Here is a 64089-nt window from a genome sequence, read left to right on the forward strand (position 1 = left end):
GCATATGGAGGTTCCCATATGCCATGGGACAGACAGTTCATACTGACTGTCCTTCGCCCTCCTGCCCAGGGCTCTTATAGGACTCCAGGAAAGACAGACTTAGGTGGGAACATCCAGAGTCTGCCCATTGCGCCAGGGCCTTCTCAAAGCCCTCTGTCCCTGACCACTCCATGCCCCTTGCTCCAAGGCTCCTGTAGTCATTCCCACTCATTCAGTCACTCGACAAACATTTGTTGGGAACCTACTCCTTTCCAGGCCCCCATGGTCACACTTTGCAAAGGGTCTTGCGCATAGTGGGTCTTCAATGTTGGTTGACTTTGAACTGGAAGAAACAAAGTGACAATAATAATGCTCCCTCCCCTCTCCAGGAAGTGGTCATTCTCCAGTCCTCATAATGGCCCTGCATGGCAGGTGTTGTTTCATTCTACAGGTGGAGCCACTGAGCAGAAGAGGTGGAGAGAGATGCGCCATAGGGGCCACAGCAAGCACTGGAGCTGGGGTGGACAACACGGACCAGAAGCCTGGCCAGGGGACAGCAGCAGCCTTGCCTGCACGGCCTTTGGAATCCTCTCCATGGGTTTCTGTGCAGCTCACCCCATGGTGCCTGCCCCTAGGAGGAGCCTGCACAAGACAGGGGCAGCTGTGAAACCACAGACACGACAGCCAGGAGCCAGGCCCAGAAAATACAAGCCCCACAGCTGTTCTCCAGGCACAAAGTTCAAGCCTCCTTGGTGAGCAGGTAAAAACTCTGCCAGAGCTGACTTAATCCCCATTAATCAAACATGATGACTTGTTTTTCTTTAGAGACGAGTGACAACAGAGCAGATCATAACTCAGATTTGGACCTGGCCTCCCCGAACCAGTTTTGGAGGAAAATAAGAGAGAGAGAGAAAGATCAAAGTCATATCCCACAGTACCCACAGAAAAAAATCAAAATAAAAAAAGAGCAACGCCAATGCCTGTTCTTTCAGCAATGCTGTAACATTGTGTTCTGAAATTGCATCGCAAAAGCATACTCTGCAGTCTGCGGCTAAACGGGTGTGACCACAGCTAAAATAAGGCAATAGCATCATAAACGTGGGGGGCAAGATGTCACCTGGCCATAAGAGTGGTCCCCTCATCTGCTATGGCCCTGGGTCTGAGCCCCAGAGGACAGATGGGGTGAGTGTGGTGGCCCCACAAAGCAGGACAGAGAGTCTGGCCAGCGCCCCCTGCGTGGTGCAGGCCCTGCCTTTCCCTCAGTCTCTGGCTGAGACGCCATCTCATCTCTTGCCTGGGCTGCTGTACCAGCTACCCTGCCCTCTCCTTCACTACAGACTTGCTGTCTCGAGCCCAAGACCACCCTGCTGCTCCAGCAAGCATTCTAGAGAGCAGATCCAACCCTGCTCAGACAACTGCAACCCGTGTCCCCGAGAACCCCAGTCCCCCAAAGTCCCCCTTTCCTTCCACAGCCACACACAGTGACCTGACAGCCTAGTCCATTTGTTTTACAGAAAGTTGGACGCTCCCCAACGGTTCCGGTTCCTGCACATGGGGGTGGGGTGTCTTCCATTTTCCCGATCACCTTTTACTCTAAATTCTACTCCTGTTCAATTCCTGAGCACTCTGTGTTGCTTTGAATTCCTTGGATGGTAAGCAGCAGAAACATGTTTCAAACTGGCTCAGGCATCATGGAAGATTTATTGGTGATTCCCTTTCCAGAGGCAGGGGCAAAGTGGGTTTCTGACTGGACTGGAACCAGAGCCTCAAAGTCTACCAGGACCCGCTCTCCCCCTCTCTGCTTCTCTCTGTGTGGACACTCATTCCCTCAGCTCGGCTCTCCCCTCGCAACACCAATAGCCGTGCAGCTGCTGCATTTGACACTGTCAGTTCTCCTAGAGAGCAAGAGTCTTTTCTGTTTGACGCAAAGTTTAAAAATCCCGGAGAGGAAGTTCCTGTGTGGCGAAGTGTATTAAGGAGTTGGCATTGCTACAGCTGGGCGTAGGATGCAACCGGGGCATGGGTTTGAGCCATGGCCCTGGAACTTCTACATGCCATGAGTGAGGCAAAAAAAGTTCCCTGCCAGCTTCCTGATTAGGATTCAGTTCTTTCATTTCTGTGGCCCTGGGTCCAATTCCTGATCTGGGAAAGTCTGCAAATGGCCAAAGAACAAAAAGAAAAAGCCTGGAGTTCTCTTGTGGAGCAGTAGATTCAGGATCTGGTGTTGTCACGGCAGCAGCTTGGGTTTGGGCTGTGGCGTGAGTTTGATCCCTAGTCCAGGAATGTCCACATGCCACGGGTGCAGCCAAAATCAAACAAGTAAAATGAAAATCCCAGGGAAAGACTCCGATGAAGTCCGTTCAGATCAGCTGTCCACTCCTGTACCAACCAGCTGTGCTTGGTGGCTGAGGCCCTCGCATCTGTCCCGCCTGGTTAGTTGCATTGAGCCAATCCAATCACTGCGGAGCAGGGTGAATCGTGCCCCGAGGAGGCACACATAATTCTTGGAAGGCAAAGCAATCTTAGATATTACAATGGTTCGTGGCCCTCCAAAGAACCACAGTATAGAAATGGATATATAGTATGTCTGTGGTATTAAAATTTCATAGTGGGGGAAGGCCATGAAGAAAAAAAATCTAAAAGAGCTCCTTTGGATGGGGGTGGGGATGGTGGAAAAAGAAAAACTGTGGAGAAACACTGGAACAGAAGATGGTGACTTTCTCAGGACAGGACCATCCTGGAAATGTCCACTACTCCCGCCACCTGCAGATGCTGACCCCTCTCCAACTCTGTATACACACGGGCAGAGCACCTCATCCTCATTCCCCAAACGCTGCCGAAACACGCTGTTGTGTAGGGTGGACTCTTTCTGAGGACGCGAGGTAGCAGAGGATGATGACAGACCCACCGCTAACATTGACCGACTCTTCACATGTCTGAGAAGCCCTTCCAGCCCATCTCTCCTCACACCTCACCTGCCCTGCAGTCCTAATCCCCTGTTTTCTCTCAGAGCCCTGGGACAGCCCAGATCCTAGTTCTCTTTCCCCTTTACTGTCTTGGATGCCAAACTAGATCTTGGAATTTCTGCCACTTTATTTGATGGAGCAAACCACCTGCCTCCCTTCTAGACCATCCTGGGTTTGTCTTTCATAACCTGGAAGGGCCATAAAGGCATTTTCCTAAATAAAAAGGCTCCACTGGCCCAAGTCTACCCTTGGGAACCGAAAGCTTATAAATGACAATTAGTTGTCTTTCCCAGATCATAGCTGCAGGCAGGGTTTCTTCCGCCACCAACAGCCTCTGAAAGAGGAGGAGAGCTGCCCAGAGGACCCCTCAGGGGCTCCCCGGATTTCGTACGTTTTTATTGTTGTTGTTTGTCTTTAACCCATGACACTTAGAAGGGTCAAGTCCAGACTTCCCTGACTTTGTAGGCTCCTTTAGGTCCCCAGAGGCGAGATGAGGATTCCTGTACAGCATTTCGTACAGAAGGTGTTCCCGGGAGAGATGGGTAAGAGCAGGGGCAAAGCAGGACTGAGAAATGCAAGAAGTCCCACAGCAGTGGAATGCCTGGGACCCTGAGTGTTAATTACTCTGTCCACCTCCAGGACAAAGCAGCACCAACCCGTCAATAGCAAGACGTGCCCTTGGGGGGGGTGGGGGATGTAAACTCCGGGGTTCCTGGGGCTCAATCCCTACCTTGGTATAAAATGTAACTCTAGTTGTCCAGGAGATACCCTCTTATGACTATTCCAAGTTGGGCGAGGGCACTGATTTGGAAGCACAAGGAAGGCCAGAGAAGTGTACACAGAATGCCCTGCCAGGGAGGAATGAGGATCCAGCACTCACCTGCTTGTAACGCAGACCCTCCTAGAAATAGAGCGGATCTAGCTTCTTTGCAGCCTGTCCTCCACTGCCTGGCCCTACACTGTCCCCAGCCCAGCCAGCTGTGCTTGCCAGCTCCTTGCCTCTGCTCTCCCTGGCCCCTCCATCTGGAGAAAAGGGCACCCCCTTCTCCATCTGTTTAGATCATTCAAGATGCTCCCGGTAGCACCTTTCCCCTAGAGACTCCCTGCTCCCTAGCTGCCCTGCACCTTGTGCCATCTCCCAACTCCCATGACAGTTACTCATGCCCAGATCACAGGCTCCACACCCCTTTTCTCTGCTGGCACTCTGCCCCCAGGCAGCAAGACTGGCCTTGAGGTCAGAGCCTCTCCTCTGCTGAACAGCACCTACTGTGAGGCTGGCTGTGGAGATGCTCCAGTCAATTGTGCTGAAAAGAACTGCTGAACCTCGTGCTGATCCATCAATTCTCTGAGTCTACCCACCCTTCAAAGTCCTGCCGAATGGTCACCTCCTGGTAGAAGCCCTCTCTGACCAAGCCCATCTGACTGGGTCCAGTAAAACCAAATCCTCTCTCAAGATTTGGGATGGGGTTTCCACCTTGTTACCTTCAAGTGAATGGGGGAGAGCTAATCAGCTCTTCCTTTGCTTTCCCCAGAAAAATGCCCTGCACCACTGGATCTGGGCTCTGTGCAACAGAGGAGAGAGACACACACACAAAAGAAGAGCCTCCCCCACCTCCCCACCAAACTAGGTGGAGACCAGCCACATCCAAGGGGCTGTAAGAGAATAGCCCACATCAGGGAGGAGCCAGGGACTCAGATTTAGGCCCTGAGATTTCTGGGGAGGCTGACGGAGGAGCTGGTGCAGTCAGGAAGGGCTGCCTGGAGGAAGGGGGTAGAGGAAGGAGGACCTGAGGGACAGAAAAGTGTCCCAGGCAGAGACCAGAGTGGACACAGAGTGTCTAAATTTCTTGAACTCGTGCTGCACCCACCTCATCTGCTCCAGGAAAATCTTGGTGCCACACTAATCACATTCTTTAAATGCTTTCCCCTCAGATCCTAACAACACTGGAATCGCTGCTTAAGCTTTTAAACCCTGTACACCAGGCCTACCTGTTAGAACAGTCCCAGCAGCTGCTTCATTGGCTCCCAGAGAAGAGGCCACACCTCCTGAGCCCTGACCCGGACCCAGGCTGGACCTGTTCCTGAGAGGAGCGCTGCTCAGCACTGCCCCATGTTCAGATCCCTGTGAAATGTACAGAAACATCCCAATGCCAGGGCCCCATCCCAACCTACATCATCAGAACTTCTGGGTGGGGCCTGGCATTGCTGCATTTGTTGTGGTTGTTTTTTGCTTTTTTTTTTCAAATATATTGTTAGCATTTTATTTCAAACTTACAAAGAAGTTGGAAGAAAGATCCAGAGTATACCCACATACCCTTTGCCCACATTACCAGTTATTTAATTTTATCTTGTCTGTTTTCTTGTCTTCTCTCTCTCATCTACATGTCTGTGTGTGGTATGTGTTGTGTGTGTGTGTGTTTCTTTCTTTTTCTTTTTTTTTTTTTTTAGGGCCATATGTGCAGCACATGGAAGTTCCCAGGCCAGGGGTCAAATCTGAGCTGCCAGTTGCAGGTCTACACCACAGCCACAGCAACATGGGATCTGAGCCACATCTCTGACCTACACCGCAGCTTGTGGCAACGCTGAATCCTTAAACTACTGAGCAGGGCCAGGGATGGACCTGCATCCTCACGGATACTAATCAGGTTCTTAACCTGCTGAGCCACAGTGGGAACTCCTGTGTGTATTTCTGAACCATCTGAAAATAAGTTCACTATATTGTCTTCCTTTAGTCTAAAAAATATTCCCTAAGAATATGCAGTTATCAAAATCAGGAAGTTGAACATGGATACAAAACTATTATTTAGTCTGGCCTCCAAGATCAAATTTCAATTGTCCCAAGAGGCAGTGGTGCCTGGTAAAAGCTCCCGGGACAATTGGAAGATGCCTGCAGGGCTGGAAAGCCTGGCAGGGGATGAGATCCACCCCGGGGCACTGTGTGCTCTGGCCACAACCACAGCCGAGACTCCCTCCTCCGTTTCTCAATTCCTCTCTCCCCAGCGTGGGTAGCTACAGCCCTGGCAAAGGTGGCTGGCCAGCCGCTAAGAGGCATTAACCCCTTCTCTGCAGGCTGGAGGCAGAGTCTGGCCCCTGGCCGCTTGGGCAGAAGCTGCTGCGGGGCACCACTATAAATAACCTGGAGGGGGCGGGCTGCGGGGCGGTGTCACTGCAGCCCAGGGAGGTGGGGAGATTGCCCCAGTGGTCAAGGCCTTACCTTGGCCGCCTGGCGCGGTGGGGAGGGAGGGGCCGACTGGGCTCCGACCCGGGGGAGGCGGGAGGGGGGAGGGGGAAGGGGGAGGGGGGGGAGGGAGGGCAGCGGGCGGGGCGGGACCGCTGTGCTGGGAGGTGCGCTCCTGTCAGCAGCCGCTGAGGGCATGGGGGGTCCCACGGGGCCCCCTCGCCTCCTCCTCGCCCCACGCTCGCTCCTCTGCCTGCTCTGCCTCCTCCCGCCGCTGCTCAAAGTAAGTGCGGGGAGTGAGGGTCTGTTCTCAGGGTGGGGGCGCCGGGAGCTGGAGCTCCGTGCTCTCCCGACCGCGAGGCCGTAGGGGGTCTCACTGCTCGGTTCCTGGGCCCAGTTTCCTCGACCCTGTTAGGAGCTGGGTGGAGGAGGTCTCAGGGCTCGGTGGCCGGGATGGGGTTGGGCAGCCCTGCATCCGGGGATGGGCTAGAGATGTCCTCCCTGGGTGAGGGGCAGGTGGAGGGGAGATGAAACTTTTCGCACTAGCTGGGATGAGACCCCGAAGCCCTTGTGGCTGAGCAGAACGTTCTGGGGCCGCACTAGTGTCTGGGCCATGCCCTGCCTCAGGTCCAGAAATTCTCTATCCCCTGTCCACCCTGTCTCCTCCCCGTGGATCCCACTCCATCTCCCGTGCGGGAGCGTCAGTCCCTTCCTCACCCCATGGCAGTTCTGGCCTTTCCCTGCAAAGGGCCACCAGAGAGCCCCCCCCGCCCCCGGCAGCCCTGTCCCCACCCTCCTCTCTGCACCTGAAACCAGGAAGCTCTCAGTACCAAATGAGCAACGGTGCCGGGGGGCGCTTGGGCAAACCAACCTTGCTAGAGGTTTCTCAAAACTGTGGGTGTCCCCCCAACCCCCACCTGGTGCCCATTGGCCAGGGGTGAAGGGATGGAGAAGGAGCTGCACAGAACGCTCTGGAGAAGAGGGGGGTGAGGCCAGGAGGGAGCAAGTTTCAGAACTGGATACAGGAGGAATCTACCTCTAATCCTCTCCCCGTTTTACAGATGGGAAACTGAGGCTCGGAGAGGGAGGGTGATCTGTCCCAGGCCACACTTTTCATGAAGAACCACGACATTAGAAGGATTCAGAGGCTATACGATGCAAGGGACAGAGCCAGGCTGGAGGTCAGGAGGCCTGCTCCTGTCCCCACATGTACACAGAGGACTCCTCCGTTTAGCCCTTATCTCATTCAACAGCTAGATAGTGAGCGCCCACCGTCCGCGGCAGAGCGGCTTTGCGGACAGACCTGATTCAAAGCCCCGCTTTGCTGCTGGGTAAAACGAGGATGATTTGGGTGCTTCCTGAATAGGGTTGTCACGAGGAAGGAAAGCTCCGAGCACCGTGCCTGGCACAGAGTAAGCGCTCAATAAATACAGCTGTAGTTCTGTGCCAGGTACTAGAGATGAAAACACGGGGGGACGCTGCCCTCCCAGGGTGTCTGGTCAGGTGGAGAGGAGGAGTGGGCACCATGCTGAGGTGTGGTCAGTACCCCGATGGGCAGATGGCCCAGTGGCTCCTAGACATGCCAGGTCCTCTTAATAACATCGCAGGCTGCATTTGGGTTGCATGGAGGCTGTGGAGTGGGCTCAGTGCCCCCCCCACCCCCCTCACCTCCCACTCCCCCTGTCTTGGGCTCTGAGCTCTTCTGGTCCCCACCCACTTGTTCCCGGGATAGGTGCCTTCCAAGAGGGCTGCTGTTAGGGCCAGGCTTGCCCCTCAGCCCTCCCCTCTGTGGATTGTGATGCCAACTGCCCAAGCTGGTTAGAGGGAGAAGGCTTCTGGTTGCTGCCCCAGAGCCTAGCCAGGTGGAGGGGTCTGGGGGAGGGTACCCTGGGTACCTCAGAGGCAACAGCCTCCTCTCCCCTTAGAGTCAGCCCAGGGCCTGCCCCCAACCCTCCCTGGACAGCCTGAGACCGGAGACTAGTGATTCACCCCAAGTTCCTCAGGACGCAACCAGCTAGAGAGGAACGTAGTGTCTCTGGCCCCCAAATGCAGGCGTCTTTGCTCTGGGTCTTCGTGGTAACAGGGTTTATTCCTGGGTCTTCATCCAACTATTCTGAGATTTCTGAAATGAGAGTAAGTGACCTGAGCAGGTGATGGGGAAGGGAGGTGACCCGGGGCAGGGTGAGAGCGGGGGCTGGCCTCCAGCCCTCTTATTTATTCAGTAATACTTGATTCAGCCAGTAGTTAAGGAGGATTGTGCATGGTAAAGACACAAGGGAGAAAACAGCAGCCCACCCCTCCCACCCCACCCCCTGCCCTGTGGAGTTGATAACCTGGAGGAGACGCTGGCAGGAAGAAAATGAATGTGAAGAACTGTGTACATTTACAAGCTCTGGTCATGGGAACTAAGAGCAGCTGTGTGCAGGTGTGAGAGCCTCTGCCTGGATTGGGAGGAAGTCTGCTGGGAAGTGGGCAGGATGGCAGAGGTGGAGATGGGGTGTCCTGAGCAAGCTGGGGGAGGGCTGCAGTCCCAGCCCTGAGAAGAGATGCTGTGAGGCTCCAGGGGCAGGGTGGGTCCTGGTGGGATGGGACTTCTTTTTTTTTTAATTTAATTTTTATTTTATATTGGCATATAGTTGCCTTACAGTGTTGTGTTAGGGTAGGGTCAGGTGTACAGCAAAGTGGTTCAGTTATACACATACTTATATCCATTCTTTTTCAGATTCTTTTCCCACATAGGTTATTTCAGAATATTGAGTTGAGTTCCCTGTGCTCTACAGTAGGTCCTTGTTGATTATATGTTTTATATATGGTAGCGAGTAGATGTTAATCCCCAATTCCTAATCTACCCCTCCTCCCCCAGGTTTTCCCTTTATTGTCTTTTTTTTTTTTTTTTTTGCTATTTCTTGGGCCACTCCCGGGGCATATGGAGGTTCCCAGGCTAGGGGTCCAATCGGAGCTGCAGCCACCGGCCTACACCAGAGCCACAGCAACGCGGGACCCGAACCGCGTCTGCAACCTACACCACAGCTCACAGCAACGCCGGATCCTTAACCCACTGAGCAAGCGCAGGGACCGAACCCGCAACCTCAAGGTTCCTCGTTGGATTCGTTAACCACTGCGCCACCACGGGAACTCCAGGTTTTCCCTTTAGTAACCATAAGTTTGTTTTCAAAGTCTGTGAATCTATTTCTGTTATATTGGTTTTTTCGGTTTTTTTTTTTTTTTTTTTTGTCTTTTTAGGGCCACACCTGCGGCACATGGAGATTCCCAAGCTAGGGGTCCTACATCACAGCCACAGCAGCTCAGGATCTGAGCGGCATCTGTGACCTACACCACAGCTCATGGCAAAGCCAGATCCTTCACCCACAAGCAAGGCCAGGGATCAAACCTGCGTCCTCATGGATACTAGTCACATTCGTTTCTGCTGCACCACGAAGGGAACTCCTATTTCTGTTTTGTAAATAAATTCATTTGTATCATTTTTAAGATTCTACATACATATAAATGATAACATATGATATTTGTCCTTGTCTGCTTTACTTCACTTAGTATGACCATCTCTAGGTCTCTAGGTCCATCCATGTTGCTGCAAATGGCATTATTTCATTCTTTTTTACGGCTGAGTAATATTCCATTGCATCTATGTACCACAGCTTCTTTATCATTCCAGGATCTGATTTCTATCGCAAGGGCATGGGGAGCTCAGGGCTTGCTAAACTAAGGAGGGGCCTGATCTAATGTGCATTTGTGAACGTGCCATCTGGTAGCCGAGTGGGGAGGATACCCTGGCCCAGACTCACTGCAAGAGCCTGGAGGAACCAAACCTTGACCCTAGTGAGACCTTTAAGAAACTACTTTGGGAGGCAGCGCTGTGATCATGCAGCCGTCTTGGGCACCAGGTGCTGTGCTAAGCCCTTTGCTAAAACACTGGAAAGGCTGGAACAGTTATTTACAGACGGAAACAGAGGTCGAGTAAGGCTAAGGAATGTGGCCGCTGGATTCCTGAACCCGTGATCTAACCTTGCCTCCCCCTCTGTGAAGACCCCAGAAATCTTGGCCGGGTCCAGCCCCTCGGACCTGTGGGCAACAAGGTGATCCCCCTGTGGAGTCACAGAATAGCCCTTCTTTGTGTGGTCTCTTGCCCCAGGTTTTTGCTGCTTTCTGGGGCACAGGGGCTGCATGTTCTGAGAAGGCTCAGCAAAGAAAGAAGACCCAGACTCCAGAAGCCTGGACCCTCCCTAACCTGTGCAGCCCTCCCCCAAGACCAAGGCCAAGGCCCTGCATCCCTCCCAAAACACACACACACACCCAGGGTCTGCAGGGTAGGAGTGGGGGACTCAAGGGCCATTTACCAGAAGCTAATTCATCTAATAACTCTTGCCCAAATTCAGCTGCTTTCTGAATGTTTTCTAACCTAATCAGCTAATTTAGTCTCTCTGTTTTTGCCATTTTGTGGATGTTTTAGTATGTTTTTAAAAAACCACTTTGTCTGAGGGCACTGCCTAGTTCATTTCATATTCCTAGTAAGTCTCAAATTTGTAGCACTTTATGAATTAAGGGCCATTCTGAATCCTCTTAGCTGTCATTTTCTACTTTATCTAATTTTAAGCATTTTTAGGACTCCTCAGTCAGTTTGTCTAAAGCCACTTTATTCAAAAGTCTCATTTTTTAGGATGTTATTTCAAATCTACCAGAGGGACAGATAATAGTATGCATTAAGCTTATTTTGCTTCTTCCGTCTAGCATCTACTGTGTGCCTTACTGTGTGCTCGTACTGTTCTTAGCCCTGACACCCATTACCTGTTTTAAGCTTCGCAGCCACCTCAGGGCATAAGACCGTCATTATCCCCATTTGACAGATGGGGAAGCTGCAGCAAGGTCAAGTGCCACGGTCACCCATCTGGGAGAAGCAGGGCCAGGATTCAAACAGGCAGCCTGACTCCAGATTCCCTTTGCTTTACAAAACTGTAAGACACTCAGACGCCGAAACAAACCAGAAAGAGGTGACGTTTTGATGAGTTGATCATGGAGGAGATAATTTTAGGCCTAGTGACCTGCTATAGGGCCTCCTGCTGGCCAGCTCCCACCTTCCCTCCATCCCTCCGGGTCCCTTTTCTTCCCCTCCCTCCTCGCTCCCTCAGACATCGGTGTGCAGGGCCCAGGGCTTGACACAGGTCAGGGAAGAGGGACAGGGGCGAGAGGGAGCCACAGGCTTTCAGAGATGAGAGAGAACACATGACAAGGAGAGGCCTGGAAGTTTCTCCAGGAGAGTTGGTGGCTGGATTCGGACTGGATGGCAAAGTGGGAAAATGCTGGAACATTCAGGGATGGGAATCCTTGATCAAAGTCTTGGCACCTGGGAGTTCCTGTCTTGGCTCAGAGGAAACGAATCTGACTAGTATCCACAAGGACGCAGGTTCGATCCCTGGCCTTGCTCAGTGGGTTAAGGATCTGGTGTTGCCGTGAGCTGTGGTGTAGGTCGAAGATGCAGCTCGGCTCTGGAGTTGCTGTGGCTGTGGCATAGGCTGGCAGCTGTAACTCCAATTAGACCCCTAGCCTGGGAACCTCCATGTGCCACAGGTGCAGCCCTAAAAAGACCAAAACAAAAAACAAAAACAAACAAACAAAAAACACCAAAGGCCTAGCACCTGATGGGTTAGAACTGAGCATCTAAAAGTCTCCCCTTCCAGGAAGCTTGCCAGGATACTCCAGAAGAGAATAACCTGCTTCCCTCGGAGGACTTGCAATCCCTCACCCTTCGCCTCTGCCAGCCTCAGCTCCCTCCTGCCTCCCCTGTGTCAGCACCCAGACTCTGCCTTCTCTCCCGCTTTCCTCCCTCTCTTCCGCCCCTTCTTTCCCCTCTACTCCTCCCTCCTCTCCCCATCCCCCCTCCCCTTCCCCTTCCCTCTTCCCGCCCTCCCCATCCCCCCCATCCCTTTCCATCTGCAGTCTCCCCATCTCTTCCTCTTTCCCGAGGCCAAGGCCTGAATTTTTCCTTCCTCTCTTCCTAGCTCAGGCTCAATGAAACCAGTGAATGAAAGAAAACACCAGGAGAGGAATCCTCCCCCTCCCAGAGGAGTCCTCTCTGACCTTGGCCAAGAGCGAGGAGACAAGTGGGGGAGCTTACCCCATTCCCCTCCAGTTACTGGCAGCCTGGCCACAGGACCTGCACTCCCAAAGCTCCCAGGCTTAGACCAGCAGCTAAATTTAGAGAAAGTTTGTCGCCAAGCCAGGAGGGAGCGCTAGGCTGGGCCAGACCCCCTGGCTCCAGAGAAGTGGCACCTTTGAGGCTCGCCTGGCCCCTGGGGCAGAGCTTCTGCCTGGACAGGGCCCAAGGTGGAAGAAGAGCAGCTGGCATCTTGGCTCTGATCCACTGCCTCCTCCCCCTGCCAGGGCCTCTCCCTTGCCCTCTTCTAAGGTGAGGGCTTCCAACTTCAGGCACACAGAGGCTGGAAGCAGGACCTGGCCATCCTCAAAGGGAAAAATCAGAAAGAAGGCGACCTGACAATCACAGAAGCCCAGAACCTGAGCTCACAGCACCATGAACCACCAGCCTTCACTTCCTCATCCTGAATCAGCTCTTCTGTGTGTATCTGACCAACCAGTAACCTACCAACCTGCCTGTCATATCCTGCCTCAGCCCTTCACCTGCTGTGTGGCCTTGGGAGGTGACTTTGCCTCTTTGGGCCTCAGTTGCTAGACCTGTAAAATGGGATTATTCACAGCTACCTCAGAAGCTGTTGTGAGGATTAAGGGGCTGTCCTGCAGCATTTAGAGCTGCATCTAGTGTGTAGTAAATGCTGACTTCACACCAGAGAAGCCTCTTTTTCCCACCTGTCTCCTTCTACCCTCTGAATAGCATCCCCCATACCGGAGGCTTGCTGCTTCCTGAGCAGCCCTGGGCTTTCTTGCCTCTAAGCCTTTGCTTGCTCAGCTTCTGCCCCTGGAATTTTTTCTGCTCTTCTTATCTTTCAGCCTGCGTGGACCACGTCCTTCCCTCCCCTTGGACTCAGCTCCCATGCCCGGTTTCCTCACCAGCATCCACTGAGCACTGCTGCGTAGTGGGTCCAGTGAGGGAGGTGCAGGCTGTGTCTTTAGGGGCCACTGTCCATGGAAGGGGTGCTGAGAGCTGAGGCAGGGTACTGTGCTGGCTGCAGAGTTTGGAAGGTGGAACATGAGGTTTCTAGAAGGCTTTTGTAAAGGAGAAGGGTTTAGCTGGGCTGTGGGCCTCCCCTAGATGACTTTGAAGCAGCTCTTGACATTTAGTCATTTGTTTAATGCACACCAAAACCCCATGGAGTTTGTATTCTTTCCCATTTTAAAGATGAGGAGGCCAAGCCTCAAAGAAGTTAAGTAACTTGGCCAAGGCTGCAGAGCTGAGAGGCAGCATCCCCAGAGCACTGAACAAGGGTGTGTTTGCAGCCTGCCAGCGCTGAGAGCTCAGCACCCAGGCCTTGGGGGTAATTATTCCTGGCTGTGTCTTTGCTTTCCCTGGCCCACCATGTGCAGTCTGAGTGCTGGGGGCTCTCCTTCCTCCTCCCTGCCCCACCAGCCAGCAGCAGCAGCAGCAGCAGCAGCAGCAGCAGCAGCAGCAGCAGCAACTCTGTCCAGAATAGGCACCTCCAGGGTATGGTGCAAGTGTAAACTGAGTCAAATCCACACAAGCAGCTCCTTGAAGAGAATGAACATCTTTGGCTTTGCCAGCTTGTTGGACCAGTAGAGCAGTTATAGGAGATGGAGCCCAGATCTGAGAGTTATTCCAAAACCACTTTTTTTTTGGCCACTCCCACAGCAGGTACAGGGTCCCAGGCCAGGGATCAAACCTGCACCAGAGCAGTAACTTAAGCCACAGCAGTGACAATACTGGATCCTTAACCCCCTGAGCCACCAGGGAACTCCTTCAATGCCACTTCAGTTCTGCTCACCCATTTTGCCCAGGCTGGAACAGCACGGTTTCACACTGGGCACGGCAGCCTGTTCCCCTCTGTTTTCTCAGAAAGAACACAGCCACAGCCTCAGACCACAGCGACGGATACAAGGGCAGCCCCATAATGCCTGAGTCCTGGCAGAGGGTGCCCTGCCGCCCTTGTCCAGGAGCTCAGAGCCAGGTGTTCAGATCCCAAGCAAAGTCGAACATGAGACCCCTGAGTGGGGCTACAGTGTGGCTGTTGGGGGCTTTGAGAGAAGGAGCCTGTATCTAAGACGCAAAACTAGTCAGTCAGAGAGTCCGCGGTCAACACGGTCTGCCTCTGGGTTGAGCATTGCCTCAACAGTGACCTCCAGAGGCTGGTGTCTCACTGGGAACTCCCCCCTCCCCCCAAGGAGAGCATTACTAGCTGCCTCGCAAACAGAGAGAAGGGAATTGGGAAGGGGTGATGGGTCAGGCCCTGGGCCCACAGTCTCCCCAGACCCAGCTGAGGGTGGGGCATCAGAATTCTTCTCGGAAGATCCCAGGATCCAGAGTGGCCCCGCCCCAGCCCACCTCATCCCTGGCAGGTGGCTCTCTGGCAGCAGGACCTTGAGATGCTGATGGAAGCTGATGCTAAGGAGCTCCTGGCAGCCCTGGAATATGGGAACAGCAAGACCATGGCCCCCGCTGTCTGCCCTGCAGGCCAGGAGGCCAGCGCTCCCGGCTGATGGCTCAGGAAGCCCCTTATAGCACCCAGACCCGGACCCACACTGCACATACTATGCCCACACTACTCACACTCACAGCCACACGCCCTACACAGATAGATGTGCCCCCACACAGACCCTTTACACACACACTAATCTCACACACAACACCTCTGCTCCCCAGCACTTCCTCCTGCTCCAGCCCCGTGGAGAGAGCGGCAGAACCCAGGTGCAGTGAGTGCCTGTAAGTGGTGGCCTGCCACCCTCAGCTCTCCCATCTGACCAAGGAGGGTCATTAATTAGGAGCTCCGGGCCGACGTGGTGAGGCTGAGCGTGCAGCCTCCAGCCCCAGCACAGGAAATAGACTAAGCTTGATGTGGGGAACGTGATGTTTGAGGGCTGAAAGGCCCTGCTCCTGGAGACATCCTGGGACAAACATTGACCCAGCTGCCAGGAAGGAAAATATCTGACAGGCAGGAGAAATGGAAGAGGCTGCCCACTAGTGGGGCAATGCCTTCTAGAATCCTAGAGTCAGGATTATTAGTGTTGAGGAGGTGGTACAGAAGTCATCTTGCACACACACAGGCAAGTGCATGCACTCTCACACACACGCTGGCCGCAGGGTAAGGAAAGTGGGGGCCTTGAGAAGAATGGGGGACAAAGGTTAGAATTTTAGAGGGCATTGAGTTTGTTCAGTCTCACACCAAGCATTTCCAAGCCTGTCTATGTCTGCACATGCTTTGTTCTCTATCTACGGCACCCTTCCTGGCACCACCCTTAACAACTGGACAAACTCCTACTCAGCCTTCAAAACCCATATCAGCATGACCTCCTCCATGATACTACATCATTCATTCTCACTGTACAGTAGACACTGTAACAAGCTGGTTACCCATCCATCTTTCACAACAGAAGCTGTTCCCCTGAGCACATCTACTTCGTCCCTCCACATCCAGCACCCTCGAGTGATTTGTTTGAGTGGATGGGATCCCAGGTGGTTTCTGTCTTTTGAATGGGATTGCCATTGTTGCAACAACCATGTTTGTTCCCTGTAAGTGCCCACACGGGCACCGTGGTCCCTCCCTTTCCCCCATTCATCCTTCTGATTGTCCTTAGAGTGCCACCTCCTCCAGCAAGCCTGCCCTGTCTTCCCAAGTCCAAGTTAGGAGTCTTTTTTTTTTCCTGTGTTAAGCTAATACCTTTTGTAACTGTCTGTTTACCTATGTGACAAGGAAACAAAGTCACGTCTTCTCCTCTCTTCTGCCTAGTCCAAGTCTAGGGGAGTCCTAGTTGACCGGGAACTACAGTGAGGACACCCACTGTGTCCCCCAGCCAGGGTCTGACACACAAGAGGTGTTGTACCAATGTTTTCTGGGGAAATGAACCACTGGGAGACACCCCTCACCAGTCTGACTGCCAGAAGGCCACAGGGCTCATCCCGAACTGAGGAGGAGACCTTTGTGGACCAAGGGATGGACAGAGCATCTACTTTCCCCGGGGGGCCAAGCTGCCCTGGACCACTTCTAAGGCCTTGTCAGGATTCCAGGCCTGGCCACGCTGCTGTTCTGATGTGTGGCCTTGGGCATTTCCTTCCTCTGTTTTCTTCTCTGTACAATAGAGAGACAAGTGACAGGACAGGGGGCGGGGCAGCAGACATGTGTTGTCACTGTACAGCCGGGGCCTGACCCTCCTCCCTCCTATCTTCTAGGCAGCCGGGCCCAACCAGGCACCCAGAGACCAGCCCCTGTGGGCGCTGCTGGAGCAGTACTGCCACAAAGTCACGACCCTCAGCAACCTCTCAGGTATGCCAGCCCCTGCCACCACCTGCAGGAGACCCCAGGAGATAGGGGCGGGCCCAGGGCCTGGGGGAGAAGCAGGTCCTCCCAGGCCAGCCCAAGCTCAGCGGGTGGCACGGTGACTGGCTTCCAGGCCTGGGTGTCCATCCTTGGGCAGCCCTGCTCCCCACGGGGGGCTCAGGCTCTTCACCAGTGATGAAGGGCTTGGTCGGGAGTCCTCCTCCAGCTCTGCACCCAAGGAAGCTGGCTGGGTGGCATTCGGGGGGGCACTCCTCTGCTTTCAAACTCCGGCAAGACGGCACGACCGGCAGAAGGTGTAAAACACATTCTCCCGTTGCCGTGGCTACAGGTGTCACCTCCCGGTAAGAACCTGTGAAGTAGCAGCTGAGCCCCTGAGTTCTGACCCCTTAGAGTTTTCTGGCAGCTGATTCAGACTCAGGGTCAGCCTCTGCAGAGCTCAGAAGAGCCCTGGGCCTTAACGGGCTCTGGAGAAATGTCCCCGAAGCCCCGCCCAGTATCCTGGCCTTCTGAGGGCTGCATCCACAGATGCAGCAAGGAAGGAGAAGGGCAGCCGGTGCCCCTGGGATCTGGAGCTACTGTCAGGGCGCAAGGAGACAAGAGTGCTGGTCAAACAGGGACCCAGCATCAAACGCAGCCTGAGTTATGCATCAGACAGGATGGCCTTCCTTATAGTGGAGGGGCCAAGAGCTCAGCTCTCGGGGTCAGAAACACGGGCGTCTGGGTCCTAACTCCTCCCCCTAGCAGCTGTGTGACCCTGGACCAGTCACCCGACCCATCTGTATTAATTCGCTAAGGCTGCCGCGAAATGCTGCAGACAGGGTGGCTTAAACAACAGAAATTTATCTTCCATGATTCTGGACCACAGACGTCCAAGATCAAGGTGTCCGCAGGGTGGCTTTCTTCTGAGGCCTCTCTCCTTGGCTTGTAGATGACTATCTCCCTGTGTCTTCACACGGGCTTCCCTCTGTGTGTCTATGGCTTAATTTCTTCTTTTAACAAGGACCCCGTCATGCTGGATCAAGGCCCAGCCTCATGACCTCAATTCACTTGAATTATCGAGCTTCAAATAAGGCCACATTCTGAAGTGTTGGGAGTGGGGTCTTCAACTTGTGGGTCTGGGGGACACAATTCAGGCTGTAACGCCATCTGAGCCTCGGTTTTCTCTCTCATAGAAATGGGTGCAAGTTGACCTCAGAGGCTTATGGTGAAGGTTGACTGAGAGACCATAGCTATACCCAGTGTGTCAAGCAGGCTTCGGGCAGGAAATGGAGCCCTCCCCCCGCCCGCCCCATTTCAGGAGGTCCCCAGCCTTTCCCTGGTCGGAGCTCTGTGCTCTCAGAGGCAATGCTGGTTTATCAGCAGACCCACTGCCTTCTCCATGCCCGCCCCTCTCACCCAGGGCTTGACATGGTCCTTCGCTTCCCCGTGGCCCCCGGCAGGTGACAGCCATCCTCCCACCTCTGAGTCTTCTCCAACGCAAGGCTCCCCCCCCCCCCGCCCCCGCTTGACTTATAGCATCATTCATCTGTTTAGAAATGGGAGCTAGAGATAAAATGTGGAAAAAATATTCTTCAAAATCAAAGAAGAAAATAAGTGCTCATTATCCCACCACCCAGGAATTTTTAAATGTTTATACTGCAGATGTTCATCAATGCATAGAGCCTCGTGTTTTTTCTGGGATGATCCTGTGTCCACAGTTTTGTAACCTGCTTTTTTCTCTTATAACTCAGAGTGAACATGTCCCCCTGTCATTAATTATTCAGCCACCGCGTCGCTGGGGAGGCTGCCTGGCAGCCGCTGTGGGGACGACATCATCCTTCATTATCCATGCCCCTGAGGCGGGAGGTACAGGTTGTTAGGATGCCCTTGGACTTCAGAAAGAGTTTATCAGATGGATGCACTTGATAGGGATCGCCTTTTAGGTGTCCACTGATTGAACAAATGCATATTAACTAACATGAAGTTCAGAAACGAGTAAAACCAAACAACCAGCTGTTTAGACACACCACATGTGATAAAACCAAAAAAAAAAAAAACCTAAGAGCAAAGGATGATAAATGCAACATGGAAAAGAATGCTCCCTCTGAGGAAGCCAGATATAGATAAATTTGTAAATGGTTGGTAATGATCCAGTTTTGGATTGGATGATAGATGCATCATATGTGCCAGTACATACAAACCTCCATAAAAGTCTAAAATAAAATCAAGTTGGGATGTATATGGGCTAATGATGACAAGGAGTCATGAATCAAAGACCGTGATCAATTAAATTGTCTGCCCCTGAGGTCCAAATAAAGGAAAAACACACATAATCACAAGAGACTTCAAGCAGACATTAAATGGATTATGTGTTTTATTCATCGCGGAGGAAACTAATAGAGCATATATTTACTGTAACTTGTAGGGATATTATTTTTTCAGACCATAGGCAACATAAGTGCCCAAATGGAATGGAGGATCCCTTGAAATAACTCTCCAATCCAACACACACACACACACACACACACACACACACACACACACACACACCAGGGCTGGTTAAATGGGAAAAGAGCCTTGGCTGAGAGACAGGGCTGCTGCCCAGGCATTTGTTCTTTCAGTGGTGACTCGCTGAGCACAGGCCTGGCGTATTCTGATGGGAGCTGGGGACTGGTTAGTGAACACAACCAGCCCTGCCCTCCAGGAGTCACAGGCTGGTAGAAGAGACAGTAGAAAAACCAACAACCTTGATGTGACATAGACCAGGCCCAGCAGATAGAGGCACCAAGAAAGGCCACCCATCCCAGATAAGAGAAAGGACACCTCCTTTCTAAGGGCTAAGCTGAACATTAGAAGGATGAATGGGAATCTGCCTAGGGTTGGGACTGGGTCTCAACTGAGCCTGGCCTGCTCCTGGCACTGCTTATTATAGACACTAAGGGATCTCTGCCTCTGCAGCTACCCAGAGCTGAGCCAAGGGCTCTGTCCATTCAAAGGCAGAGGACAGACCTGGCTAGCTGCTCTGCACCTTGTACCTGTCAATCAGCTGGCCCTGGAGAGATTCCTGTGCTTGGCCCTGGCCTCGGTGCTCTCTGGCTTTGCCTGGACAGTGACCGCAGCATTAACACGGAGGCTGGGGAGATTGGAGCACCCAAAGGCAGCCCAGCCTGCCTCTTCCCCTCTCCCTGCTCAGGTCTTAGTGCAGGCTCAGGGTGTCTTAGCCTTCCCCAGCAGCTTTGTTCCCAGAGGGGGCTGGCAAGAAGGGTTAGGACCAGCTCTCCTGGGGCCTCCAGCCCAGCTGGGACTGGAACCCAGCTTTCCCTGCCCTCTAAAGATGGAAACACACACACTCACACATGCATTCATCTTCCTCAGCTTTTGCATCTCAGAACTCGGAACTGGAGATTCTCTGGGCTGGGAGGGGTGTCTGAGAACATTTCACTGGTGGAGAAGCTGCCCCAGAAGAGGTGAGAATTGGGGGACATGCAGAGAGAGTACAGGCAGAGGCAGACCAGAACCTAGCCTGAGATGAGGTGAACTATACCCCAGCCCTTGTCTCCAGATTCCCCTGCTCAGCCGGCATGAGCAGCGACCCAGTGTTGGCATTTGGCAAATTATGGAACAGGCAGCTCTGAGGGGCCTGGACAAATTCCAGATAAAGGTTTTTAGCTCCTCCGCACTTGCTGTGAGGCCTGGTCTCCCCTACACACACACACACACACACACACACACACACACACACACACACACACACACACACGAGAGTTCCAGATGGCCCTGCCCAAGCCCTGAGGAAGAGGGGTTCTCACTTTATTCCCTTTTGAAGTCCTCCAGATAATTTCAGCCACTTTCTCTCCAAGCCGGAGACCTGAGATCATCCCTGCCCCCTGGCTCCTGTTGGAAGCCACCCACCCACTCCTCTCTCCGGTCCCGCCTCACCAGGGCTGGTTCTCCCAAATCCCTCTCCATCCCAGACCTGGCCCAGGTCTGCACTGTTCAGGCCGCTTGATCTCACTAGACTCTTCCGGTGGCCCAGTGCTTCCCTCGAAGCCCCTCCAATCCACTTCCTTCCCAGAGGCCACCGGAACTTTTCTAGAGGGCGGCTCTGCACGTGGACTCTCTGCTCCCCCTGCTCCCTCTTCCCGTGACCTCACTCGGGGAGAAAAAACCCTCAGGCCTCCAGCCACCCAATTCTGGCTCGGTGGGCACCCAGTTCTGATTCCTTCGCGGGCGGGCGCGCTTCGCTGCCCTCTGCAGCCCCGGAACCTGCCATCCTTGGACAGGGCATTCAGCCGCCCTAGGCCCACCCTCTCTATCCCCGCCGCCCTCCCCCAGCCTTTGGCGGAGCCTTCGAAGGCGGCTCGGGACAGGCGGGTGGGCCGGGGGCGGAAGCTTCGGCCCCGAGGAGAGGAGCCACCCGGCCCCGCCCCCGATACCGCCATTGGCCGCGACCGAGCGGGTGGACTCGCAGCTCCGTGCGCTCCGCATCTCCTCTCCGCTGAGGTCCAGACTTGGCAGCTTCGGGCGCAGCGCCCGGAGGCTGCCTGGCAGGTCGGGGCTGAGCTGGCAGGACCAGGACTCAGACCCCTCTCGACCTCTCACTCTCGAACCCAGCCCCCGGCTGCCAAGCCGAGCGCACACTCACACTCCCTCCGGGCGCGCGGCTCCGGGGCAATGGACGCGGCGCTGCTCCACAGCCTGCTGGAGGCCAACTGCAGCCTGGCTCTGGCCGAAGAGCTGCTCTTGGACGGTTGGGGGATGTCCCTGGACCCCGAGGGTAGGCAGGAGGCGAGCGGACCGGGGCGGCGCGGGTTCCTTCCCTGGCGCGCTGGGTGCGCCCAGGGCCCCGCGCTCCCGGCGCCCTACGTCCTGCGGCGCCCCACGCCCCCAGCACCCCCTCTGAGCCCCGCTCCGCGCTCTCCCGTCGCCAGGTCCCTACTTCTACTGCAACACGACCTTGGACCAGATCGGGACGTGCTGGCCCCGGAGCGCGGCCGGAGCCCTGGTGGAGAGGCCGTGCCCTGAGTACTTCAACGGCATCAAGTACAACACGACCCGTGAGTGCCCCCCGGACCCTCTGCCGCGGGCTCTACACCCGCCTCCCAGGAGGGCGGTTTACAGAGCGGCAAGGGCTCCTGACCAAGCGTTGAAGACCGCCGAGGGCCATGGCACCTCATACCGCTGGCGTTAAAAAGACCCCTTAGAGTACCGGGGCGCTGTCTGCCCCTACCCCCCTGTAGCTTCAGACCTCAGTAAGGCAGTGACTTGCCCACGATTCTCGTGCTCCATGCGCTGAGAGCCCAGGAAGGGAGAAGGAAATACTTTCTTTTGAAGATAAATCTCTCTCACATTATATATTCTGGGTGCCTGAAGTTTCCCCATTGGGGTTCCTTTTGTTTAGCCAATTTCCCTCCCCCCTCACTTCCCCCGGGGCGGTTGGGAGGGGGCCATCTACACGGTCAGGGTGAGGGCAGCCATCAGGCTCTGCTAGGGAAGAGGAGAACTGGAGGCAGGAAAGGTGGGGTGCGTCTTGTGTTGGGAACGTATGCAAAGCATAGACATTTCTGGACCAGAGTGTGGCGTGCATCCTCTTTCCTACCCGGATGTCCCCAGACAGGCCCTCTGGGCTGTGAGTCAGGGGCAGGTGGGCAGTGTTACTCCTGCTACCCAGGTGATGCAAGGTGTCTGAATCAGGACCACCACCCCCCACCCCCCTGGGGGAACAGCCTGTGCCCTCCTTCCTCCCGGCAAATCACTGGCTGACTCGACAGTCTGGGGAGATGGCAGAAGAGGTTGCAGGTGGGGTCGTGCAGTGTGGGCTCTGGGAGTGGCACAGGCCTGAGAAATCCCTGTGGAAGGTCTGATGGGGGCCAAGTGGGAGTGTCTTGTGAGGCAGTGGGGAGCAGCAATCACTAGCCCACCCTGAATGGCCACTCATATCTCCAGCCCCACCCCACGAGCAAAGAGCCTTCTGAGACACTGGAGGGGGCACGGCACCTGTTTTTGTCTGAAGCTCCTCATCTTGGAAACATGGTAGCAACCTCTCTCTGAATGTGTGTCTGAACAGTGGCACAGGTCCTCTACAAACACACACACATACACGCACAAGCCTGCCCAAGCTCAGGCCTTCACCCAGTGAGAAGGTTAGAGGGCTGGACGTCCTCACAGGCATCTGATGCTAAGGAGCATCCCCCTGTCCACACCCTGGAGGAGGAACACTGTGGTGGGCCCAGAGGGCAGCTGTGCTCAGAGGAGTCCAAGGGCAGGGGTGCCTCTGATGCAAGGAGGTGGGAGAGGCAGCAGGGCTGCCAAGGAACATTTCTGTGTCGTCTGACTGTGCTTCCTATCCGTGATTAAAACAGACGCCCTGAGTGCAGGGGAGGTCCCAGCCCAGGAGATGCGCAAACAGCAGGAATGGCTTCCGTGCCCCTTCCCAGTCCTGAGGTTATAAAACTGTATTTTTAGGATCTTGCGAGCGGGGTGGGATGGGACAGTACAGGTCAGGGTCTCTGATTCAGTCTGAGCCTGGAGACTGATTGCTAAGTGAGGTGATGAGGCGCCACCACCCTACACAGCCTGTGGACCTGAGGCAGCTCTGCTCTGCTTGCTACCCCAGCCTGAGCTGTCCCCTTGCTCCGCAGCCAGCCAGGAGCCCCGAGGGCATGGATGGCCTGGGTCTTTTCTTCCTAGCCAAGCTGAGCCCAGTATTCAATCCGTTTATTGAACAGCTACTATGTGCCAGCCACTGCATTGGCATTGAGGCCCTCACTCACAACTGCAACAGATGAAAGGAATAAATACAGAGTGATTAATGCCCTAGTGGGGGAGTGCAAGGGGGCCGTGGAATTGGGGGAGGAAGGGGGAAGCGGGGTGGGGAGGATGGACAGGAGGTGCCAGGGACACCAGACCCCCACTCCCCTCATGTCAAATGAGAAGCTGAAGAAAGGTCAGGGAGCCCCCGAGGTTGACCAGTGCAGTGCCAGTTGGCCCCCCTCTTAGTGATGAACAGTTTTCTTGATTTGGACTAATGCGCTGCCAGCCCTCTGACTGCTGGGGAATGGGAGACAGTGGGAGACGGTGGGAGATGATGGGAGACGGTGGGAGCAGGAGCAGTGTGGCCACTAACCCGCAGGCCAGCCCCAGCCGCGCTGGGAAGAGCAGAGGCAGCTAATGGCAATGGCAATGCGGTGATTGATTTCTCTCCTCCCCTGCCTCCCGGCCACTGCTTCCTCCTGCTCTGTTTGCCTTTCCAGTGGAATCTTTCCTGTGGAAAGAGGGACACAGGAAGGAAAAGAGCTCCTAGGAGAAGCCCAGGGGAAGAGGAGGAAAGATCCCAGCTCCTTTTCTGCCCACTTTGGCTGTGCTGCAGCCAGACCCCCATGGAAGCTCATGCTTTAGAAGGTGGGCATTGCTAGAGGAGGATGGCAGCTTAAGCATCAGACCTTGTGAACTTTTAGTCCACTGAGCCGAGCAGAGAGAATCGGCCACAAAGCCCCCAAGAGTGGGTGATTGTCCAGGTGCCAGTTACCAGAAGAGCTTTGTAGCATGATCCCCCTCGTTCCTGCCTTCTCACAGCCCCCTGGGATAGGTACTGCTCTTATGCCCATGCTGCAGATGAGGAAACTGAGGCTCAGAGACACAAGGGAACATTTCAAGGTGATCATCAGCTCCCACGCACCAGTGTGGGCAGGGGATCCAGAGCTCTCATACTTACCGCCAGGCAGCACTACCTCTGTGAGAGAGAGTTTGTGAGTAGGACTCAGAGGGACAAGAAAAGACTCCTCCCTTCACCCTGCAGGACCAGGGAGGGCTTAGCCCTCTGAGCTGGACTTCTGGGGACAGGTGGGGTCTTAGCAGATGACATGTAGTAGGTTTGGGAGAAGAGCTGGGATCTACTTTGCGCCTGAGGACTGGCCAGTGTTGTGTGGAGCACAGGAAGTAGGAGCAAGAAGCAGATGAGACCAGATGGGTGGATATGGGGGGCGGGGGGATGGCACAGGGCATTGCAGAGGGCTTCACCTTTGGTGGGGGGGGGAGCTCGGGGGACCTCATGAGCGGAGGAGCTCAGCTTTGGGGTCCAGAGTCTCTGGAGGCAAGAGGAGGGATCAAAAGGCTACTGTAACTGACCCAGGTCAAGTGGAGGCTGTGGGAGCAGAGAGGATGCAGTTGGCTGGATGGTGAAAGCCCAGCAGAGCGCCTGGGGCTGGAGACAAGGTGTCAGGAGTCCCTGTGTGCTTCGCTAACAGCTACAGTTTAGGGAGGGCGGGAGGCCGAGTCAGCGCTGTTATTCTTGCCCAGAGACTATTTCCAGATACAGCGAAGATGGCCAAGGGAAGAGACTTGGCCAAGGTCACATGTGCTAGTCCATGAGAGAACTAAGTTGTGTCCATGTGTCTGAGTCCCTTCCAGGGGTCTTCCTACCGCCTACACCGCTGCTTCAGTGGCCTAGTTTCTGAGTTCTGGACTGTCGTTTGACCTTGTTAATTCATTAATCCTTACATTGACCTTGTTAATTCATTAATCCTTACACTCACCTGATGACAGAGCCATAATATTTTATCCTCATGTTACACATGGGGAAACTGAGGCACAGAGCAGTTAAGCAGCTTTCTCAAAGTCACACAGCTTGAAACAGAATAAGGATTGAACACAGGCTCTGCTGCCTCTCAAAAGCAGTTCTGCGCTGCGGGGTTAAAAAAGAGAAGGAGTTTGTCGAAAGGATGTCGGGGAGCTTATGGAATTACTAGGTGGGTAGAGAACTGAATATGGGGTCCCCAGGCAAGGACTCAGGGCAGAGCTGGCCCTGTGAGAAACTCTTACTCTCCCTGAGTGGGACCTGACAGCTCCATGAGCCCTGGCCACCAGAAAGACCACAGCTCTGCTGTCACCACTGCCGTGGGTTCTTAAGCTTGGTTCCCAGGAAGTTTCCCCATCTCCACTGTGTGGGCCCAGAGCTCACTGATTCCCTCAGGGCAGTGCATCGGATGGGGTGGGGGGAGTGGAGCTTTGGGCCCCCAGCTCCAGGAAGGTGGGGGCCTGGCATTTCAGCTCTGTGGCAGAAGGTGTCCTCTGCTTCCCCCAGGTTGTCCCTGAGCCCACAGGGGAAGCAACTTCAAATCGTGCCCCCCCCCCCAGCATTATCATAAGGTCCATACGCAGTAGAACCCAGGGCTAGTCCCACCCCCTTCCTGGGCCTCGGTTGCCCTGTCGGTTGGGAGAGGGGAAGGCGATTAGCAGCAGTGGCTGGTTTGGCCGGAGGTGGGCGCTGTGTTCCATGTTCCTCCCACCTCTCGCCATTCGGCGCCTCTGCCCATCTTTCTGTGTGCGACGCTCTCTGTTGCTCTCTGTCTCCGTGGCTTTGTCTCTGTTGCTATTTTTGTGTGATTCTGTCTCTGTCTCTGGGTGTATTTTCTTTCCGTCTCTTTCTGTGTATATGTCTCTGCGACTGTCTCTCTCTTGTCTGCTGTGTCGCTCTCTCTCCCTCCCTCCATCCATCTTCCCTCTCCACCGTCTCTCTCTCCTCCCATCCCTCATCCTATCTGCCCACCCTGGACTTTCCCTGTCCCCATGGTCCTCGAGGCTGCAAAGGAGGGTCCTGCTGCCTCGTGGGCAAGGGCATCTTCCCCCTGCAGAATCACTAAGCCCGGCTCGGCTCAGCCTCGGCTCCTTGGCCTCAGGCTCCCACCATGTCCTGCTGCGAATGGCGGGCCAGCTGTGGTTGCAACATCTGCAAGGACAGGAGAAGAGACACCCCATTGAACCCTACCCCATGGGGAGGACTGGGGTCCCGCTTCCCAGAACCCCACTGTAAAGACGTGCTGAAGCCCTGGTTGTGTTAAAATGGAAACACGTGAACGAGGAGGTTGCCAGCCGCAGGGTCTGCTTGTTTGTGCTGAGGAGACGGGGGTGGCGAGAAAGGCTGAGCCCAGGCCACCCCAAAACCAGGTTCACACAAACCAACCATCAGCGATGGGAAAGAGGGGCTGGTGGACACTGGAGCACTCCCGGAAGGTTTCCTGGCTGGGGTAGGAGTGGGTCTTGAAGGGGTTTTTTAAATTTTAATTCAATTTAATCTTTTATAGTTGATTTGCAATGTTCTGTCAATTTCCGCGGCACAGCAACGTGACCCAGACACACATCTACATCCATTCTTTTTCTCACGGTATCCTCCATCATGTTCCATCACAAGTGATTAGATACAGTCCCCTGTGCTAGACAGCAGGCTCTTGTGGCTTTTGAAGGTCTTAAAGCCGTGGGGACATCACATTTGCCAAGGGCAGGCCTGGTGCTAATGTGGAGCCTCAGAGAGGGTCCCAGATAGAAAGCAGAGGAATAGAAGCGGGGGCTCCAGAAACTCAGGTCGGTGGGCGCAGTCTCCAGGGAGACCCAACCACACCCTGAAGCCTGAGGCTGTGGAAGGGTCAGAAGTTACCAGTGCATGAGAACTGTCCCCTGCTGGGAGAGAGGGGAAGTGGGACAGATATGCCATGGCCAGGTCTGGCTGAGGGAGCCAGGAGGAGAGACAGCAGAAAAGGATGGCCCCCTGGTCACCCAGACACCTCACTGCTTCCCAGCTGCGGGGCTGTTGGTGCTCAGTCCACCCTCCCCTCTCAGCCCTGCTGCTTAAGGCTGGGAAATGACCGGTCCAGAGAGGAAGGCACTTGCCCGGGGTCCCACTGAAAGCCACGGCCCGGAATAGCCTCTGCTGGCTCGGGGAGCTCATGACCCATGCTCTAGCATTTTCTACCTCTGCAGGTGTGGGGCCCGGACAGCTGAGAAGTGTAACAGTGGGGTTTCAGCTGTCCCTCTGCCTAAGGACCTTTCATCTCAGAGAAGACCAGAGGTGCAGCCACCCCCTGACTGTGTCCCCTCCCCAGGAATCCTCCAGCCACTTAAGGCCCTTTCCCTGACCAGGCTCACCTCTTATTGGGTTTGTGAGTGTGTTGCCCTCTCTCCACTAACAAGCTCTTCCAAGAGGCATAAGACTCAAGCCCAACTTCTAGGGGCTTCTGTTCTAGAGAGAGAGACAGATTCTTAAAGACAACTTTGTTTGTTTGTGTTTTAGGGCCGCACCCACAGCATGTGGAAGTTTCCAGGCTAGGGGTGGAATCAGAGCTGTGGCTGCTGACCTACACCACAGCCACTGCAACACCAGATCCAAGCCATTTCTGGGACCTACACTGAAGCTCATGGCAACACTGGATCCTTAACCAACTGAGCAAGGCCAGGGATCGAACCTGCGTCCTCATGGATACTAGTCGGTTTCATTACCACTGAGGCACAACAGGAACTCCCAAAAGAGAACTTTTTGATATTTGCTCTTCATTGAAATAGCACAACCCAGGCTGCAGGAGTACGTGGGAGATGGTTGATTACAAAAGAGGGGAGAGGGAAGCAAGCTGGGAAGACTTCATGGAGGAAGTGCTGTGGAACAGGGCCTTGGAAAATTGGGCCAGTGATGTGTCGGGTGGAAGGGAGCATGGGAACAGAGGTGGGGAGGTGAGGTGGGTAGAGGGAACAGAGGCCAGGTTATGGAGACCTTGAATGCCAGACCATAGGCCTCAGTTCTGTTAGCATTAGAGCCCCCATTGCTAGTCCATAGCATCATGATAAGGACTAGAATACTCTGGAAGGATGCTGCTTGATGTTCTAAATCTGAATCCAGATTGACTGGGAACGCTGACCTTGTCCCTGTCCTCCCCTCCCTCCTGCTCGTGAAGTCAGAGTCTGCAGAATCCTTCCTTGCCCACTTCTGCCTACAGCCCTGGCAATACCAGCAGGCCCTGGCACCTCCACAGCAAAGCGCCACCCCCTCTCTGTGACTCTCAGAGACCGCCCCAAAGGGCCGCACATGCAGTTCACCCACCTCAAAGCAGGTGCTCTAGAGTCTGGCCGGGATTTCCTTTTACTGTATCCGCAGAGGTGGGGCTTGGGGTGCGTAACAGCAAGAGGAGCCCAGATCCAGCTTCACCTGAGCCCATCTAAGTCCTGGCTGTGCTGTGATTCCCTGAGTAATGGGCAGGCCCACCCCATCCAAGCCGAGGTTTCCTTATCTGTGTACTGACCACATGGGCCCTGTCATGGCTGGGAGACAACGCTGCCTTGGCTCCCCATGCACAGCTGGGCTATTTTCAACAAGGCAGGTAGAGGGTGGTCTGGGGTCTGAGTAGTCACATCCTGGGATCGTGTTCTTGAGGGTCCCACTCACGCCACGGAAGGTTTTCCTCATTCTGGGGTGCTGTGGCCTCCTGTCATCCCTGAGAAGCACTGCACTTCTAGGGTCTCTGGGTGATGTCTTAGGAGGCAGCAGCCTGTCTATACTTAGAGGGTCTGATCCCCAAAAGCCTCTGGAGAGAAGCAGCCCCGTGGGCTCTAGAGAGCCCTGTGTTCACAGGAGGATATAGGATTCTGCCAGCCAGAGATGTCTTCAGACCTCCCCCCCCTCCGCCACTGCCATCAGGTCATAGAAACTAGGGAAGCCAGGTCTAATTCTGTGTGTCTCGCTTCTGGTCAGGTTCTTCTCTTTGGGCTTCAATATCTCTGTGGGAGGCGGGCAGTGAGCTGGATGAGTCCCCGTGGCCCCCTTCCCCTGACGTCCTCTGCTCCACAGCAGCCTCTGCGCCGGGGTCCTTCTCTCCTCCCTCTGCAGGCAGCGTCATGGTGACGAGCGTTGCTAGGGATGACCAGAAGGAGGAAGCCCTGCCCAACAGAGGCCGGAGCAGGGGGCAGCCTCCTCCTCCCACTTGCCCCTTCCCGGGGGAGGCCAGGGCTCTCACACCATCACACCTCTTCCCTTTTTCCTGGGCCCAGCGTGGTCTCCATTGAACTGCTTCGTGCCTCCTGACTCAGCTTCCTCACTGTCTGCCGTTAGTGTAGACGTTTACCTGCCATGCCTACTCAAGGATGGAAGCGTATCATGGCTGAAAAGCCCTTGGGAAACAGGGAGCTGAAGGCTTTGGGACATCCAGAGTGGACAGGGGGGCCTGGAGAGCAGTGTCCACGCAACACTGAAGAAATGGGAAGGAAGTTCCCTTCTCTCGTCCCAGATGTCACAAGCAGATGGCCCTGGGGAGGCCCTTCCCAACCGGATGACTGGGTTGATGATGGCAGATTCCCTGTCTCTCAGCCCAGCAGACTGGTTTCACACTTGAGTGGTTGGTTCTGAGCTTGGGTGAGCGCCACCAGCTGCCCCCACCTCCACCCCCACCAGGGAGCTGTAATCCCATCTGGATCAGGACAGGAACCCTCAAGCTGGGCCCCAGAGCACACCCGCCTAGTTAGCTGCAGCAGCACCGGAGCCATGCAGGAGTGTTAACTCAGGGAGACACACCTTGTTTGGGAAGCTCAGGAAAACAGTGCTGTTGGCACGATGGCTGAGCTATGTTTTCTCAAATGGTCTTTTAATTGAAGGTGAAAAGAAGTTTGTCCTGTCCACTGCCTGGTCCAGGTCGTAGATTTTTCCCACAAAGGGTAAGAAAAGTGACCTAAGGTGAAGGTCAGAGCTTTCCAGCAGGGCCCCAAGCCAGACGAGAAGGAGATGGCTGGGTCTGGAGTGGTCCAGCTCCAGGGAGAGGCAGTGAGGGGACTGAGCGGGGATATGGGGCCCCTCAGGCATTTTCCGATCTGGGGGTCCAGACCCTAAGTGGCTAGGACACAGCAGGGATGACACAACTGTCTTCTGGAACACAGGGTAGCTGGAGAGCCTCTCCCTTCTAGAAACACTGACTCCAGGGTCTCCCATGAAAAAGTGTCCCGGGGAGAGAGAACTAGTTCTGCCTCTTCATTGCTGGTGACCCTGGGCACGCCTCTCCCTCCTCGGGATTCTTTAAACCAAGTGAGGGAAAAGTTGCTTCCCCCTCTTTCGTTTCTCTTTTAAGGCCACACCTGCAGCATCTGGACGTTCTCAGGCGGGAGTGGAATCTGAGCTGCAGCTGCCAACCGATGCCACAGCCACAGCAACAGCCAGATCTGAGCCGTATCTGCAACCTGTGCTGCAGCTTGTGGCAAGCTGAGCAAGGCCAGGGATTGAATCCGCATCCTCACAGAGATGTCAGGTCCTTAACCTGCTGAGGAGCTCCAGTTTCCTCCCCCTTTTAAGTTCCCAAGGAGATTCCTGCTGCCTCAGCTTCCAATGCCCTTCTTGCCTGGAATCTAGAGGATGCTAGATGTGCTACTTCAGACCGACGCCCCCACCCCACGAGGTGATGGACTTACCATGTCAGCAGTTCTGGCAGTGGGGCTCAGCCTACCTGCAGCGTGAGCGTGAGACTCGAGATGCCTCCTGCATGTGGGACTGTTTTGCATTTGCCATGCCGCATGGCAGAGCCTGGGCATCGGAGGGGGCAGACCGTCCTCTCGGCTCACTCGGAGCCTCTCATTCTCAATTGGAGTTCCCCAGTCACCTCAACAACTGCACCACCTTGGTCCATCCTGAGCTCCTGTGTGCTCAGCTGTGGGTAGCCTTTAAGAAAGGACCAGAGGAGAGGGTGACCTGAGCCTTGCCCAACCTCCCCCCACCCCCCATAGATAGCTGGGAAAGCACGACTCAGAAGAAATCAGTGAGAGAACCTTCCCGACCCAGCATGAGCTAAGCTAGCTGAGCCCTCCAGGGGCTGGAGCCATCCTGGAGGCACCTGGAAGGACTAGGACTGAAGCTGGGCCTTGAAGAGGGGTGTGAATTAGTTTGACCTTCTTGGGCTGGGCCCACAGCCTTGGGCAGAATGTGGGGGTGGGGGTGTTTGATCTTGGGAGCTTCCCAAGGTCCCCACCTGCGTTTGTGGTGGGAAGTGGGGAGTGGGATTGTTCTGCTGTCCATGGTACCGAAAGCTTCAGGGACCTCATGCCTTCAGGAACTACTGCTTCTGGCCCTTCCCATCTCCTGCCAGCATCTTCCCACCCTCACTTCTTGTCACTTTCTTTCCAGACATCCCTGACCACGTTGTTGTCCCTCCACCAGAGCCCCACTCATCCCCTACCTCTTGTGCTCTCTCCTTCCTAACTCCCACCAAGAGTGGTCCCTTGTGGTCCACACCTGCCATGTGTCACCACTTTGACTATCAGGGATAGACATGCGGACCTAGGGAGTGCTTAAAAGTGATGTATAGATGTTTGGGGTTGTCACAATGGCTTGAGGGTACTACTGGCATTTAGTGGATTGAAAAGACCCTGCAACAAATACTTGACCCACCTGAGATGCCAATAGCATCAATGAGAAGCAGTTTACATTACTTTTTCTGAGTGGGGAACACTGAAGCCAAGAGGGACAGGATTGAACCAAAGTCACTTAATCAGCCAGAGACAAAACTAAGGCTAGAATGTAGGCTTGCCTCTTCTCCCAGCCAGGCTCCAGAAACTCGTATCAAAGTGTGAGCCTCTGAAATGGGGAGCCCATTGTAATGGGGCTTTCAGCAGACCAGCGCCACTCTGGGGGCAGAGTCCTGGCACACTGCAGGGGCCAGGCTTCCCAGACCACAGAGCCCTGGAAGAGAAGACCTTGCCTGCATCTTCCAGACCCCGCTGCCCCTGGCAGGCTAGACTGCACACCACCAGCATCGATCTTCAGCAGGGACACCTGCGTTGCTATGGTAACAGGCACCCACCCCACAATTCTGCCCTGACCACCTGCCCTCAGACTTGCTGTGCCCATCTTCCTGTGGTTTCCACGGGGTGGGGGGGGACTCTTCCTGTCTTACTGTCTCTTGTCCAAGGCTGTGCATGAGGGCTCCATGTCCTCATTAGCCAGCTCCCTAGAAGCGCTATGAACATCTGTCTTCCAGTCCCCTGGTACCCAGTGCCTGTAGCCACAGCCTCCTTCCCAGGCATTGCCCCCTCTCGCCACTACATCCCACATCTCAGACCCTGCTTTCCAAGGTTTCAGCAAGCCTGAGCCAATTTGATTCAGCCCACGTGTACTCGATGGCTCACTCCTGGGCGGTGGGGAAGCTGTTGACTCCAGTATGGTTTCTGCCTACTTGTCTGCCCCCCTGGGAGCTCAAGTTCAGTAGCAAAGAAAAGAAGGATCAATTCCAAAGAGATGAAGCCCATAGTGAATTATGGCATATGCTTTAAAAGAGGTTTTTCTTTTTCAAACTTAGGGAGTACAATTGTGGATTGTGAAGTAAATGTGGTGGGTTGTGGCTAGCATTTGTACATAAAGTAAATATAGTTCATTAGAAAAGAACAGAAAGAAAAATAGTAGAGCTGTGGTCAAGATGAATGTCACTTTGTGCAGTGATTCAGTAATATGGGAGGGGTGTGGGTACTGGATGTGATATGAGATGGATGTGTTGCTATGGTTCAAGAGCAATAGCATGTGAAGGCCTATGTCTCGAGAGATGGGAAGATGCAGAGGAGGTATTTAGAGGGGAAAAAGAAGAGCTAGCTCAATACTTTTGGGGTTAGGGAAGCCCCCAGGAGGAGGTGGCATTTGAGCCGGAGGTTAAAAGATCGGTAGGAGTTTGTCAGTGGGTCGTGGTGAAAGTGAGCAGTGTGTTTCAAGGCGTGGTTCCGCATGGAGCCGCGTGTGTGCCAGGCCTGCTAGTGCCGCTGTCATCTGCCATGTGGAGTGATGGAGATGGGTCAGGACAGTGCGGCTGGGGCCCGAGTATCGAGAGCCTTGAAAAGCATACCAAGAATGTTGGACCTTATTCCCAAGAGCAATAAGAAGCTGCTGATGGCTTCGAATCAGAAATCAACATAATCTCTCTGGCAATGGAGTAGAGGATAGAGAGTCAATGGGAGCAAGAGATGAAGCAGGGAGGCAAGATGGAGTCTGTTGTGCCAGTCCAGGCAAGATGACCGGAGAGGGGGTGGAGGTGTGGGCAGGAGCCAGGGTGGACTTCAGAAAAAGAAAGAGGGGGCAGAATCCACAGAGCTTGGGACCCCAAGGGCTTGATGTAAGAGACCAGAAGGGCCCCAGATCTGCAGCATCTCTATCCTGACCCCTTCCTGTCCACAAGCCCACCCGGTGGTCAGCACCGCCACAAGATATCATACTTGGGAAATGCGTGCTCTGAGGCCCTGCCCTCAGGGAGCCCCGCACTGATCAGAGAGGCCAGACTCACGCACCTGAACAACTCAGGTCAGGTCACGAGCAAGGGCTGGGGTGTGGGGTGTGGAGCTCAGGCTGTCAGGACTGAAGGGAATGGCAGGGTGGGGCATTGGAGGAGGCTCAGGAGTAAGGTAGGAGTAATCAAAGAGGCCTTCCTGGAGGAAGGAGCTTAACACCGAACTTCAGGAAAGCTGGATAACATCTGTGAACTCATCCACAGAAGATAAATTTTTCTGCCCTTTGAACCAGAGCCAGGATCAGGGTCTGTCTCACCTCACACAGGCCTGTTGAGAGGGACTCCAAACCCCTGTCAGGGAGGGATTATTCATTTTACAAAAGCACCCCCCCCCAAGATGCCTTTTCATGTGTCCTTTCAGTTCACCTTGTATTCTGTCCTTTAGTTCCATAGCATCACTGACCCTACGCATCACATTCTCCTAACAGACAGCCTTTCTAGAAGTTCCCTGATGGCTCTGCAGGTTAAGGAGCCCATGTCACTGCTCAGCTCACTGCTATGGCCTGGGTTCCGTCCCTGGCCCAGGAACTTCTGCATGTTACAGGCAGAGCCAAAGGGGACGGGGGTGGGGCTGGGGGGGGAGCATACAACCTTTCCATAGTAAAACAGCCCTGGAGAGGAAGAAAACCCACAAGGGGAATTAAGTGCCATGGTCGGGGGCAAGAAGCTGAGGTCCGCACCCTGGAGTCAGAGTCCTCGTCAGACTGGCATTGGCCTGACTGACTCACACCCGGCTCAGCGTGGCCTGCCAGAGGACACCTGACAGGCCCAGAAGGCAGGAATAGGCTGGTAACAATCCCAAATACGAAAAATCCACGACCTCAGCGCACCAAATTAAAAAACAATTAGGCTAATAGAATCTCCCCCACTGTTTCTGCTCTTCGGCAAGTGCTCTTTAATAATCCCTGGCTTTTAACTCACTGTCAGCACAACGGAAGTGGATTTTTTAAGTAACTCAATTATTTCAGAACTCATTGCTTTTAGAAACAATCAAAGTCCCCCCTCCAGCTCCGTGACTCTGTGCTTTGTGAACTATCTATTTTAATTAGCTTTATGTTGTGATTCTAACATAAGCCCCAAAGAAAAATCCACAAACAACTGCCCATTAGCCAGAGAGCAGAACCCTGGTACAAATCACCCCTGAACAATAGATCATTTAGAATTTGTAAGTAGGAGGGGGAGGGAAGGTACACACACGACCAAATGCTGAGCAGTGGCTGGCAAAGGGCTTTGGAGTTATCCAGAGCAAGGGGTTCCTCCAACCTGAAGGCGATGGTGGCTTAAGGAGCTAGGCCTTGATAGTCAAACTTGGATTTAAAGAAAGTATAAGCATTCTTTGAACTTCTTACATCCCCCTTCAATAAAACCCGTGATTTTTGGAGTCCCTGTTGTGGTGCAGCAGAAACAAATTCAACGAGTATCCAAGAGGATGTGAGTTCGACTCCTGGCCTCACTAAGTGCGTTAAGGATCTGGCATTGCCATGAACTGTGGTGTAGGTCACAGACACGGCTCAGATCCCACATCGCTGTGGCTGTGGTGTAGGCCAGCAGCTACAGCTCTGATTCGACCCCTAGCCTGGGAATTTCCATGTGCTGCACCTGCAGCCCTAAAAAGCAAAAACAAAAAACAAAAAATATATGCTTTTGTACATTAGACACTGATGCTCTGAAATGTCTTTTTCCATGTCACATTCCAACTTTAACACAGAGGCAGGTTCCCAGCATTAAGAGATCCCATAGTGGTCTTCTAGGCAGCCACAGCTCAAGGTCAGCAGCACTGCCCTGTTTCCCCAAATTGTGGTCCTTCCTGTGTACCACTGCCCCCTAGCCGAGGGGTTAAGAACACAAACCCTGAAGCCAGAACCTCTGGGCTTGAATCTTCTCATCTTTGCATCCTTGGCAAGTGGCTTAATCTCCTTGGGCCTCAGTTTCCTCATCTATGTAAAGGGTTAATATTGGTCGTGGCTTAGCAGAAACGAATCTGACTGGCATCCATGAGGATGTAGGTTCAATCCCTGTCCTTGCTCAGTGGGTTAAGGATCTGGTGTTGCTGTGAGCTGTGGTGTAGGTTGCAGATGTGACTCCGGTCTAGCGTTGCTGTGGCTGTGGCGTAGGCTGGCAGCTACAGCTCCGATTGGACCCCTAGCTTGGGAACCTCCATATGCTGCTGCCTAAAAGACCAAAAAGGGGGGGGGATTAATATTGTACCTACTCCTTAGGATTGCCGTGAGGGTTGAACAGGCAGATGTAAACAAAGCAGTTGGAAGAGGACCTGGAATGCGGCAAACACATGCTATGTAAACGGTGGCTATTATGTAAATGCAAGTGCTGATTCTGGTGGGGAAAGTATGGATCTGTGAGCATAAAATGATTACGAGAAGGATGGCAGTGATTCAGCTCACTGAAAGTGGTGCATCTTCAGGCGTGAGCGGGGGCTCACGATGGGCTCTGGTTTTGAACAAAATAAAGAAAGTGTACAAAAGGCTAGTCAAAGATCGTATCAAACATGGGCTTAATCACGCCTTTTAGCTGCCCAGGGTGATAAGCCCTCTGTGCAATTTCACATTCATGACTTTCACTTGCCCCTTCAGACGTGTGTTCAAGTTCCCATCCTAGAGGGGCTGAGACATACAGACCTTATCCTGTGGGCGCCAGGGAGTGTTCTTGAGGAGGGGAGTGACCCGCCTCTTGGCGCTTGGCATCTTTCATAGGCAATGCCTACCGAGAATGCTTGGAGAATGGGACGTGGGCCTCACGCATCAACTACTCCCAGTGCGAGCCCATTTTGGATGATAAGGTGAGTGGTCCCCACCTGCCCGGCCCCTGGTCCTGGTACAGGAAGGGGGACTCAGATCAGAGGATCCGCAAGGGGACAGAACCAGTCCTGGTGCCATCCACTCCTTCTTCTTGCACCTCTTGTCCCTGCCCCCACGTCCTGCCTGCGCTCAGTGATACTGATGGGGTAGAGGTGGGGAACAGGGAGCCCCGCCTTGGAGAGAGCTCCGCCAGTGGAGGACACGGGCAAGGTGGCCCATGATGCAAGAAGAGAATGACCGTGTAACCAGTGTCCCAATGTCTAACAAGGCTGTGTGACATCCTTCCTTGTCTGGGCCTGTTTCCCAGTCTGACATTCTGATGCTATGACTCCACACGGAGAAACTAGTGCAACCCCCAGTAGGACAATCCCCACAGGAAGCTGGATCCCACTCAGATCTCCCCAGAGTCCCCCCGCCACGCCCCCTGCTCTGGAACTGGAGTCCACGTTGCCTGCAGCTCCAGCTTACTCCCCGTTGAAGTGACACCTCATTACTGACCCCAAACGATACGTCCCACCTCCATCTCCCTCATTGGCCCGTTACACAGACCCCCAGTGGGGCTGGAACTTGTCCCCCAAAGAAGCCCAACTTCAGAGGAAAAATATTTGTCTATCTTTAGAAAGGGATTCTAGAAAATGTGAGCCACAGGGGGTCTGCAGTGAGGGTTGAGTAGCAAGTGGAACAGATCATAATGGAGAGAAGACTCCCCTCCAGCCCTCTTCCCCCACCTCCTCATCTCATCGCTGCTCTGAGCAGCGGCAAAACCAACACGGGGTGGGGTTGGGGGTCGTCTGCGCCCCCACAGGAAGGAGTGCTTCATCACTACCGCTGCTTAGAATTGCTGGAGTGTGGTGACAATAAGAAGCAGACTAGAGTGCTTTCATGGTGCAATGGGTTAAAGATCTGGCGGTGTCACTGCAGCAACCTGGGTCTCTGATGCAGTACGAGTTCCATCCCTGGCCTAGGAACTTCCACATGCTGCAGGAGCAGCCCCCCAAAAGACATTTAATATTGGTCTTAAAATTGTTCTTAAAATCTCTGCAGATAAAACACCACCTCATTGCCACACCCACGGGGCAGACCTGCCACAGGTCACTGCTTCTGAGACTGTAGGTTAGCTGTGTGGTACAGATGTCAAAACTGAGTCCCAAAGATAGAAATCAGTGTACATTTCATCGCTCAGCCCACTAGGCTGTGAGCTGAGACAAAGCACAGGTGTAGCAACTCCCATTCCAGAATCAAAAATAAAATAGGATCTACATACCCACACCTCTGGCAGAGGTCAGAATACCTGGTGTCCAGATCTGCCCCGAAATTGCACGTGGGAAGGCCTGGCCACAGCCGCTTAGACCGAGAGCCACAGGCCGACAGGAGAGAGCTCTGGGAGCCAGGCGTGGTCATGACATTTGCAGCCTCTTCTGCCCCCGACGTCGGGACACACAGGGCGGCCGTTGCTAGAGTGCCTGGTCCCACCCTTCACATGCCACAAGCCTCCATCTGCCCAAGTGTCTGTCTGTGTCTCCAGCAGAGGAAGTACGACTTGCACTACCGCATAGCCCTCGTTGTCAACTACCTGGGCCACTGCGTGTCCGTGGCAGCCCTCGTGGCCGCCTTCCTGCTTTTCCTGGCCCTGCGGTGAGTTCATCCCACCCTGCTTTTTCCCTGGCCTCACCCGTAGCACCCCCTTCACCTCTCCCAGACATTCTCACCTCCACACCAGGGGCCCTGGAGCCAGTGGACAGAGGGGGTTTGGGGGGGGAGCCTGGGCACTGACCCCTGGCAGGCTTGCAGGAGGCAGAAGGGTAACTGGTTCTGGGAGACCCAACTGTGGCCACCATGATTGGGAATTTGGCTCCTGGTACAGCCCTACCTTCGCCCCAGGCTGAGTCTCTCCCTGGCCTCATGGTGGGACACCCATGGCCCATGACCCCAACTGGCCCCTGACCCTTGCCCCAGCTGAGCTCTGACCCCAGGTGCAGCCTGTGCCAGCTGACCCCTGACCTGGGCCTCCCTCAGGAGCATCCGCTGTCTGCGGAACGTGATTCACTGGAACCTCATCACCACCTTTATCCTGCGAAATGTCCTGTGGTTCCTGCTGCAGCTCATCGACCATGAAGTGCATGAGAGCAACGAGGTCCTGGGTGGAGGTTTGGGGCTGGGCCTGGGGGGCTCTGGGCTCTGGCCAGGGGGTCCCTCCCTTGCCGAGTCCCCAGGTGCAGACCTGCATCTGAGCTCCCCCCACCCAATCAGTGTCCCTCCTGAGCTAGGGATGGGGAAATGGGGTTCCAGGCCAGGGTCTTGGGAGCAGCACCAACCTGACACCAGACTTTGGTTTATCCTATTCCCCTCCCCAGCTTGTGAGTTCAGCCCCTCCCAAAGATCCCTTAGGGAAAAGGAGGCTAAAATTAATCCTCTGTTAAGCTTTATCTCACTTCATTTCAATGAGAGGTGTAGGGACTCCCCCCGCCCCCCGCCTTATTATACAGACATGGAAACTGAGGCTGAGAGAGGTTAAGTGATGCCATCATGATGCCCTCTGCATCTAGGTCAGCAGGATCTTGAGCTGGCCTCCCCAGATTCATGTCAACTGCTGTTGCACTATGTCTAAGTCATCAAACCAGAGCCTAGAATGGGGCCATGTACAGAGCTCTTTGGCCCAATATTAGCTACTGCTCAATGCATTGTCTTTGGATGGCTGAACAGGAGCGCATGCCCAGCCTGGTTTGACCCTGAACTTGGCCCAACATTGAGCCCTACCTCAGCACCAGTGGAACTCAATCCAGTTTGGCATGCCCTGCCACCCAGTGTTGGCTTGTACTGATAAGGCATCATTAACGTGTCGAAAAGGCAGGGTTGGGAGGAGGGGATCTTTCAGGACTCAGCTCAACAGGACCGTCTCGGAAGCGAGGAGAGGGACCGCCACGTGGGGCCCAAGATCAGGGCTGGGACTGTGGGGGGACGCTGTGGAGGCTGTGATCAGCTCAGCTGATAGATTATTTGACAACCGAGGCAGTCAGGGCGGGACAGAGAGGGGCTGAGATGTCCACGGGGGCCGTCAGCTCCCCATCACTGGGCTCCTCTGGCCACCTACCTTTCCCCACGTCCCAAGCTCAGCTCTGAGGGTGTCCTGGGCATGAGGCCCTGGGAAAGATGGCCAAGCAGAGTTTCTCAAGAGGACCTCTGTCTTGAGACCAGACCTGGCTGTGGCCCCCTGTGGCTCTGGGCAGGCCTGACCTCTGCCTGCACCGTCTCCCTTTTGAGGGAGGGGTAGCCGTCCCGCTCAGGGGGACAGGGACAAATTCCCTTCACCTGAGAAGGCAAATGGCAGCACCATTCATTTCCTGGTGCCTGCCTCTGCCACCTCCACCTCCAGGTTCAGAGAGGTACGGCCCCTTGCCAGGGTCCTGGAGGTCGCACGCCTCCCTTCAGAGACAGAGGTCACCACACTTGGCCCAGAATCTCGTAAACCTAGAAATTCAGGAGCATCACCTCCACAGCGGCACTCGCTTTGGCAGACCCGGTGCTATTTCTGTAACAATTGTCTGTTCATCAACTGGCTACTTTTTTTCTACATGAAATTTCATATCCTGTTTCTACGTGGAAACCAATCTGACTCGCTGTGAATTGAAGGTGACCCTCAAAAAAACGATGGTGAAAAGACAACAGTGCCGTCCACTTCTCGCCTCTGCCTGCAGAGATCTCAGACCCAGACTCCCCGTCTCTTTATGAAAAAGAGAGATTAGGAAGCACTAGGGGGCATGTCAGATACCCTGGTACCAGGGGAGCCTCAACTTAATCTAAAAAGTGAAAGAGAAACGATGAAGGAGGAAGCATCCCAGACTGAGATCCGACGGTATTTAATGCCGTGTCCATGACCCAACTAAAACCCCCTCCCCTCCATCATCCCCTGGGCTGCACACATGGGCCTTGGCCCCAGGCGGCCGCTGACTGCTGACTGCTGCCTGCCCCCTGCAGGTCTGGTGCCGCTGCATCACCACCGTCTTCAACTACTTCGTGGTGACCAACTTCTTCTGGATGTTCGCCGAGGGCTGCTACCTGCACACGGCCATCGTCATGACCTACTCCACTGAGCGCCTGCGCAAGTGGCTCTTCCTCTTCATTGGATGGTGTGAGGGTCCCGGGGGATCTGCAGGGCCTCCTGGGGAGGAGACAGCTCACAGGGTCACCTCCCTTCATCTTGGGTTCCAGGATGGACCACATTCCTGGCTGCCATCCCCAGGACCGTCCAAGGATGCAGCCACTCCCCTCCACGCTGGCGAGAAAGAAGCCAACAGTCCCTCCAAAAGGACATTCCACAAGTAGCCCTCCCTTTTTTTGTCTGGGGTGGCTAATTCAGAGACCAGTGTCCCTGGCTTCACAAGAGACGCTGGCCAGCTCCGTTTCTCTAACCAAAAATATCTCAGAAAATCATGCCATCCCCTCATCTCTCTGACCTGCTTGCAAGGGATGGCTGAGAGTGGGAGAAGGAGAGGGGGCAAAATCAGAGGACAGGACCCTCTGGGATCATGGATGGCCTGCAGGTGGAATGGATTGGAAACATGACCCTAGCCCCTGGTGGTCCCCTCTACCCTGGGTTCTACAAGAGGGGCTCCTGACCATCTGTCTGTCCACTACAGCTGTGTCTGTCCTTCTTTCAGGCGTCCCCTGCCCCATCATCATCGCCTGGGCCATTGGCAAGCTCTACTATGAGAATAAACAGTGAGTAGGACGGGCCAGCCACAGGGGTCAGAGCGATATTAGGACAGCTCAGCCATGAGTTCCAGCTAAGCCAAGGGCAGGAATTGCAGCCTCAGCAGGAAAGAGTCACTTTTCCTTCATCCTTAAATTGAAAAAAATTTCCCCCAGGCACCCAGAGGCACTCCCGTGGTAGGTGTCAAATCAACTTGGTTGAATTGTGTTAGGAATCGTGTTTCCTTTCAACACGCAAGGCATGACCCCCTTGGCCTTTGGCAAGGCCTCCTCCGGAGTTGGTTGTGGCAAGTCTGGCCTGGGGTACATGGATGAGGCCAAGGGCTCCTGGCTTTTAGCCCAGAGTACATCCAAGGCTGTGGCACTGAGCCTCTCATAGATGCCCAGGCCAAGGCCATGGGCACTTGTTTCATTCCGGCATCCCAGTCTCTGCCTGGAGAGCAGTGCCCCATTCTGGGACCTTCTCTGCATCAGAAACTTTAAACTATTGAGTCTCAGCCCAAATAATGGCAACTCTGGCTGTGGGTCATCCAAGGAGTGGCTGGGAAATTGGGTGCCACCAGCTGAGAAGAGACAGGGAACGACAATCTCTCTATGCAAATCTTAAAACAGTCTCTGAGGCTGGAGAGGGCAAATGGGATTTGGGGACAGGGACAAGAATGGATGGGGTCCAGGAGCCCATTAGAAAGCTTCTACAAAAAAAAAAACAAAAAAACAAAAGGAGTTCCCGTCGTGGCACAGTGGTTAACGAATCCGACTAGGAACCATGAGGTTGCAGGTTCGGTCCCTGCCCTTGCTCAGTGGGTTAAGGGTCTGGCGTTGCCTTGAGCTGTGGTGTAGGTCGCAGATGCGGCTCGGATCCCGCGTTGCTGTGGCTCTGGTGTAGGCCGGTGGCTGCAGCTCCGATTCAACCCCTAGCCTGGGAACCTCCATATGCCGCGGGAGCAGCCCAAGAAATAGCAAAAAGACAAAAAAAAAAAAAAGAAAGAAAGAAAGAAAGCTTCTAATGATAAAAGCTGCCTGAGAGTGAGAGGGCTGCCCTGAGAGGTAGTGAACTTCCTGTCAAAGGGGGCATTCAAGCAAAGAACAGAAACTCTGGTGCTGGGAGGCCACAGGGGCGATTCATACCTGAGGCAGCGGGCACTGGATGCCCTCTGAGGCTGCAGAGGACACAGTCAGAATTTCCTGAAGTCTGTGCGGCCTTCATGAGGTCCAGTGGAATTGCGGGAAGGGCCAGACTGGGTCCTGGGTCAGCCTCTCCCAGACCCTGAAGCTTTTCCACCCCTTAGCATTCCCAGAGAATTACCAAGACTCTAGTAGCAGCAGCCCCCCTTCCCTGGGTGAATGAAGCCAGGGATCTACCGGGAGAAGGCTCCTGCTTTGTGCAGCTGAGTGCCTGGCACAACGAGCGGCAGGTCTAAGCAGTGCGGGAACAGGTGGTATGGGTGGTTGGGCACTGGGCCAGCGAGGGGGAGCCCAGCTCTCCATTCATGAGCCTCCAGCATGTCCAGCCCAAGGCCCAGCCATCTGGGGTGGGATGGGGTGGGGGCACGGGGAGGAGGAGGAGCCCCGGGGCCTGCCTCAATCTGCCTGGCAGACCAGACTGTCCATGTCGGGCAAGAGGCAGCCCAGGGGTGAATCAGAGTGGTCAGGGCAGCTAGGGCTGTCCACCCAGGCTTTTGGGGAGTGAGCAGCCATGGAAATCGGGTCTCAGAAAGGGTCAAGCTGGAGAACTCTGGTCCCCAGTCTGCAGTAGTCCCCAGGCTGTGGCTCAGCAGGCTACTTACAGCCACCCCCTCTTTGTAGGTGCTGGTTTGGCAAGGAGCCCGGCGACCTGGTGGACTACATTTACCAGGGCCCCATCATCCTCGTGCTCCTGGTAAGTGCCCACTGGGAATTGGGCCAGGGCTGGGCACCAGGAGGACAGCAGAGGACCCACCCAGCAGAGATGCTGGCAAAAGATGTGGCCTGGAGTGTGTCCCTCCCCCCCCCCACTGCCCCCCAGCACACACTCTGTACCCGCCACCCCCACTGCCTGGCCCCCCCGGCCCCAGCTCCCCCTTCCCCTCTCTCCACACCCTGATGCAGCACCTTCCCCTCGCTGGCCCTCAGGTGCTTTCTCTGGGCAGTGAATGGGTCTGAATAATGGCAGATTTCTAGCGCCTCCGACACCTGACAACCCCTTGCCAGGTGCAGTGCTGAGACATCCAGGCGAGGGGCCAGCTGGGGGCAGGAGAAGGGTCTGTAGGATTCTGTTCAGCCCCGACTTAGATCTCCCTCCACCCGCAGCGACCCCCTCCAGGGCCCAGCCCACCGCCCCCAGCCTGGAGCAGTGGATGGCACTCAGTGTAATGAGCAATTGTTCCTTATGCAGCTCCCCGCCCTTCGCCAAATGTATTCACATCTAAACTATAATTGCCGCCATGTTTTTAATCCAGCGCGAGCTTTAATTAAGGTAGAGGTGAAGCAGAGGCTGCGTGCTGCACCAACGAACCCATTATATATCATACGTTAAAAAAAAGAGACATTTACACAAAAGCCCCATAAGAGCTTGGTGTTTACGTAAGACTTATTTCAGGCTTGGTAATTTCAGGCTCCTGTATGCACCAGCTTCCTTAAAGGGCTCCCCACTCCTTGTGGGAAGCTGGAGAGGGAGTGCCATCCCCTTGCACGCAGCAGATGCCTCATGGGGGGGTTCTTTGGTCTACCTTGGAAACAATTCCTGTTTATCTCTTTTTATTTCCTTGCTCTCCTCCCTTTTGTGGCATCCTCTGGGATTCATTTGACCCCCGTCTTTGGCATGTCCGTGATGTATATGAACCAGAGATGACTAGGGAGGTTTTTTTATCCACAGCCTGAAATTCCACCATCAGGGCTCCATTCATTTCAGAGGCAGAAGCCTGTCCTTGTCAGCTGTCAGTGGGGGTGGGGTGGGGGTGGGGGGATGGCATTGTCCTTGGAGTGCCAGCTGCAGTGAATCACTACCCCCTGCCCCCGTGTGAATGGAAACCCCACGAGACCCATCCGCTCCCCACCGGCTGATGAGCGCCTGCCCCGGAGGGAAAGGGCTTCTGGTGAAGCTGGGACCCGGCCAAGGAAGGCCGGCCTGGGCAAAGATGTCGGACAGCAGTGAGGAAATGAGCAGAAAGGAAGATAGGCTTGGAGGCCCAGGACCAGGACCCACCACCCGCCCCTCTCCACGCCCCCGCCTCCGGTTCGTGTAACGCTAGACCCCCAGTCAGATTGCACAGTGGCCGGATACCTACCACACCGGGCCTGAGCCCTGATCAGGCAGGGGTACTCTCTGGCCCAGAGACTGATGAGGGGTGGTGAAACTGGCTCCCCCAAGGAACTCACCTGCCAGTGGGGGTGTGAGCTGTCAGCACGAGCACCAGGAAGAATGGACCGGATGACGCAAGGGTGGGCTTCTTGGGAGGCTCCTCCAGAAGGTCTGGCCTTACCTTTTACTCCGCACCCCCTCCCCCTCAATTCCTAACTGGAGCCCTTAGCTGCCCTGAGACCATTCTGGGCTGGGAGGGCCCTGCAGGGGTTGTTGTAGGAAGAGGAGGGGCTCTATCTCCCCCACCCCAGGACTTTCGCCCCTGGCCTTCTTTCTCCTTCCAGCACAATCCCCCATCTCCATTTAGTTCTCAACTCATGTACCATTTCCAGGACTTTCTGGCCCCTTAAGAAAGAGGCAGTGCCCCTGAACCCCAGACCACAAGCCTTCTGCCAGCAGAACCTGGGTCAGCCGTGTCCACTGCCATCACTGGTGCCAGGCTCAGAGCCCTGGTACATGGCAGGTAGATTCAGTGAATGAATGAGTGAGTGAATGGATGAATGAAATCAGAGACCAGGCTGGACAAGATCAGGGTACAGTAGCCAGTGCCCACTGAAGAGCTGGGATTTGGGGGGGGGGACAGAGAGGGGAGAGCTGGAGAGCTTCATGTGGGCTGAGGTGGCGCCATGGGAGAGAAAGAGAGGAAATGGAGTGACATAGAGGAGGCTGGGAACCGAACCCAAAAGGGAAGAGTGACTTTGGGGCTGCACAGGGGGGAGCAGAGGGCATCAGGCCTCGGGTCCCAGGCCCTGCACTCTAGTCCCTGTCCCTGCTCTCGCCTCAGCGCATAGAACAGGGCCCTGTAGCCCAGAGGTGCTCGGCAGGTGCTTATTGACTGGACGGGTGGGTCCCTCAATGGAATGTTGAGTAGATGCCTGGATGGGTGGGGGAGTGGATGGATGTTACACGTTAAATAAACGAGTGAGTGCGTGGGTAGATAAATCAATGAGTGGATGGTTGAGTAATATTTGGATGAACGGATTAATGGATGATGGACAAACGGATGAGAGTGGGTAGATAAGTGAGTGAATTGGTTAGTGAGTGCATGGATGATGGGCGTATGAGATTTAATGCAGGGAAATGTGGCAGAAATGAGAATCTCTTTTGAGTCCAACTGCCTCTGCTCTCAGAGAAGTCAGGAAGAATCAGAAAAGGTCAAGGATTTTGTATCACTCGTATGAGAAAATTAGGACTGCCCTATGTGTTAAGATGACTTTATGATCCAAGAAAATATACCAGAAACCCAGGAGCTAGAAGCAAGGCACGGCAGACCATGGGCAGCCCTGGCTGAAGGCTTCCCATCCCAGCCCTCCCTGCAGGGTCACCAGGCGGTGACACTGTGGTCACAAGAGCAGCAGGCTGTGGCTGAGGAGGAGTCTGCCCCCTGCCTTGGTCCGCTGAGCGTCGTCAAGCTTAGGGGTGATCCAGAGGCCACAGGCATGTCTTCCCGTGATGTCTGCCTATGTCCCCAAACTCCCACCCTGGATCCAGAACTTAGGAGGCTTAAGAAATGATGGAGTCAGGACCAGGATCTGGAAGGGGTATGTGTACACGTGTTCACACCTGTGCACACACATGAGCCAGCAGACACGCTGGCTAATATGTATCTCCCTGAGTCATGGGCACTTTCTTGAGAGAGACCCTCACGGTGTCAGGCCCACCACCCTCACTTTCCTATCTGCCTGCCCCTGGTGATGGGTGAAGAGAGACCCAGGCATATCCATGTTCCCAGAGGCACGCTCACACGCCCACACGCTCTGAGACAAATGCTTACACAAGCGCAGAGCCCAGACCTGCATGGAGCGTTAGAGGGCCGCACGCAGGCGCACTGCCAGGCCGACACTTGCACACACACCGGGACCACAGCAGCATGAGGCTGGTCCTGGGCTGATGCTGGGGGCAGCAGGCTCTGATGTCGCAGAAGGCTTGGAACGGAGATAATAAGTCTTGGAGTCAGCCCCACAGCCGTTTCATCTCCGTTGCCTCAGGAGTGTCTGCAAAGGTTCTAGAATTTTCCTGGGCGCATGGGATGCGTGGTGAGAGATGAGTCAGTCCTCCCGGCAGCCAGATCATCCATCATTCCATCTGGCCAGGTCCGCTCCACCCGGGCGAGGCTGTCCTCAGTTGGAAGGGCCTCAGGGACGCCCCCAGTTGACAAGTGGGGGCCCTGCAACAGAGGAGGAAGAGCTGGGCAGAGCTCTAGGCCCAGCCCCGGTGGTGTCCCTGGCAAGGGCAGGGGCTTAAGGAACTTTCTGAGGAGTCCTGCCTCAGGAAGGAGGGGCCTTTGTGCCCTGGGTCACTGCCTCCAAGGCTGCTTTTCCTCCCTTGGGTCTTGGGGTGGAGAGGCAGCCCCTGGAGCCCTCGGGTGAGCGAGTGGGGTACCTTCCTGTCCTGACAAGAGGGGAGCAGAGGCCTTGAGGCCCAGGAGGGTGCTGGCGTGACTGGGGAGGGGCAGGTGTGTGCGTGGGACGTGGGGTTCAGTGGGTTCCCAGGGGAGGTGGCCGCCTCGCAGCTCATCCTCACCTCGGGGTCCTTCCTTTTTCCCTCCCTGCTCCCTCCCTCCAGATCAATTTTATCTTTCTGTTCAACATCGTCAGGATCCTAATGACAAAGTTACGAGCCTCCACCACCTCGGAGACAATCCAGTACAGGTGAGCGATGCGGGCCTCGACGCCCTGCAGGGGAGGAGGGAGGCGCGATCCGGGCCACTCCCCACGTCCGGGCAGGGCCTTCTGGGTCCTCGCCCCGAGGGCTCGCTCCGGCTCCCGAGGAAACACCATCCCGTGAGGTCCCGTCTGCAGGGTGGGCTCAGACGGGTCTTGTCACCCTCTCCCCCCCCAGGAAGGCGGTGAAGGCCACCCTGGTCCTCCTGCCCCTTCTGGGCATCACCTACATGCTCTTCTTCGTCAGCCCCGGGGAGGACGAGCTGTCGCAGATCGTGTTCATCTATTTCAACTCCTTCCTGCAGTCATTCCAGGTGGGGCGCACGGCCAGAGGGGGGCCGCGGGCGGCTCCACCTGCGGCTGGCACAGTCAAAGCCGTGCACGCCTTGAACCCGGGCCCCAGCCCCGTCACGCCTACCGCCCGCCCAGCGCTCGCTCTGAGGATGCGCCACGGCCACCTGTCACTTGCAGTGGGTCCTGGTACCCCTGCTTCGTGATGGGGGTGCCCACCCAGATCTGAGCCATCTGGTCCCTGCCCCGGCCCCGCCCCCAGGCAGAGCGGCTCCCCGAGCGGGTCACTGACTCCTCTCTTCCTTCCCAGGGTTTCTTCGTGTCTGTCTTCTACTGCTTCTTCAATGGAGAGGTACGACACTCGGCCCGGGGCGGCCTGGCTCTGAGATCCTCAGACCCCCCTCCAGGGCGGTTTGAGGGGCGCCTCCCCCCACCCCGGCCTTTTGGGAGTTCCCAACTCTGCTCCGCTCTGCTCCAGAGAAGTGGGGGAGAAGGCTGGAGAAACCCCTCCGCGTTGGGGAGGCAGGAGTTCTGCCTGAGGGACTCCAACCTGCTAAGGTCAACTTTGCAGGCTAGAAACAACCTGCAGGCTCCCCACAGTGCCCTCAGAGAGTAGGTGGGCAGGAGCCCAGGCCACAGGGTCTCTCAGAAGAGGGAAGCCAGAACACGGGTGGCGACAGAAGCATGCTCTCCAGGAGCGGGTCAGGGATGAGCCGGGCATCAGGCTCTCATGGACCCAGGGAGCAGAAAGACACCTGTGCCTCCTCTCCTATCCCCCACCGCCACAGAGAAGACCACGCACCTCCGCGTGGGTTCCAGGGAGCCAGGCTCTGGCGAAGCCTGGTTAGCTCACGAGGCCTAGTGCAGAATCGTAGCATGGCCGACCTGGGGGAGATGCCCAGTCAGGCCTGTGGTGGGGGATGACACACAGCGGGTCCTGGGGCAAAGGGCAGACAGCCCCCAGGGCCTGAGGGCTTCCAATCATCCCAGTGCCAGTGCCACCCTGAGGTCCCTTCACCCTCCTGTGCACAGGGCGGGGGCAGGGTCTGCACGCCTGGGTCTCTGTGGATTAAAGTAGATGCCGGAGGGGACAGTCCAGCAGAGGAGCCCAGCACGGGCCGGAGCGCAGGGACCGCGGAGCTGCTAACCATGAATGCCTACGGACTCTTACTCGGTCCAGCCATGTGCCAGGCTAGCACGTGGGGAACGGGATCCATTCTGCAGAAAAATCCTTCCATTGCCGCATGAATGAGCAGAGAACGGGCCCAGTGACGATCGGGGTTTCTAGATGAGCCTTTCTTTTTGGCTTTTTGCCTTTTCCTGGGCTGCTCTCGCGGCATGTGGAGGTTCCCAGGCTAGGGGTCGAATCGGAGCCGTAGCCACCAACCCACGCCAGAGCCACAGCAACGTGGGATCCGAGCCGCGTCTGCAACCTACACCACAGCTCACGGCAACGCCGGATCGTTAACTCACTGAGCAAGGGCAGGGACCAAACCCGCAACCTCATGGTTCCTAGTCGGATTCGTTAACCACTGTGCCACGACGGGAACTCCTAAATGAGCCGCTTTCTAATTCAGCTGGGCACTATGGTAAGCCAGGCGGGTCTTTCAGGAGGTGGAGAGGTCAGGGCGACAGAGGAGGTGAGAAGCCTTTCAGGAGGGACAGGGATGCTGGCCAAGCATGGAATGGAGCACACACTTGGCCAGCGCCTGGGAGAGCGCGAGGGGCCGAGCCGTGAAGCTGGGTCCTCTGGTCCCACTGTAGACGCGAGGTGGTGGAGCAAGTCAGGGCAGGGAAGGCAGCATGTCCCAGAGAAACGCTGGGGGGACCACGAGAGAGGTGAGGAAGGAGGGGCCTTGAGAGAGGCCGCAGAGAGGAGCCCCGAGCTGCAAAGGCCAACAGCATGGGGAGAAGGACCCCGCTTTTGGATCTGGCCTGCCCCTGAGTGTGAGGGTGACAAGCAGAGGGACCACCCCAGCCTCCCCTGACGGCCCTACAAGGGCAGGGAGCAGGGGAGGGGACTGTCCCTGACCCCAGGACTGGCCTCCGAGGGCCCAGCTGAGCCTCCACCTCCCCCGCAGGTGCGCTCGGCTGTGAGGAAGAGGTGGCACCGCTGGCAGGACCATCACTCCCTCCGCGTGCCTGTGGCCCGGGCCATGTCCATCCCCACGTCACCCACGCGGATCAGCTTCCACAGCATCAAGCAGACGGCCGCCGTATGACCCCTCCGTGCCCCCACCTCGCCTGTCACCTCACCCTCGGGACGGCCTCCTCATCCTCCTCCAGCGCCTTTCGCCACAGGCCCCAGTGGCGGCACAGAGAGGGGAGGACCAGCTCTCCAGGCTGGCAGGAGAGAGGCCGTGCCACAGCCCAAGGGGCTCTCGGGAACCAGGGCCAGCTGGGTCCCCAGGAAGCCAGGGGAGAAGTCACAGGAAGCCGGGGGTGAAGAGCGGGTCAGCGGTCTTCAGGCCTCTACCCACACCAGCCTTTCTTACTGGATCCTCACTGTAGCCCTGTTCACAGATGAGAAGACTGAGGCCCAGCGTCAGGGAGGGCCTGCCCAAGTCACACAGCTGTTTCCTGGCAGACCTGGGGCTCCTCTGCCCCTCTCACCACCAGGGTCTTCCCACTGGCAGCAGGGTAATGGTTGGCCCCATGCCCTGCCTTCTGCCTCTGTGCTCGGTGGCGCCCTCTGCAGTTGGAGGGAAGCATAGCCGCTGGAGTAAGGGATTCATTCCTTTGGCTTCGTCCCCGGGACTCTCACCTAGAGGAGCCTCACCTACACCCGCCCCTGACCCTGTCCTCCTGCCCCTTGGGCCTTTGGAAGGATGCTGCTCCCTTTCCTGAGAGACCTCTTCTCAGCCTAATGCATAGATTCAGGGCCTTGGGGAGGGGCGGGTGGGAGGAAGATGCTGCCAGGGCAGCTGTACGGTCTTGGACCAGCCAGATACACAGTGCAGGATGAAGTGGGGAGAGGCATCGGGATGGGCTGGGAGAAGGAGTGGGGTACCAAGGCACGTCTTCGGTGATTGGAACTAATCCCTCTGCCCCCACCTGAGACTGGGCTTCAGCTTCCCCTTCAGAAATACCATCTCTGCTGTCTATGAAATAAACCATGCCTCTGTGGAAACACGGCCTCCCGTCAGGTGAAGGGGTGCTGTGGGCCAAGGATGGGGGGCTGGGTCCATGCTTGTTTGCAGAGACTCTCGCCCTGGCCTGGGGCCGGGGCTCCCTCTCCACCTGAGCCTGCACATCTGTCCTTTTTGGTTCACCCAGGCCTATTTTCTGCCCCTCCTCCCCTACCGAAGGCAGCTTCGTTCCCCGTGGAGGAGGGGTGCGGCCCCCCAGCAGACCACGGCCTGTCCCAAAGGCCGAGGTTCTGGAGTCTGAGGGAAGTGTAGACCGGGCCCCTGCCGTCTCCATGAGCCACAGTCAAGGCCGCCTTCCTCCTGGCCTCCATCCCTGCTTCCCTCCAGGAGAGGGTGCGAGTCAAGGGGCAGGGGGCCATCAGGCTGGGGTTGGAAAGGGCTTTTGCTCTAGGTATGCCCCCTCGATTGTGAAAAGTTATGTATCTCTTGCACATTTTTAAGTTGACATCTAGTATTTTTTATGCAAGTTTTTGTTTGTTGTGCTTTTTAGAGCCTGTGGTACATGGAAGTTCCCAGGCTAGGGGTTGAATCAGAGCTGCAGCTGCCAGCCTACACCACAGCCACAGCGACGCCAGATCTGAGCCACTGCTGCGACCTACAGCACAGCTCACCGCAACGCTGGATCCTTAACCCACTGAGCGTGGCCAGGGATTGACCCCACAACCTCATGGATGCTAGTCGGGTTTGTTCCTGCTGAGCCACAACAGGAACTCCCTTATGTAAATTTTAAAAGTTGTGAGGGATGTGACTTCTGGCACTTGGTAAATATTTGCATTTTAAAATATAACTGCCACAACACTTTATAATACATCATATGAAATCCAAACACGGCAGTGATTTAATACTCTATTTAAAAAAATTTTTTTAAAAACCTGCTCTTCTTTAACAGTGGGAAGTTTTAGGTTGTTCCTTTTCTCTCTGAACTTGTATTTTCATTCTGTTTCCACATAGACCTTTTTTTTTTTTAACCAATATAGCATTTAAAAATGTTTTTAATTTAAGATTTTTTTTCCATTATAGCTGATTTACAGTGGTCTGTAAATTTCTACTGTACAGCAAAGTGACCCAGTCACACACATATATATATTCTTTTTCCCACATTATCCTCCATAAGTGACTAGATAGAGTTCCCTATGCTATACAGCAGGATCTCACTGCTTATCCATTCCAAATGCCATAGTTTGCATCTTAATATAGCATTTTTATGGGTGAAACTCTTTTATTGCTCACCTCATATTTCTCTGCCACAAAAATATATTTAGAAATTGAAGTACTTAATTCCCTGTGACTGAAGATTCTAAGGGCTTTTTTTAAAAGGTCTTCCGAATTGAGTTACTACAACTATTTTTGATATAAAAATATACAATTGATGACAACAACATAGATACTAAATATATTTATAAGTAAAACCTGAAAAGAGAAATATTGAAACACATCATAGTGAAGCAGATAGGAAATTAATTGTTCATGAATCTATGGATGAGTCAGGAGTTGGCATCACTTTTTTTTTTTCATTTTTATAGATCTACATGCAGAGACTCCTTTCATATAAATAAGTAGATATCACACAAACAAGTAGATGTCACCCGATTCTCTGAAAGCCTTCTGAGAAGTGTGCCAAAAACTGCATAGTGATTTATTATAAAAAATGATCTGTCAGCAGGCCACTTGAGTCCTCTTTAGGCCTGGCTGGAAAAGATGAAATGAAAATTATCGGCCCTGCCAAGGGCTTTGCTCTCTGGTGACTGTGCTCCCGTGGTGGTTCACCTGGGCACCTGGGGTGAGCCCTGGCCCCTGGGTGGAGAGGGGTGGGGTTAAAAGGCAGGTGATGCACGTGCGAGACGCACCCAGTCACCTGGCTTCGCACCTGCGCGCGTGGACCTGGTGTGTCCCCGAGACACAGAACCATTGCCAGTCCTGGAAAGTCTTCCTGTGCCCTCAGCGGCGACAACAGCTGCTCCCATTAGCATCATGGGGGCTCTTGCAGAGCAAGGAGCCGTGAAAGGCTCAGCCCCACGAGGCCACTTGGAGAGCTCTGCTGCCGGAGGGGCGGAGTATTCATGAGAGCGGAGAACTCAGGCCTGGCAGAGCCTCAGTGCCAAGTCCTGATTACTCACCGCTGCCCCTGAGCCTCGAACAGTTCAGCGCCCCGAGGGTCCGCTCCCAGGAGGGTCTGCCCTGGAGCTCCGTAAGTCGCTAACCCTTGGGCAGCAGGCCATTCTACCCCTGCCCCTCCTCGGTCCTGCACCCACCTTGCACCCCCTCATTACCAGGGCCCCTGGTCACAGCTCTGCTGAGCTCAGGCCTTGAAATGCCACCAGAGCCATTAGGCCCCTGCTCCTTGCAGCCGAGCTGGTCTGTCTTCGTCGTCCTCATTAGCATCTGCTACAGTGTAGCTCCTTACCTGCTGGCCTTCCTGGAAAGTGGCCTCATTAGCAGACTCTCCTCTTTAGCAGGCAAGTTCCCAGACCCCTGTGCTCTGAGGCTGTCCTGTTTAACCCTTTCACCCTCCTGATTTATAAAGCTGGAGCAGGCTTGAGATCTCAAGGGTAGCCCTCAAACCAGCCTTTTTTGTCCCACTGCCGGTGAGAGAGCACAGGCAGAGCCCTGTCCCCAGCATGGCTGCCACCTTCTGGCTCATCATCAAAGTGGGGCCACAAAATGCCTGCTGGTGTGTGAGCCAGTAAATGACAGATATGCCAGCGGGCATGGCAGGTGATGGCAGAAAGTAAAAGGCAAGCCTGCGGGTCTGTGTAGAGGTTCTAACCAGGAGCTGAAGCCTCCAGACCCTTCGTCCCTGTGGAGGAGACCGACCAGCAGCAGAACAGAAAACGGACTGAAGGTGGACTTAAGATGCTTGTGGAAACTGCCCGCAGCCTGTGGACTGACAGAGATGGAGACACACAGATGCTTACAGATGTGGAGGCCCAGAGGGAGGCCCAGCTGGACAGACAGACTCCTAGGAACCCTCAGAGGGGACCCAGACGCTAGACGCACACACGTCCATCAGTTGGTCATTCCTCACTTACGAGCCCCACTGTGTGCCAGGCATGGAAATAACACTAAATAAGACAAGGCTCCCCTTTGGAGAAACTCAAAATCTAGTTGAAAAGAAACAGCTCCTGGAGTTCTCTGTGGCACAGCAGGTTAAGGATCCAGCATTGTCCCTGCAGTAGCTCGGGTCACAGCTGTGGTGAGGGTTCGATCCTTGGCCCGGGACCTTCCCCATGCTGTGGGTGTGGTCAAAAAAGAAAAAAGAAGAAGAAGAAGAAACAGCTCCCAAAGAGTATGAGGTAAAAGCCGAAAAAGCATTCATGCTCTGAGTCTAGCTGGGTGGGTTTCTCGGCCCCCCCCTTTCTGGCTGTCCTCGTGGGAAGAAGGGCCGGTCACCTTCTGCAGTCGGTACCGTCCTCAGCCTTCTGCTTTTCCCACATCCCCAAGCCCGAGCCTCAGGGGCCCCAAGCCAGACAAGGTTTATAGGACACCAAACTCAGTCGCCCTCCCCAATTTCTTTCCCACTGCCTCCATCCACACCCAGGAGTGCCTGATCCCACAGCCACAGTCTCAGTTTGCTGCTCTTCCCTCCCAAGCACCTTCCGAGCCCGTGGCAGCTGGATGAGAAGGGGGCTGTCACGGGAGAGACGGGCGAAGGGCAAACTCAGAACAAGTCACCCCCTTTGCATGTCTGGGGCCATTGTGGGACATGTCCAAGGTCTGTGAGGCTCCAGGGGAGTCATTGCCAAGAGTGACAGTTCAGCCAGGGTCAGGGAGCGTGTGGTGGAGAAGAGCTGTCCCTCCAGCCAGGGAGCCTGGCTGGGGCCCCCTGTGCCAAGGACACCCCTGGGTGTCTCATTAGAACCGATGGAGAGCAAATTTAGGGAACCTTCCTTTCCAGACTGGGCGGGGTCTGCACTTTTTACAAGCCCCCCAGATGATTCTGTTGCTGACTGGTGTGGGAGCCAAGAATGAGAAAGTATCTCTTGACTCTTCTTTACAACACACACACACTTGTGTACTGTAGAAAGGGAAAGTGAGTGACCTGCCTTTCTAGAAACCTCTAAGGGGAGGAGGCTGTGGTCGGAAGCAAAGAGGCAGGTATAAAACATCTAAGTTTATTCATCACCAGGCTCAGTATGGCTTCCAGGCTCTGCACCTAAGGTGCCACTAGTTCTCCGGAGGTGGTCACCCACTTAGAGATGGCAATTAGCAGGAGGAGTGAGCAGAGGGTGGGCTGGGATCACTGCCCTGGGCTGATTGAGTTTCCTCCTGATTTCTTTGCTTAGAGCTCAAGGCCCTCCCCCAGATCTGTAGTGTGTCCCACTCCCCTACAGGACCATCACAGTGGCCTTCAGCTCCAACTCCTGTCCTGCAAGACCTGACTCAAAGAGCCTCTCTTCCAGGAAGACGTCCTGCCAGCATTGGTAGGACGTGTACCCACTGGGAGCTCCTACCAAAACCCCTGCCAGGCTTCACCAGCCTGGGAATTGCCAGAGGCCCATACTGTTACTTCTGTCCATAGCTAGAGCTCAACACCCAGTAGGTGCTCTAGAAACATACATTCAGTAAACTGGCCTTTCCTATTTGTGCCACCCAGCGCAGGTTAACTCACAGGCTAGAGTCCAGCACGAGCGAGGCAGCCCAAAGGCACAGAGATTCCCAGAGGCCTGTTAGCTTTGCACAGAGGAAAAATCCATTCTTGGGCTTTATACTTCACCAACAACAGAGCCCAGAGGCCAGATCCAGGCTGAGGGCAGCCCTTCTTTTTTTTTTTTTTTTTTTGTCTTTTGTTGTTGTTGTTGTTGTTGCTATTTCTTGGGCCGCTCCCACGGCATATGGAGGTTCCCAGGCTAGGGGTTGAATCAGAGCTGTAGCCACCGGCCTATGCCAGAGCCACAGCAACACGGGATCCAAGCCGCGTCTGCAACCTACACCACAGCTCACAGCAACGCCGGATCGTTAACCCACTGAGCAAGGGCAGGGACCGAACCCGCAACCTCATGGTTCCTAGTCGGATTCGTTAACCACTGCGCCACGACGGAAACTCCATGAGGGCAGCCCTTCTCATCCCACCCCAAGGCATCCGCACCTCCACAGGTCCAACTTCCTACTGGGTGGACAGTGAGCCTGTCCATCACCAATTCAGGTGGGGCGACCAGACCCAATCTTCCCCGGCTCATCGAGGTTCATGCCGGTTGTCCTGGTGTAATTAAAACACCACTCTCACTCGTGAAAGAGTCCTGGTTTGGACAGTAAGTAGAGTTGATGCTTGACAACACTGGAGGGCTAGGGGAACCAACCATGGGCAGTGAAATCCACATATAACTATAGTCCTTCCTCTATAGCTGCTGTGCCACATTCGGGGATTCAATCAACCTCGGCTTGTGTAGTTCTGTAGCTTTGCATTTAGTGGGGAAAAAAATCCACCTCTGTGGACCCATTCAGTTCAAACCCACATTGTTCAATGGTCAACTCTATGTAATCACCCTACTTAAACCCCAGATTCATCTGAGTACATGGTAGGGGCCACAAAGCCCCCTTGAATAAACAAATGAGAGCCAGATCCACAGAAACTTCCAGTTGTTAGCTACTGCACTTTGGAAGGAGAGCCTACATAGAAGGGACTCTCTGAGGCTGGGTGCTGAGTTCAGTCTGCTTGTTGGACAAAGGCTAGATCAGCAGGAGGAACTGATTCTAGCTCCAAATCATCCCTCAGCCTCTGCTGTGAATACAAGTAATTAATTGTGATTCTTAATTAGCTCTGCAGGGCACTGAGTAAGGCCCCCTCTGGCTCCCAGAAGCCCAACTGCAATAAACAATCCAGCATCATGGATCCGCATGGAGGCCCCTCTGCCCAAGAAGGCGGAGAAATTCAAAGACCTGTCATTTCTTCCCTCCTCCTCCAGTTCCGGCCTCCAGATCGCTGGGGAAGGCTGGTGGTGGGCCCGAGAGCCACGCAGCTGCCACCTTTCCTTCTTATTCTTCCAGCTCAATCCAAATACCTCGTCTATTCCGGGCTTTCCAAAGGGTGCACTGCAGGCCCTGGGCACTAGATCCTAAGCAAATGAACCCCCCTCCACACACCAGCCTTGTGTCTCCAAGTCCATCCCATTCCTCCACTTGAGACAGATTCTGGGCGGTCCCCTGCACCATCAACCTGCACTCTTGAATGTTAAGGTCATTGCATCTGCAGGAATGAGAAGAAGGAGGTCCTTCCTTGGAAATGTGATTGATTCTTCTCCCTAGGAAAATAGAAATGTACAACCTGCAAAAATACAACATATTAAATAGTTCCTGAAAGGTCTACAGGAATTCTCAAGGGAACGGTGGACCCAAGTTTAAAAGCCCCTGAGCTCAGGATAAAATTTAAAGGCTGCTCTAATTTAGCTAAGAAGAAGCCCCTGGGTTGGAGATGCTGACGTCTGCCCATGTGTTAGAAGCACTGGGGCATTTAAGCCGCACGGGTTTCTGAGTCCACTTCTGATCTCCTGAAACACAATCCTGGGAGGGGGGATCTCGCACTTTTACCAACGGTCCTTATGCAGGAGGTCCTTACGCCAGAGGGCCTGGGAGCCACCCCACACAAGGCCTTTCACCTGTTGTGTCTCTCACTGCACCCCCACCCTCACCCCTGCGGTGGGCAACCTCGCTTTGCCAGAGCTTCCTCCCTGGCCACACTCGCCTATGTGCGCGAGGCTGGGTCTCCTCCAGCAGGTGGTGAAGGGTGTGAGGGCAGGCAGGGCCTTGTCTGCCTTCAGCCCTGAATTGCCAGTACCCAGCAAATGTCAGGGTTCCACGAGAGATGACATTTGAACTAAGGGTTCCGTAAGCAAGAATCTGAAAACCACTAAACTTACACAATCTTAGTCCCTTTGTTACCCACCTGGGCACTTAGACTCTTTAGTCAATAGAAATGGATAAGGGGCCAGACAAAAAATTCAGGCCAGGCTTTAGCACAAGGGAGCGGAAACAGGAAGCAGGGGCCCTGGCGTGCCCCCCCCCCCCGGGGGGGGGGAGCTGGTTCTTTAATTGGGGTGAGGGTGGGGGCGGATTGGTGGGTCAGGCAGGTGGTCTGCTCACCCCCTTGGCGGTGCCGTGTGCAGGGAGATCATGCGCAGGACCCTGCTTTTGCTCTCAGCACCTCAGAAATGGCAGCTGGGTTGTGGCCTTTTTAAAAGTAGCTTATTGTTCACAATTGCCCCAACTGCACCTGTGTGTAGTTTTTGGTCCCTTATGTAGTTTCTTTGTATTCTGTTACTGGAGGAGACCTTTGTCCAAGTGCAAGTGCAAGCACTCCAGGAGAGGGTCCCAGGCCCCAGCCCACCTCACCTTGGCCTCTTGGTGCCCTGGGGTCAGGAAGTAGTTTCCTAACTGAGGTTGCTGGAGAGAATTTCTACTGAGGCACCACGGAAGGAAAAAAGACAGAACACAAATCTGTAAGTTGGAGGCCCAGAGGGATCAGCGCATTGAATTCGGAGAAAGAAAAGAAAGATATGAGCACTGCCTGCCTCTGCACGGCAGACGGGACTAGAAGTTTTTCCATGTACTTTCTCATTTAATCCTCTTAAAAATCCCGTAATACAGGAAATTCAATTTAAAGAGAAAAAAAGAAAGAAAGGTAGCTACTAAGAGCTACCAGATCCTTTCAGGGCGCCTCAGCCAGGTCTAGGAACTCTTGTCTCTAAAAGGCTTTGAAATCCGAGAATTTCTCTGCTTGGAACCTCTTCTTACAGTCTACAAGTTTTGTAAGAATTTTTTTTCAGGGCTGTACTCTAGGCATATGGAGGTTCCCAGGCTAGGGGTAGAATCCAAGCTACAGCTGCCAGCCTACACCACAGCTCACGGCAATGCCAGACCCTTAACCCACTGAGCAAGGCCAGGGATTGAACCCACCACCTCATGGTTCCTGGTTGGATTCTGCTGCACCACAATGGGAATGCCAAGTTTTATAAGAATTTTTAAATTTACTACTTTCATTCAGTCATAATTTAAAAAATTTGGTAACAATTGTAAAAAAATGTTTTACCTTTTTTCACAGGGTCAAGCGAAATTTGAACAGTGGAAAATGTGAGTTCGCATTTCTCAAACTGGGGGTTCTCTGAGGTCTTCTAGGGGGTTCGAGATTCTGTTTCCTCCACGAATGCTGCTCTGATACCAAGTTTGAGAACTGGACTTGGTCAGAACCACTCAGAGGCTGCAGGGTTTTTACGGAGTGGGGGCATGCGTTTTACGCCAAGAGTTACATGTATTCGTCCAAGGCAGTCATTTCAAAGTAAGCCAGTTTTTTCACCAAAATGTTGACTGTCGCACCTGCCCTGGAGAGGATGCATTCTGAAGTCGCTCCTCTATTTCTTGAGCACCCACTGAGTGCTTGGCACTGCTCCGGGCGTCACGGAGGCCACAGCCTTGAATGAAGCGGACCAAATCCTTGTCCTCATGCAACTTAGATTCTAATGGAGGGACTGAAACTTAAACAAGACCGAGAAGCAACATGCGCTGTAAAGCGTTGCGCGCTAAAGCGGAAACGAGGACGGGAATAGGGTATGAGGTGTGCGTGGCTCTGAACATGGGTCAGGAGCGGGAGGCTGGAGATGAAATGACTGCGGGAGGGTCCACTGGGGTGACTGCTGAGCAAAGCCCTGAAGGGAAGCAGGGGAGAAGTTGTGAGGATGGGGCAGGAGGCACTGCACACAGATGAACAGCCGGGCCAAGGGCCTGCTTCTGGGTGTGCTGAGGCAACAGGACAGAGGTGTGTGTGTGCGTGTGTGTGTACGTGTGTGGGCGTGTGCGCGTGCGTGTGGGGGGGGGTAGGAAGCAGGGTGGGGGTTCACGAAAGTGTTATTCTTGCGTGAGCAGAAATCCACTGTGGAGTTCCTGTCATGGCTCAGTGGAAACAAAGCTGACTAGTATCCATGAGGACGCAGGTTCAATCCCTGGCCTTGCTCAATGGGTTAAGGATCCGGCGTTGCTGTGAGCTATGGTGTAGGTTGCAGACACGGCTCAGATCCCAAGATGCTGTGGCTGTGGTATAGGCCAGCAGCTGTAGCTCTGATTCTGCCCCTGGCCTAGGAACCTCCATATGGCGCAGGTGCGGCCCTAAAAAAAAAGCAGGGGGGAAAAAAAAAGAAGTCCACTGAGTTTTAGGATGATTGGAATCACTTTGGCTGCTGGGTGTAAAACAGACTGGGAAGGGGGAAAGGTACAGCAAAGAGTTCAGGTAAGTCTCTGTCCACAGGCGAGGCAGGAAGTGGCAGTGGCTTAGAGCAGGGTTGTGGCTTAGAGCAGTTTTGTGGCCTGATCCTGAATATCTGGTGAAGATGAAGTTGATGGCATGCATGTGGCAAAAGAGAAAGAGAAGTCAAATCCAGAGGACAGGTTAACGTGTAACCAAGCAGGCCCCTCTGGGGCTTCCTCTCCCCCATATCCTCGGCTGTAGCTCCTCTCTCATGTACCTAGACAGTAGGAGCTGTGCACACTTCCTGAGCTTTTCAGATGCTAAAACCACCATCCAGTGCAAGGAATTAACTGCTGGATGATCCGGAGCAGGTAACTCCCAGACCTTCTGGTGCCTAAGGATTAATCACCCTCGACCACCAGAGAATTGTACTCGAGCAGATCACAGGCCCTGGGACACCCCTCCCTCACCTGGCCTTTAAAAATGGTTTGCTCAGAGTTCCCACTGTGGCTCAGGGTGTTAAGGACCCGGCAGAGTGTCCATGTGAATGCGTATTCAATCCCTGGCCCTGCTCAGTGGGTTGAGGATTGAGTGTTGCCACAAGAGGCAGCAAAGTCGCAGATGTGGCTCAGAATTAGCGTTGCCACGGCCGTGGGGTAGGCCAGCAGCTGCAGCTCTGATGTGACCCCTAGCTTAGGAACTTCCTTAAAAAAAAAAAAAAATTGTTTTGCTGAGGAGTTTCTGCTGTGGCACAGCGGGTTAAGGATCCAGCATTGTCTCTGGAGGCGTGGGTTCCAAGCTGGCTTCAGGTATCACCAAAAAAAAAAAAAAAAGCTTCATTGAAACACTTCAAGGAGTTTGGGGTTTTCTAAGCACAAGCCACTCCTTCTCCTTGCTTGGCTCTGCAATAAAACTTTCTCTTCTCCAAACTCCGATGTTTCAGCTTTTTGGTCCCACCCACACGTCTGGCGTTCAGTAACAAATGAAGTGGACAGTTTGCAAGCTTGCTTCAGAATTTTTTAGAAAAGTGGAAAGTCAGGCTTCAAGTTAAAAAAGAATGTTCATAAAGATTTTTTAAAGCTCGTCAGTGTGTTTTTTACTTTCTCATAATCTCAGGGTGCTGAATCTCACCATCAGCTCACACGCAGATGCAGAACCAAGGGGTTTTGACGAGCCAGAAAACCTTTTAATTAGCCTAAATTGTTTTAGTTGGCATAACTGCTTCTGTACTAATTGTTGGTGATTGGGTTTTTTTTTTTTTTTCCTAGGGCCGCTCCTACAGCATATGGAGGTTCCCAGGCTACGGGTCTAATAGGAGCTGTAGGCACCGGCCTACACCACAGTCACAGCAACTCGGGATCCGAGCCATGCCTATGACCTACACCACAGCTCACAGCAACACCAGATCTTTAACCCACTGAGCAAGGCCAGGATCGAACACACAACCTCATGGTTCCTAGTTGGATTCGTTAACCACTGAGCCACAATAGGAACTCCAGTGATTGAGTTTTAGGACTCAACAAATGCAGACACTGGCTGGAAAAATTCTACTTGGGCTCCCTTCGGCACCAAGTCTTGAACGTTAAAGAGGAGGGGAGAGGAGTTTCTTTGTGGCACAGTGGAAACCAGCCCAACCAGTATCCACGAAGACATGGGTTCGATCCCTGGCCTCTCTCAGTGGGTTGGGGATGTGGTGTTGCCGTGAGCTGTGGTGTGGGTCACAGACACAGCTCGGATCCTGCGTTGTTGTGGCTGTGGTGTAGGCCGGCAGTAACAGCTCAGATTTGATCCCCTAGCCTGGGAACCTCCATATGCAGCCCAAGAAAATAAAAATTTTTAAAAAAAGAGGAGGGGAGAGAGCCTTGGCTCCCAGAAGGAGCTTCCCAGCCGCAAGCTCAAGAAACTTCCATTAGGTTCAGCCTCAGGCAGAGGTGCAGAGGGCTAGAGCAGGGCTATCGCAGCTGGATTCTAGAAAAGTCAGGCCAGGAATCTGCTGTACTTGGTTTCCAGCACAGAGGACACGGCCACACCCACCCCCGTCCAGCAAGATCGGGCTCCTTCAGTAGGACCATCCAGGGAAAGTGAGAACCCACTGCTCTCTTCCCCGCCTCTACCCCTGCTGGCCTCATTGTCTCACTGGATATAAGGTCCTTATCAATTCACTTCCTCAAAGGGAGAGCAAGCAGTCCAGCATTTCACATGGCAAGAAAGTGCACAATGATGCAAAAGTAGGGGAAACACCTTCTGCAGGATCCCCTGGGGCCCATCATTGCCCCTGCCCCCACCACGCACAATCACACCATCTGGGCTCCCCCTGAGCAGAGAGCCGCACGGGCGTGCTCACTCCAGCAGCCCCCTTATCTTGGAAATCCACCTACATGTGACCCAAGCCTGGGTCTCCCCTATCCAGGGTTCACAGCTGTATCTCTGGCCAGCTTGGAGTGGGCTTAGATTTTAAAAATCAAAAATCAAGCTTTTTTTATTTAACGCAAGAGCCACCACCCCACCCCTGTGGGCCCGACACAGGTCTGTCTGCTTTCTGAAGTTCTGCTGATGGAGGGCTTTTTCCTTCCTTCCTTCCTACCCTTCTTCCTTCCCTTCTTTCTCTTCCTTCCTTCTTCCCTCCTTCTTCCTTCCTTCCTAAATGAGGACATAGTTTCTTTAACAGTAAAGGATCATCGGCTGCAGGTTATACAAATTGCACAGTGACACCACCTGTGTGTCAGAGTCGATTTGCCTGTGGACACATCTGCCCCCAGAGTCTATCCTTTGCTATGACAGTACCTCACCAGCAGGAAATGACATCGTCAGGAAAACGAAAATGGTCAGATTCTGAACGCAACTATCAACAAACAGAGGGCAGTCAGGCCACGGACAGGAGCCTCCCACTCAACCAGCTCTGACGGCAGCTCCAAGCGGCGGCGGAGGAGATATTACTCAGCTGTTTCATGGACAGACTCACTAAAACCTCAAGTCATTCTGTTCAACCAGCTTTCAGAAAAGGAAACAGGCCCTCAAGGAGACTAGCCGAAGAACTGAGTGACTCAGGTGGCAACTCAGTTGTCCCCTCGCCAAGCGAGAGCCCTGCCTACGGTTCCTTATATAATTCTCTTAGTTCTCACAGCCCCATACATCAGACAGCTTGTGTTGTTTTATGCCCTAAATGTTTAGATCATTGACTCAGTTCTGACATATGCCCTAACCTGGGCAAAAGAATCTTCACAAATGATGCCTAAATGGTTTTGGTAAATCCACATATCAAGGCAAACAGGAATGCACTGAATATGATGCCAAGTAAAAACTGTAGGCATTTTGGGGGAAATACTCCAAATGGGCTAATGTTGAACAGTGGACAAGAGGTAAGAGTAGGAAGATGAGAAGGGCCAGATGAGAGAGAGAGAAGGAAATTTTAGCTAGATAGGGCACTAAGTAAAATCAGTGGCTAAAAGCAGAAACAGGTTTGTGGAATCAGAAAATACTAGTTCTGTGGTCTAGTGGTCCATGAGCAGTCTTCTTGCTCCTCCTTCACCTCCTCTCTATTGCTGGCGCCCTCCTCAGACAGAGGTCTGCAGAAACAGCTTCTGTTGAAAACAAGTCATGGCTGAGAAAACCAGACTTCCTAACGTGGCCGAGAATCTGCTTTTACAAACTCCAAAGTGTAGGGCGAAAAGGAAAAGTCTTGAGCTACAGGGTGAGGTTATGCACAGGTAAGCATTTCCTGATGGGAGCACAACGTTTTGCCTTTGGAGAAGGTGACTGGGTAATGCTCAGGTGCAGTGCGGATGGTGACAAGGACAGGAAGGAAGTTTTAGGCTCCTCCAGCAGCCCTGTCCCTTACAGACCTAGGAGTCTGTCCAGTTAGCTGCAAAGCCAACTGCAAGACTCTAAGGGGCTGAGTGACCCAGCCGCTCTCAGCTCAGGCTCTGCCACGGTGGTTGCGACAGCTCAGGCTCTTCCTGCCCTTGGCGAGGGACGTTTCCCTGGCTGTCAGAGAACACGTGCATTTTCTCATTCACCCTGTTTCCCCTAGTCAAGGGAACAATAAAAGTCTAGAATGAATCCAACTCAAATGATCTGTCGAACAAAATAACTTTGCAAGTTGTCAGACTCTGGACATCTGATATCTCAGGTAGCATCTCGCCCAGTTCGTAAGACCTTATTTATGACTCGGCAATGAGTTCCTTTTCTGAGACACTCATCTTTATTATTCTACTATTATAAGCCATGAAGCCATATAAAGGTTCTGGGCTCCTACAGAACTCAGGCCCAGACCACCTCTCTAGACAAAACGCCTTGTATTTGCCCGAGGGTCCTACATTCCAACAGACATTTTCAAGAAACCAC

The 64089-nt window shown here is 54.3% G+C and overlaps 1 protein-coding gene across 8 annotated transcripts; it reads left to right on the forward strand.

The window, feature by feature from the left end:
• The first annotated feature begins 6274 nt into the window (after nt 1-6274).
• Nucleotides 6275-50554, forward strand: CRHR2 (corticotropin releasing hormone receptor 2). 8 transcript variants are annotated; one of them, XM_047763608.1, is made up of 13 exons: nt 6275-6406; nt 16451-16544; nt 21470-21595; nt 36316-36401; nt 37946-38055; nt 38437-38554; nt 40396-40549; nt 41079-41139; nt 42937-43009; nt 47036-47121; nt 47312-47447; nt 47735-47776; nt 49506-50554. In XM_047763608.1, exons 1-13 carry the CDS (start codon nt 6320-6322, stop codon nt 49644-49646), a joined length of 1314 nt encoding a protein of 437 aa, XP_047619564.1. In that variant the 5' UTR covers nt 6275-6319; the 3' UTR covers nt 49647-50554. The 8 variants fall into 8 exon arrangements, with proteins under 8 accessions (XP_047619564.1, XP_047619561.1, XP_047619563.1 ...); XM_047763605.1 differs by having other exon boundaries at nt 47068-47121; XM_047763607.1 differs by having other exon boundaries at nt 37949-38055; nt 47068-47121.
• The last annotated feature ends 13535 nt before the right edge of the window (nt 50555-64089 follow it).

Source organism: Phacochoerus africanus, chromosome 16 (genome assembly GCF_016906955.1).
Source record: "Phacochoerus africanus isolate WHEZ1 chromosome 16, ROS_Pafr_v1, whole genome shotgun sequence".
Taxonomy (NCBI): Eukaryota; Metazoa; Chordata; class Mammalia; order Artiodactyla; family Suidae; genus Phacochoerus; species Phacochoerus africanus.

What these genes read in the sequence shown, in the direction of transcription:
- CRHR2 (XM_047763605.1), top strand. Translation starts at nt 6,320, where the DNA reads ATGGGGGGTCCCACGGGGCCCCCTCGCCTCCTCCTCGCCCCACGCTCG. An exon ending in GACCCTCAGCAACCTCTCAG is followed by an intron (nt 16,545 to 21,469) that starts GTATGCCAGCCC and finishes TCCCGTCGCCAG; the next exon opens with GTCCCTACTTCTACTGCAAC. An exon ending in CCATCATCCTCGTGCTCCTG is followed by an intron (nt 43,010 to 47,067) that starts GTAAGTGCCCAC and finishes CAACATCGTCAG; the next exon opens with GATCCTAATGACAAAGTTAC.